Here is a 70,936-nt window from a genome sequence, read left to right on the forward strand (position 1 = left end):
TCTCTCTCCGCGCGTCTCCCTCTCTCTCTCCTCGGTTTCGACGGTTTGGAACCGCCCGTTTTGGCCACGCCTCGTCCGCCACCAAAGTCGCGAGGCGGTACCAAAATAAGACGCCGTCCTCTTCCTACCCAGCCGGTCTCGCCGCCATTGCCGTGATTTCGCGGAAAGCGAGGAGAAAGCGCGGTTTTGTGAAACCGCGGCCGTTCTCGTCGTCAAGCCACCATTTTTGGCAATCAAGGTATAGAAATTCATCCCTTACGCATGATCTAGCTGATGGTTGGGTAGGAATTGATCAATTTGTAGCGTAGGTAACCCGATTTCTGGTGGGTTTTGGCGGATTGAAGGAGATTCCGGCCACTTCCGGTCAGTTTTTGGGGTATGTCCAAGAACAAAAGTGACTCCAAATTAGGTGTATTACCTAGGGTAGGAGTCTTGGCTCACGATTTGGAGGATTTCCGGCGATGCGATATCGCTTTAGACACCCACGCGCCGGCGCGTGTGGCGGCAGCGTGGGCCTTTAGGTGAGGGCATTTTTGTCCCATTGTGATCCTCTCGATGTCACGGCGCGTAGGTGTGCTCGGATCTCATTTTGGATACCGTTAGAGTTCCGAACGGATATCGCATATCGCGTATTTTCCGGGTTCGCTAGGTTTGGACCGTTGGATGGTCCTGAAATTATTATATGTTGATCTAGGTATTACCAGGATCGTGTAGGATTCGACGGATCGTAAAATGGAGTCCCGGATACTCCGAAAATGCCAACCCTAGGGTTAGGGTTTTAGCGACCGTCCGATCGTGCGATCGTGAGCGATCCGACCGTCCGATCTGGACCAAACTTGCAGGACGTGTGTCCTAGAGCCTGTAGAACCTATAGGAACTTTCGGATCGGAATTTGGAGGTCGTGGGCCTCGGGCCTGTTTGACCAAGTTTGGGTAGTTTGACCCTGGGTGGACCGCTAGACTTTCTTTGTAGTTCTACCATCCCAGGAGGGCTAGAATGACCTTAGTGACAGGTCTCGAGCGTTGTTGAGTGAAACGGAGACCGTGAGCTTAAGATTTTAATTAGTGAAATTAAATGGGGGAGTTTACGGTATGCTTTATTTGTGGAGGTTTATATAAGTTTAGAATTTATATGTTATATAATTAATTGTGTGGATGTTTAAAAGTAAATAAAGCGATCGAATGTTAGCTTACGAGTGCTATACGCACTACCCCACGTACCCCATATTGTGATCATGTTGAGGCTGGTGAGAATGTAGCGAGGCCCGGTGGTGAGTCGCACGCGCGTCTTTGGATTAGCGGCGTGTTGACCATACGTGGCAGGTGCGTCCGGCGTATGAGGAGATATGGTTGTGTGAGGCTGGTGAGAATGTAGCGAGGCCCGGTGGTGAGTCGCCGCAGCGTCTTTGGATTAGCAGCGTGTTAGCAGACCCCACGTGGCGGGTGCGTCCGACATATGAGGAGATATGGTTGTGTGAGTGGTGAGAATGTAGCTAGGCCTGGTGGAGGTCGCCGCAGCGTCTTTGGATTAGCCGGCGTGTTAAGACCCATCGTGGCGGGTGCGTCCCGACGTATGAGGGGAGATATGGTTGTGTGAGGGCTGGTGAGAATGTAGCCAGGCCCGGCAGGTGGTCGCACGCGTCTTTGGATTAGCCGGCGTGTTGATGCACCATCACGTGGCCGGGTGCGTCCGGCGTATGAGGAGATATGGTTGTGTGAGGGCTGGTGAGAATGTAGCTAGGCCCGGTGGAGGTCGACGCGCGTCTTTGGATTAGCCGGCGTGTTGCGGACCCACACGTGGCGGTGCGTCCGGCGTATGAGGAGATATGGTTGTGTGAGGGTGGTGAGAATGTAGCGAGGCCCGGTGGTAGGTCGCACGCAGCGTCTTTGGATTAGCGGCGTGTTGGCGGACCATCGTGGCGGGTGCGTCCCGGCGTATGAGGGGAGATATGGTTGTGTGAGGCTGGTGAGAATGTAGCCAGACCGGTGGTGAGGTCGCCGCGCGTCTTTGGATTAGCGGCGTGTTGATGCGGACCCATACGAGGCGGGTCGTCCGTCGTATGAAGGGTGATACTTGTGATTGTGGTGATGGGTTGTGATGGATAAATATTTGAATGTATGTATTTGTGTGGTGGTAATGGTCTGTTTGATACTAGTAGCCAGGATAGATATGAAAGAGCTACGTGTGGCTTGATCCCTTAGTAGGGTGCGTAGGCACCTGAAGTTACTAGGTGCAGCCACATATTAGACCCCACTTAGGTGGTCTTATTGGGATTGGTTTGGACCTCTTTGTTGGTTCCAAAACTTGGTTGAATTGAGGCTTGTCCTGGGGACTAAGTGAGTGAAGGTGCGCGTGAGTAGATTTTGAAGTTGTTATATGCATGTTTGATGCATTAAGTTATTTTAAGAACTTTGTGGGCAGTTCTGCTAGAAGCATTTGAAGGCCGGAGGCCATTTATGTAAATTGCATGAGATTTTATTGTGCATGCTGCCGGTTGGGTTATAAAATGCGTTTTATGCAGGTGGAAATTTTGGGGAAATGTTCAATTTATAGGGAGACTCTGCGAAATTTGGCAGAAGTCTCGTGCCCTTAGTCCTCTACAGTAAATGAGGACATAGATTTAAGGAGTGAACCGGCTTGGGTGTGATGCCGGGGTCTCCGCAGGGTTAAATCTCGGGTTACTGGGAAATTCGGGACGGGTCCATCAAGGCAAGTTCGTTGGACGGTGGAAGTGATGTGGCTTCATTGGCCTACATCATACGAATTACTGAAGACATTGTTGGTCGATCAACCTGGAGCTTCATAGCGAGATTCTGGTTTAATTAGGAGATTTATTTCCTAGTCTATTAGGATTTTATTTCTTTCCTTTTGTACAAATATTGTGTAATTAGGATTTTATCTTGTTTCTTTGTATAACCCTACTAGGATTTATAGCTTTGTATTATAAATACCTCCTTTTGGAGAATGAAATACAATCTAAAAATATTCTACCCATTAGAGCCTACTTTTCTGGTGACGTTGTGTGTTGTGCCCACTCGTGTTCTACTGTGTGCCCTAATTTCTTCTTAGGGTTCTCTTGTGCCTGTGCCTATGTCGTGTGTGCCTTATTGGGTTTATGTGTTTGTGGTGTCGTGTGTTCTATTTGCTCTGTTTTGTGTTTCCGCTGCTATCATGGGTAATGATACCAAAGTTGTGGTGCATTCTAGTACTTTTGGAATGAAGGAGGATCGTCTTTCTGTGACATATTACTCCTAATAAATTGGATGGCTCCAATTATGCCTCTTCGTCTCATGGTGCATTCCTTACGATTAATGGTCGTCATATGGCAAGCTTCATCAATGGGAAGAAGAATGCTCCGTCCAAACTCTCAAATGCCTATGCCGAATGGGAAGAAGATAATTGCTTGGTGCCGTCATGGCTTCCAAATTCCATGACTAAACCAGTTCGTACCTTGTTTGAACATGGTGCTACTGCTTTTGATATATGGAAGGCCACTCGGAAAACCTATACTATGACTCATAATACTTATCGGTTGTTTCAACTCTAGCGGTAGTCCATACTTACATGTTAGAATGGTGAATCTGTGAAAGTGTTCTATGGAAAACTCCATGCCATCTGGCAAGAGATTGATTGTCTGCATCTGAATGACTTAGTTGTTCTGCTGATGTGGTTCGCCGTCAGAAAGAATTTGAAACCGATCGAGTTTATGATTTTCTTGAAGGGCTTGATCCGCCATTTGATGGAGTCCGTAGCCGAATCCTTGCTCTTAGTCATGTCCCGCTTCCTCTGGAAGCCTACGCCATTGTCATGGAGGAAGACACTAGCCAATCTGCTATGCTCGAAGGAGGTGTGGCAGCTCTAAATGTGCATTATGCCTCTAAGCCACTGATCACTTGTCAGGAAACAATCGGTTGCCGATCTTCTCAGAAGTCCTCTGCTCCTTATGGTTCTCATCCTTCTGGTTATACTCATGCCAAACCTAGTTCTCTTGAAGGACCTCGTAAGTGTCTTCATTGCAGTGGTGATCATAACTCTGAGAAGTGTTCTAAGGAGCATGGTTACAAAGCTCATATGTATGGCCCCAAGGTTGCTTGCACTATGACCCAAGATGAGACAAATTCTCATGCCCCATCTGCCAATTTCTGCGCTTCTGACACTATCACAGGTATTGGTTCTAATACTTGGATAATTGACACTAGTAGTTCTGATCATATGATTTGCAATACTAACATGTTTAATGAGTTGTCTTGTAACCCTCATGATTCCTATATCACTAGTATTGATGGTTTACCTTCCCTCGTTACCAGTGATGGTACCATCAAACTCACCCCTTCCTTACCTTTGTCTCATGCGCTTTTGGTTCCTAATATTCATTGCAACTTGTTACATGTTGGTCGTTTACTTGATACACTAAATGCGTTTGCTACTTTCTATTCTACCCATTGTTCTTTTCAAGATCTCATAACTCATGAGACGATTGGGCATGGTAAACGGACAGGGGGTTTGTATTACTTGACTTACCGATTGGATATAGGCTTTTCACTCTATAATTTACCGGTAAAATATATGCTTTTCACACTATAATTTACCAAGGAGATATAGGCCTTTCACTCTATAACTTACCAGTAAAATATAGGTTTTCCACTCTTTAACTTACTGGTACCTTTGGCCTTTGGGTGCTTTACGAGGCAAATTTGTATATGTCGTGTTCTTTAGTAAGGATGCTATCAATAACTCAATTCAAGCAAAATCTTTTTTTCTCTCCAACTCATTGCCAATAATTTCACTTTGTCGTTCAGAGGGGTGAAAAGCCGAGAGAGTCAAAGAGAAAAATACGACGAGGGAGAGAGTAATTATTTGTAAAAATATGGTCCTCAGGAGAGCAGTATTGTTGTCTCTAATATGCAAATATTTTATTAAAATAGGAACATCTATCGACCTTCTACCAAACTAATGGTGACTGTATTGTTGGAAAAACTTGCAGGTGTTTGACCAGAAGAACTAACAGCAGCAGGTATGGAATTCTTGTGAGTTGAAAAGGCAGGTTCCTTGGACGGTGGAAGTGATGTGGCTTCATTGGCCTGCAGCATACGAATTACAGAAGACATTGTTGGTCGATCAGCTGGAGCTTCTTGAACACACAAAAACCCTACATGGATACACTTCAAAGCTTCATCAGGGGGGCATGTTTCCCTTACTGATGCATCAATCACCTCCATTCCTCTACCTTCTTTCCACAATTCCCATGCCTAATTAAGATTTAAAATAATTAAACTTCAATTTTACGGTTAATCACAAATTTACAAGGCACACAAACAGAAAGGAACATATATAGTTTAAAATTATTTATACTTACCCATCCAGCAAGAGTTGGTGAATGTTCAAAGCGATAAAAAGCAGCATTCCTCTTTCCACTTACAATTTCCAACAACAACACTCCAAAACTAAACACATCTAGTTTCTCAGAGAAATGGCCATATCTTGCATACTCTGGTGACATGTATCCACTACATGAGTTGATGGTAGAGAGGTAAGCAATAGTAACGATTGCATAAGGTTTAGCAAATGAATGAAAACATGCCCTGCATATAAATACTTACTATGTGCCAACAACCCTATTGGTATTTGCTTCAGTCTGATTTATTTCGAAAATCTTAGCCATTCCGAAGTCTGAAATTTTGGGGTTCATTGCTCCATCCAACAGCACATTACTTGCTTTCAAGTCCCTGTGAATGATTTTCAATCTAGAGTACTTGTGGATATAAAGTAGTCCCTGCGCAATACCTTCTATAATTCGAAATCGTCTTCCCCAATCTAATTCTGTATTGTTAGATGGAGCTGATAGGACAAACCATGAAGAAAAAATGAGCTAATTAAGTGTTTTTCCTTTTTCTTTTTTTAGATGAAATGCTGGACGGATGGAAAAAGATCTTGCATCACATGACTTTTGACGTCCGAGAAATCAACAATGTCAAACAATCAAATCTTAGAAGGAATGAGGACATACCAAACAAAAGTTTGTCCAAACTTCGATTGGGCATGAACTCATAGATCAAGATGAGTTCGTCCTCCTCAATACAGCAACCCAAGAGCCTAACAAGATTGGTATGCTGTAGCTTGGCTATAAGCTTTAACTCGTTCATAAACTCCTGATGTCCTTGAGCTGACTTCTTTGACAGCCTTTTTATGGCTACTTCTTGATTTTCAAGCAACACCCCCTGTAGTGGAAGAAAAATTCCACACGAAGTGAACCACCATTTTACCAATTCTACTTAATTAGGAAAAAGGTTATTAGGAGAACAAGAAAAGAAATTATAATATTTATGAAAGAACAACATTAATTAGCATTACAAAGTGGTGAAGTGTCACCTTATAAACAGGGCCAAATCCTCCCTCTCCCAGTTTATTCGCTACACTGAAGTTGTTTGTTGCAGCTAAAACTCTCTTTAAACTGAAGAGTGGTAGTTCTGCATCATTCTTCGCAGCTTCAGCTCTGGCTTTACTTATAGTCTCACTCATACTGCCTTCCGTGCTCCCTGTTTCATTCTTATTACTAGAGCATCGGTTGTTTGGAAAACTAGAATATATGTGTTTCTTCTATTCATCCCAAGTATTTCTTCCACAAGAAATAGCCAAGAACTAATGTAATCAATACCCCTGTTGCTGACGCTATTCCAATTACAGGGGACTTTTTCAATACATTATGGGAATGACTCTTAAGACCTGCCAAGAAAAGAAAAGGAATGACCAATAAAATAATTGCTGTAAGCGTCATTTCTGGACAACTACTGTCTGCTACGGATTCTAATTGACAAATCCATGCACAAAAAACCAAAAGAAAACACAAAATTTACCTAGTTGGGAGCCATGAACACGAATATAAACATCATGCCCATAATTTTGTACACTCGGAGAATCAACAGGTTGATTATATAGAATATCCATCAAGTCACCAAACCATGTCAGACATTTCCTAATGCTTCCTGCTGTCACATTTGGATAAGCATAAGCTGTGCAAGAGCAGTTCTGGAAGCATTTAGATTCACATGCACTCATACTCATATTTTCTAACAGAACAGCATGATCTGGCAGTTTCAACTTAGAAAATTTTGAAAACCCATCTTCTTTACACATCAATGCTTTCTCTCGAACAATTCCCCTTGTCCCATTGTTCTTGGAATTTTGGCCGAAAACCTGTCAAACACTTGCATGGTGATGAGAGGGTTTCATTTTTATCATTGCAGGCACCATATGGACCAACGATTATAGAAATCACATGTATCAACAGGCTTCTTCCACCATGAAAACCATTTTTTACTGAGATCTAGCCACAGAAGCAGCTCAATCTGCCCATTTGGATTCAATATTACCCTCAGTTTGACTGAATTATCTGAGACACCATAAGTAACGTAAACCTCTTCAGTATCCGAGTTGTAAGTAAGGAAGTAAGCAGTTCCATTTAACGATGGAGCATGATCACCATCAACACCAAAGTCTGTGTTCGTCTCCTTGCCAACGTAGCATTTTCCTTCCAGATAACAAGCTGGCCAGGCACTTAAGGATCAATTCCTGAGGTAAACTTTCCGGGTTGTGGATCATCAAGTGCTGCCCAGGATGTAAGGGCCCTTCGTTTGCCCGTCCTTTTATTAAAGCTAAGCTTCATGTTAGCCAAAAATGTGTCAGAGGGATTATCGAAGCTCTGCCACAGAGTATCTTCTCCAAATCTAAGTTGAAGATCTCCATTATCTACTTGTACACCAGTTCTCCCATTCTTTGCTGAAGCAGGTACTGATGTATTAGAAGACCAGATAACTTTTCTAGTCCCATCCACAGTGTCCAACACCACTAGATTCCCATCACCGCCGAGTGTAAACACACCCGGAGAATCAAGTGGGGATTCTCTGTTTGCTACCCATATTATTGGTGTCTTTGGGATTTTGTTGTACCATATACCAAGGAAGTATTTGGTAGAATTATCAGGACTGAAGAAGCCTAATGCAAAGGTCCCAAGGGAAGAAATCAAGGTCTGGTTTCCAATGATGGATTTTCCTGGTCCTAAATTGTCTTGGCTGATACAAATTGGCAAGACAAGAGATAGAAGTAGCAAAGCAAGACGAAGATTGAGCCACTCCATTCAGCAACGGAGAGACAAAGAAAGAAGAAGAAAAAATTTGTTCTTGCCTCAAAACTAAAAAAGAATAACTATAATCTGTGCTTACTAAAACTAATGAAAGTTAACACCATAATTGCGTTTCTTCCATTCAAAATAGGCACCATGTTTCTCCAAAGCACCTGAATTGCATCAATTATTATGCTGAAATTAATGTATCATATTTACTAGAAATTTGTTGGGACAACAGGAGCTGAGATGATTACCATTATCTCCAGATCTACTATTTCCCAAGCCACTCAGGTCCCGAGTATGAGTGAGACCACCCGTTGTGCTTTATCACCGTGCTAATCCGAGATTCAGAAATAATAACACCACAAAGCCAACCACAATTGAACAACTTAAAATAAACAAGGAACAAAGATAGTACCCAAAAGATTAGTGAGGTTCGGCAAAATCATGCCTATGTCTCCGAATAGAGTACTTCACTATAAGAATAATAACAATACAAGATACATTGGAATTAAATCAACATAAGCCAAACTCCAAACCCCTATACGCTGACTCACAGTATTTCCTAAGACCTCATCTCTCACAAGAGTTCTGTACTCTCTTGCTTTCCTCTGGGTCTTTCTCTCAAGTCAAGCCCGTCTTTCACTTTTGCATGCACACCCACCTCAAATCGACCAGCTGCTGCTAAATATTATTGGCTGCTTATTCAACCTTCGTACACCTATGTCGGTAGCAACAAAATAAAGACCAAAATGTCTTCAACTTCAACCACTCATTTAGTGCTACGTCACTTTTCCTAAAAGCCAATTTGTCAAAATTACAGCAGAACGCACACATCAAAATTATATCAGTAAACCACAATACAAAAATTCAGTAGAAACATATGTTTAGGTAAAACTGATTCAATTCTATTCATCTCCATAATGAACTATTTATATGTTTACATAGGGTTTTAGGAAACAAAATAAACTAGGAAACAAAGTCCTAATTGTACAAGAATTAGTCAACTACACTAATTAGGAAATCACTTTCCTGAACCCACGCACACGCCAACCTCCCCCTCAAGTTGGGCATAAATGTCACCAAGGTCCAACTTGCTCAGCGTCTGAAATACTGGCTTGAAACTACTTTCGTCAAGATATCTGCCAACTGATCTTATGACTTTACAAATGGGAGCTGAAGCGTCTTGTCTTCTAATCTTTCTTTGATGAAATGCCTATCCACTTCAACATGTTTCGTTCGATCATGTTGAACTGGATTATGAGCAATATTAATGGCTGCAATATTATCGCAATATAATTTCATGGGTTTTTTAGGCTTAAAACCTAACTCCGTTAGAACATGCTTAATTCATAACAACTCACAAACACCATGTGCCATACCTCTATATTCTGCCTCCGCACTTGATCTTGCAACAACATTTTGTTTCTTACTACGCCAAGTAACAAGGTTACCTCCTACAAAAGTAAAGTAACCTGAAGTGGATCGTCTGTCTGTTTGGGACCCAGCCCAATCCACATCTGTATACCCAATTACATCCAGATGTCCTTGCTTTGAATTCATTAACCCTTTACTAGGAGTTGATTTCAAATATCTCAAGATGCGATTCACTGCATCTCTATGAACTTTACTTGGAGAGTGCATAAATTGGCTTACAACACTCACAGCATATGCAATGTCCGGTCTCGTATGTGACAAATAAAATAACCTCCCAACTAGGCGCTGGTATTGCTCCTTGTTAGTTGGTTTATGATCAGTACACTCACCAAGCTTGTGATTTTCCTCCATAGGCGTATTAACTGGTTTACACCCTAGCCTCACTGTTTCAGTTAATAAATCCATAACATATTTTCGTCAAGACAAGAAGATACCTTGCTGTGATCTAGATACTTCTATCCCAAGAAAATACTTAAGTGTACCAAGATCTTTCATCTCAAACTCCTTATATAAGTACTCTTGGAATGCTTTTCTTTCGTCAGGATCATCACCTGTTACGATCATATCATCAACATATACTATCAAAGCTGTAATTTTATTTTCCTTATGCTTCAAGAACAAAGTATGATACTTTGTTTATATCCGAATGCCCTCATAGACTTTGTCAACCGCCCAAACCATGCTCTAGGTGACTACTTCAAACCATACAAAGACTTCTTTAATTTGCACACGTAGTGTTTCGATTCGGAACTCAAGTTTTGACATTGAATTGGTGTAATGGCTAATCCAAGTTTGCAACAAGTGATATCAAGATTCGATGCAGTATTGATTTTGCTCTTTGGAGCAAGCGTCTCCTGATAATCCACTCCATATCTCTGAGTATATCTTTTTGCCACAAATCGAGCTTTGTACCATTCGATTGATCCATCTGCCTTCAACTTAATGGTATAAATCCATCTACAACCCACAATTTGTTTGCCACTTGGGAGAGGAACAAGTTCCCATGTGGGATTCTTTTGAAAGAGCTTGCATCTCATCATTCGCCGCTTGTTTCCAGTTCGGATCCATCAAAGCCTCTTCTATACTGCTTGGTGTAGACAAAGAATCTAGTTGCTTGATCAACATGGCATGTGGTGCAGACAATCTATGAGTGGAAACATGGTTGCTAATCGGGTACTTCACTTCAGCTTTGGGATCCGCTTCATATTGAATCTTCGAGATACCACGATTCTTACGAACATGTAATTGGTATGGTTGTAGATGTATCTCATTAGATGGATTGTCTGAAAACAAATCAGTTAAATATAAATCTTCATGTAATGTTCTGGGATGTTACAGGTTGTAGGTTCAAAAACACCCATGAGAGATAATTGGTTAAATGGTACAGAAACTTGAAGCAGGCATCAATACATCATTCTTCTCCCTTGATCGGGTGGTGGGTTGTGGGTGAGAGACCAACGTGACCGGTCATCAAGACTTTCGTGCATAGTTTTCTGGGTGGTATTTAACAGTCGGTTAGTGCATCTTGAGCTGTTGGATGACATAACGAATCCTTCCGGTTGAACTGATCATCAGCATTATCTAGACTACTTTGTGCAGAACTCCCCCAGAAAAATACATTTCTTCTTCTTGAAAAACCACATCCATAGTGATGTAGAGCTTCTGAGTAGGTGGCTGATAGCAGCAGTACCCTTTTTGATGTTGGGCATAGCTAATAAACACGCACTTGAGTGCTCGAGGCTCCAACTTGTTGCGCTGATGTGTATAAAGGTGAATGAAAGTTACACATCCAAAGACTCGTGGCTCCAAATAGGGAGTGGAATGAAGAGCAAAAAACTGACGAAGGGCTTGTAATGGTGTTTGGAAGTTCAAGACACTGTAGGGAACCCGATTAATAAGATACGCAGCTGTGAGAACCACTGCTTCTCCCCAAAAAGAACGAGGCATTTGAGCATCAAACAATGAAGCTCGAACCACTTCTAACAAATGACGATTTTTGCGTTCTGCTACCCCATTTTGCTGAGGGGTATATGAACATGTTCGCTGATGTTCAATTCCATGAGCTTCTAAAAACTGACAAAGATCATGATCCACAAATTCACCCCCATTATCAGAACGAAGGATCTTAATTTTTGCATGAAACTGAGTGTCTACCATCTTATAAAACTGTTGAAATGTGGTACACACCTCCCCCTTGGTTTTGAAGAGAGAAATCCAAGTCATACGTGTGCAATCATCAATAAGGTAACAAACCAACGAGCACAGAAGGAGTAGAAATGGAGCAGAACCCCAAACATCAGAATGAACAATTGCAAACGGCACCGTACTTTTATTCATATTCAAAAGGAAGGAAACTCTATGGCCTTTTGCCAATTCACAAACATCACACTTAAAATTAAAATCTGAAAGTTTACTAAACCATGAAGGAAACAACTTTTTAAGGTATCCAAAGGAGGCATGACCTACAAAGCCTAGTAGGTGTGGGGTTTTATCACTAAAGGCCTCGGTTTTATTAGTAGTAGAACCATTCATTATATTTTGTATTTTATTTAGTCAAGTTTCTAATGTGGGACTCATATTCTTCAACACGCCCCCTCACGTGGGACCACCACATAGTGGGCCACACGATAGGAGCCAAGTCCACATCGGAGTCAATCATTCAAGCCCAACACGTCAGCACCATGTATTAGGTAAAGGGTAGGGGTAAACATTCAAGCCCAACATGTGAACACCACATATTGGGTAAGGGTAGATGCCCAATTGAGGCCCAGTCAATCAACCTGCTCTGATACCAAGTAGAAATATATGTTTAGGTAAAACTGATTCAATTCTATTCATCTCCATAATGAACTATTTATATGTTTACATAGGGTTTTACAGGTTTAACAAGGAAACAAAATAAACTAGGAAACAAAGTCCTAATTGTACAAGAATTCGTCAACTACACTAATTAGGAAATCACTTTCCTGAACCCACGCACACGCCAACAAATTCATGGCAAAAAGAGTACTATTGTTTTCACCTACCTGTATTATTTTTCCACACACCTTATTTTTAAATTTTTAAAAACAAATTTACCCATTTGTAAAATAACTTCTAAGGACAAATTTACACTTTTCTCCTTATTTGTCTTGTTTCTCTGAGCATAGAAGCTCAAGAGGAAAAAAAATCCAGGTTGACTCTTCTTTGCCGTATCACTCACTCAAGTCAAAGCATAATTCCTCTCATCTTACTTTTCTATGTTTCTTTTCATTTACTGTCTTGTGAACCATTTGAAAAATTTTGTACGTGGGTTTTTCTTATTTATCCAAAATAAAAAAAATAAAACTAAAATTTGTAGGTGGGTTTTTATAAATACAAATTTATAAATAAACCCAATCCTAGACATGTGTTTATAAAAAAAAACCCAAGCACTATTTAAACATAGAAACACACCAAAAATCAACAATTGTATATTTTTTGGGTGTGTTTATAAATGGGTTTTGAGTGTGTGTAATGATGGGTTTTGGGTGTGTTTATAAACTGTTTTGGGTGTTGGGTTTTTTTATAATTTCAGCCCCCATTTTGGGTGTTTTAGTGAAACTCCCTTTTATTTTTGTATTTTTTAATTTTTTGGATGCTTGTGGTTCAATTTTATTAAGATTTTTGGTCTGTTTGCTTGAATTTTTTTTTTTCTTGGGGTTAAGGCTACAGGGAAATTTAATATTTGTGGTTTTAGTATTATAGGAATCTGAGCTTCGAACTTTTGCTGGTTTCTGAAGCTAATTGGAACAAAATTGGGGTTGTTTTGAGCTTGGTTTTGGGATGCGAATGCGATGCACCTGTCAACTCTCTTCATAAATTCCAAAATAGAATTGTATATTATACTCAAGTCTGTCTTTCTTGTCGCATATGTTAAAATTCAAAGTTGCAATTGTGAATGACAGTAAAAATCAACATTCTTCTTCCCACTTACAATCTCCAACAACAACACACCAAAGCTAAAAATATCCAATTTCTCATAAAAATGGTCATAGAGTGCATATTCGGGTGACATGTAGCTGCTGCACAAACGATAGAGAAGTGAGCAACAGTAAAGATTGCATAAGGTTTACGTGAATGAGAAACCTTTGCTCTGTATACTTACTGTGGGAGCAAATTTCCCCACGAGAATATTCGATTGGAAAGATTCCCCTCTCTTCTTCGTCGCCTCTTTCTTCCTGCAAAATAGAACAAATAAGAGGACCACACCCGGGAGGTGTTGGCCAAAAGCCCTCCGATGCCTAAATTAGTTCAATTGAATCGTATAACAAACAATAGCTAATAGGGTACGGAGATATGTTTATGGTGTAAAATGGGCGACCGAAGCCTTATGTAAAAGAGAGAGAGAGAAAGAGAGAGAGAGAGAGAGAGAGAGAGGAGGTGGCTAGGGTTTGTGAGAGGAATTTTCTGCAGAGTTTCAGTAGAGATTTCAGACGTACCTCAACCTTTGTGTGTGGCCATCCTTTTATAGTGGTTTCAGAGGAAAGAGATTATTCCTCCCCAATTTGGAATTGATTTGATTAATTATAGGGATTTGATTTATTAGGGTAAATCAAATCCCTTATTGTGGTAGGTAACAAACCAGTTCCTAATTTAATTAGGTAACTCCTCATTTAATTGGGAATTGTGGTATGAATCAAATTAATTCTCAACCTAATTAGGTAACATTCCATTTAATTGGGTAATCCCCAATTAAATTGAGTAACTCCCAATTAGGTTGAATAATTTTCAATTAGGTCAAATAATCCCCAAATGGAAGGAATTATTTGACGTAGGGTTCGATTTAATTCGGTTCCTAAATGCCCCACTTCATATGCGTGGTGACATGTAAGAGATGTGAATTATCTGTTACTGTCTAACTGTAACTTAGCTTTCTTCAAGAAGTTGGACTCCTTTTGCAGATTGGATTCCCAATTGGAGTGAGCTTTTGACTGTTCTTGGAGTTGGGTTCCTAGTAGGAATGGGCTTGCGATTCCTTCTTGACCTAGGATGCCCAACCTGTGTAAATGCAAGGCTTCTCTCCACTCTTCTTCACATCGCAAACTTAACTTCTCTACTTTCTAGCTTGAGGGAGATCTTGGAGAATTTGTACTGCTTGTCGAAGAGAGGAGTTGACGTGCATCCCAAGGTAAGTCGAGCACGTATATTTCTTTTTCTTCGTCTTTTCTTCTTTTTTGCGGTGAAGGCCACTTGGTGGATCAGGCTGGTTGTCGCGTGACTAGTGGCTGAAGGTTGGAGCGGTGGTGGTCGGTTGGTGGTGTTGAGCAAGTATCGAGAGGAAGTTGGTGGTCCTGCCCCCGCCTGGATGTTGAGAGATGGAAGCATAATGGTCCATACATGGATGATCTGCTGGCCGGGCGGAGGAGTGTTCGCTAGACTCCTTCAAAAGGAAGGCTAATGTCAAGTATTCAAGAAATGAAGCTGCAACTTCTTTTGGCGAAGATCGTCCCGTTGAGGAAGAAGCCAAGGATCCCTTCTGGCAGAAGACTCAAGTAAAGCTGTTCCATCGTCATCTGCCGAGGTCAAACATCTCGTTGGTGTAGATAGCAAGAAGGTTGGTGGTATGCAGCGGTGTTGAGGTGTTACTCGCTCCCTCTGGAGCGCTCGTGCGATCTCGTTTTGCCGAGCATCAAAGAGATGCAAATATTCATCTTCGAAGTTGGAGTTGTTTGCATCGGTCAAAGGATGAAGATCGGGCGGGAAGTTTGCTCATGATCCAATTGTTGAGTCACTTGCAGTCAAGTGTGGAGTTGATTCAGCATCATTGACTTCATTCAAGGTGAGGATGGCGGCAACTAAGGAGGCGAGTCATCTCCCGAGGCGAAGGGCTCTTACGCAGCGTGCACGTGTGATCCTAAGGTGGATAAGTCGACCTGCGGATGCAATTTTGTTTGATCTACTCAAGATGAACTTTCTGTCAAGTCCATCTGCTTGCTTCAAGCTAGTTGATCATATCCATCAGGCTGGTGATCTTGAGATAGTCTCAAGTCTTTCCTTGGAAAAATAAAGGGAAGCAACATTTCATCTGCTTCAAAAATGAGTAGTTCTTGCTGTTGAAACTATCTGAAACTCGTCTGTTGTTGCCCCATATTCTGCTGCTGACTTGGTTAGTCGAAGAGATGCCTACTTCCGTCTTGAGTGCGAGAATGCATGAATGCATATAAGCTGGGCTACTTGGACTGCTCAAATGGAAATAATCTCTTCTATGCCATTGGAGATGGAGAGATCGAGATGCTCTGTTCTGACTTCTTCATATGTAGAGTGAGCAGGTTAATGCTGTGAACATGGAAGGAGCTGAAGAGCAAGCGGTCGAAAAGGCGGTAGTTGAAGAAGATGAAGTAGAGGAGGATGCAACAAATGAGATGAGGTAGTGCGGATATCGCGGATTAGGTAGGTGGAGCTGCTTGAGAACACGGTGATCGATGTGTAAGCCAGAGGTTGTAGATCGGATCTCTTGCTAGCGTCTGAGTAAATGAAGACACTTTTATTTCTTTTCAGCTTGTATGTGCTTTCTTGTGTAGAATAATTAGTCTTATCTGACCGTCTTCTCTTTGTTGTACTTGGCGGTTAGTCAGCTTGACATTATGGAAATTTCAGTTATTTTTTCAACTTCAATTTGGCTATTGACTTGTAAACTGCTTGAGTAACCCAGCCTGTGTTTTGATTGCACATCTCCCTTTGGAGATTTATAAGTGCCTAAGGTCCCCCTTGAGGACTTCAGACGTGCTTTGCATATCCTGTAGGATGGTTCCCCTTAGGAAGTTGGCGAGTGCAGGGTCCCCTTTGAAGGACTCAGTGTTCTGCACATCACTGTAGGATGCCTTGGTCGTCACCTGCGTCTCCTAAAGGAGGCCTTATAGGGCAACAACATGACTATCCTGCCTCCCTTAGAAAACGGATAGCAACTTGGATACCTCCCTTAGGAAGCATGGAGACCTCCCTCAGGAAATTCATGGCGCACTCTACGTCTCCCTAAGAACACTTCTTTACGAGCTGAGTCTCCCGTAGGATGCTTTTGGTCTACACTTCTTCACGTGAATTTTGCAGAGAACCTCAAGTGTTTTAGGGTACTTTATGCAGGTAAGATGAGGGCTGGATTATGATCTGCGGATGAGCTTGTTGTCGTGCATGTAGTATATTACAGCCTTTTGCTGGACTTTTCTAGCTTCAGACTTGTCCGTTGGCAGGTTTCCATTCATCAAGTAGTCGATGATGGGGTCTTGCCAACTAGGGTCCTCGTCAATCTGCATTGTGTCAATCGCCTCTACTTCTTCAATGCTTGGTCGGTCAAGGTGTTTTGAGGATGGAGCGTCTGAATTGTGTATCCAGGGATGACCCTAGGCTCGCTAGTGCGTCTGCATCGCGTTCTCGCTGGGGTACTGTTTGGGCTAAATTAGGCCCAACACTAAAGAGCCCAGAGTAAAAAAGGCCACAAGGTCCAGAATCTAACAAAATAGGAATCGAAGGCCCAGAATCCATAAGGACCCAAGTCCGAAATCTATCAAAAACATAACAAAACTTGGGCCTCGGGAAAACAGAAAAGAGAAATCAGCCCAGGGCTCAAAACTGGGCTTGGCACAATTAAAAGGGACAGACCCACGTGACTAAATCTAAACCAAAAACTTTGAATTGTCAACAAATTCAACTGGGGTTGACAAAAGCAAACAGCTAGGAGGAGACATCTCTTAAGCTCTACCATCAGAAGATCAAAATCCCTTTTTAATATTTAGGGATATTGATTTCACTCCAGAAAAGGGACCATCTTTCAAGAGATAAGCAAACTTCAATCTCATAAAAAGATAAGCGAGAAGCGAGGGAGCTGTTCAAAATGAAATCAAACTAACCATCAAGGTTTCGATTCTCAGAAAGGGGCAGTTGGAATTTAAGAAGGATTAGGTTCTCTTTCAAGAAAAACAGGGAAGTGATTGCCTTTGAACTGACTATTGAGAGCTTATTTGCCAGAATTGATAAAACCCTGTTTGTGCCTAATAAAACACGGTCATGAACTGATTGAAGGGACTTCCCTTCGGCCCTGGCGCTTGTCATTTCGTCAAGCATTTCGCCCTCCTAAGAGCAAAAGAAAAGCTGCAAAGGTAGAATCCCCTCGGCCTCGCGACCACAGTTTTGAAGGCCAAGGTGAAGGCCGCAAAGATATGGTCTGAAAAGTTGTGATTGAATCACCACGTGACCTCAGGGCCCCACGCTCCATTTAATGAAGTAATGCCTCTGACAGCGGCAAAACCCACTAGTCACAAGCATTTCAATGCATGAGAGTAGTGAAGTCAGGATTTGGTGATGGGAATCGGGGTGGTTAGCGCGGAACATTCTCACCGTAATCTTGACTTGAGTCGGATCATCAACCACGATCCGAGGGCATTAAATCGTTCCATGGCGGCGAGAACCCACGATCGAGGCGGTGGTCGATTTGCCGAGATTTATGGGGGTCATACCACCATGCTTCTCAACCCCAGACCACCATGCTCCACGATCCCAAATGCAGTTGGCTACCCACTTGCCCGACCGGGCTCTCCACATGAGTCTTATGACCTCGAATGTCCCTCCGGGACTCCTATAAATACTAAGCTCAGGACTACATTCAAAGGGTTCAAACACCAAACCAAAAGCCTCTCACGGAGCAAATTATATTTTCTATAATGCACTTTCAATACCTTTATTTGCTTTCTTAGGAGTAGTGGTAGACTGTAACGAAAATCCATTCATCAATATATCATACGACCCTTGATTTTCAAGGCGCCGGAGCACCACCTCTGTTATCGCCTTACTCACCCCATATATCATACGACCGTCGCTCTCCGAGCAACGCGCCAGAGCACCACCTAAAAACCCACCACCAACACCACCACTAAAGGCCTTAGCTCGGGCGTGAACCTAACGGCGAGATTCGTTCCTCACTTTCGGTCTGTCGTTTGATTAGGAGTCAAGCGCCGCGAGCGCAACATTTAAACCATCTTCTACGAACCTCATCATCATCTCGGCTACCGGTGGGCCGTGCTATGCCAAACACAACCACCACATTCAAAGGAGGGCGTCCGTGTTGGCGCACATCCCGGCGAGCACAGGCGCGAGATTTCTGAAGGACCAACAAACCCCCTTCTTTACATTTGAAAAATGAAAGATCTTTTGAAATTACAGCATTATTTAGAAAAAAACCCTGCCTTATGCATTTCTTATAAATATAAGAGGGAGTGAACAGGGCAAAGGACAATCAATTCTACACTTAATTCATCAATCAAACAAAAAGACAAGAAATCAATCAAAGGCTCACTCGAACTCCAAGAGAAACCGGCTTTAGATCAAAATTCCCAAAGTTCAGACTTAGAAAATAAGTAATTTAAAACGAGATCTATCTCGTTACAAATTTGGTTCAGCAAAAGCCAAGACAAGCAGAGCTTGAGTTTTCTTAAACATGAAAACCTCAACAAATTTCACATTGCAGTCCTTAGCACACTGAGTCCTCAAGAACAGTCAATGCACTTCGCCCGTGAAGAAGCGCTGATTCTGCCCACTCAAAAGCCTCACAAAGCTTGAAGTAGATTAAAGCTCTACAAAATTGAACTTTGTATCGATTCTAATTTGAAGCTTAGCGTTGAAGTTGTTGTGATTCAGTCCGGACCTGGATATATATGCGCCTAGCGGATCGAGCCTTCTATCCATGTAGAAATGGGTTCAATTTCCTTTTAATCTTTCTAAGCGTTGATATGTATGTTTCTAGTTTTGTAGCAGCGCCTCTACCTACAACAGTCAAGTTCTATCAACTATTACAGCGCCAGAACAACCGTTTTATCTGAGATAAATTATGAAAGTCCTCACTAGTGGAGGCATGAAAAGAACTTACTTGGGAGATATTCCTCACAATGTCGTTTGTTTAGAAATCAGTAACTAGGGCGCAAGTTATCTATTCTAGAAAAGTGCGCTAGAATCTCGGTGCTAGCGATGCACACTCATACACCAAAGAAAGTGACTTGTTGACAGTCAATGGTTTCAAGGCGGTGGGAACTTTGCCCTTCCATCTCGGGAGTAAACACAAAATGGGTGAGCATTGTACTTGTCGGATGGTGAAGGTAGGAACGCTAACAAACTCTTGGACTTTGTCAAAGTACAAGATCATCCTCAATAATATGATAGCCATGATGCAATGGCGGGTTAACAGCGCCCGGAAGAACCGTGAGTCCGCCATGGCGGTAATTCCAAACCCAGATCTTGTAGTCCAACTTGGCCTTCCTTAGGGCCCTCCACCGGGACTAGCATGGCCATATCGAAAACCCTCTCATTGCGCGGATAGTCAGGGTACCAAGCATGGAGATCCAGCGGAGAGGGATGAGCCCTTCCGATCGAGCGAGGCCCTAGTCGGCGTAAGGCCTGCACTAGTTCAGTGAACCAGCGAGCCTCGGCCCATTCCACAACTGTGGCCCCATGATCGCCTTTAGCAGAGCCACGGCGGTGTTGCCCTACAGGTCCGAAGGATGGATCCTAATCCGTTCCCTCCACCTGCAGAGATAGAGGAACAACCTTTTGCTAACAATGAGAACGGGCTAAGGCAACCGGAGGAATCATCGGACCTAGAAGAACAGGAGGAACACGAGGAGGAAGCTGCCAGCTATATAGGCTGAGCCGGGATTGACTACACCCAGCCATAACAAGGGACGAAATCTTCCCACGTCAATGCTTTGAATGATGTGGGGGCATTACAAAGAATGATTAGAGATGATGGAACCCTGAAGCCAGGAAAGGAGAAAGGCCCACCTACAGAAAGCCATATCCAACTTATATTAATCAGATACCTCTATCTCCAGGTTTCAAGGTGCCAAACTTCACCTTGTTCAACGGAAAGGACCCTCATGCTTCATCAATTGAGCACAAAGGCAGGTTCTCTGTCTCAGTGCATAGCCATTGAGAACAACCCTCTGTTGAAGTTAAGACTTTTCGAGAATTCTCTTTCGGACAAGCTTTCACAGTACACCAATGCCCGACCAATTACATTGGACTTGGGAGCAAATGGAAAGTGTTTTCCATGACTATTATTACAGATTTGCCGTAAGTCACCATCGGTGATCTTGCTGCCCTCAAGCAGTGAAGATGAACACTGCCAAGATTTCATAACCAGGTTGAGCTCAAAATGAAGTCGGATCAAAGACACTTCATCTAGATAGCTCAGCCGCTGCCCTTAAAATCTCTACGAGAAAAAGATTTGATGGAATGTCTTTGTTTGGAGATGTGGCGAACTGGGCCAGGTGACAAAGCATCCAAATATGAGGAATCGCCAGGAAGAACAACAAAGGAGGAACTCCTTCAAAGGTACTCTACTATAAGACCTGCTTTTCTTCATCCACCTAGTTGAGGTAGAATCGTAAGAGGAAGCGGAGGAGTAAGAGGAAAGAGATATTGCAGTGGCAGAGATGGCAAAGTTAAAACATCCCATCAGCTGCAAGGCCCTTACAAAGCCACCAAATGATCAAAAGCCCTCACCATTCACAGCAGGATTTGTTCCAAACAAACCAACACATAATAAGATTTATTCCTTTTATCTAACCAAGGTGGATGTTTTGTTTGATGAGATGTTGCTACATAAAGCAATAGAAATACCCCACAGGATGCCCAAGCCTCAAGAACTCAAGGGCAGGCAGTATTGCAGGTGGCACAACTGTTGGAATCATTCTACCAATAGTGTGTTGTTTTTAGAGATGTTATACTGGTGAAGGAATAACAAAGAAGAAGGCTGTCATGAGAAACCTCCATCAATCAGATCCTTTTCCCCAACCACAAGTCAACATGGTCAACTTAAATTGGCGTAACAAAAGAGGAGCAGCCAACGATGTGGCTAGATCCAACAGAGGCGTAATAGTCTCAAGGGAAACTATTGAAAGACCAAAGCAACTATCTCAACGGGTAGTGCTCTGCAGCAAGTGCAAGTGTGAAGTCGAGCTAGAAGTGGTCCCGACAGACAGAACACCCACTGAGTGTTTTTGCAGATTGGAACCTTATCCGAGATAGAGCCAGGCGAAACACTATCCAGCCCGCCTGGCAGCGAGAGGATGACAGAGCAGCCCAAGAAGGAAATACCAATCAAGATGCCCGGAATGAGAAACCTTTGGCGCTATCATAGAAGGTAGGTGGTATTCTATCGGAAAAAGTGGCGGATCAACTATGGAGTTAACCGTAACTGAGAAAAGGAGAGGTTCAAAGGCGTATCTGCACAAGCCTTCTATCCATCCTGCCTCATCCTCGGATAATCAACTTAAACCTCCACAACCACAAGGAAAATCCGAAGCTATTCCAGCAGAAGGACAAGAAGGACAAGCTATTCTAGGTGAAGTGAGGTAAGTCTTCAGATTCTAGAAAGCTACTTCGCACTCCTCATCTCAAAGCTTTGAAGAATGGCATGCATTTATCGGTAGATCTCGAGAAGAATCGGTTGAGGGCCGCTATTCGCCTGGGCGACTTTGTATTTCCTTTACTGTGAAAGGCGACTTCATCTCAAGAATGGCTTTGATTTGACGTGGGTGTGCCTCGATACCTCGTTGTATGACTAGGTATCCCAAGAATCGGCCTGAGGATACACCAAATATGCATTTACTCGGGTTGGGCTTCATGCGATCATCAATGTAAGTGCATCAATGCCTCGGTGAGATTTTGATGTGATCTCGCATGTTTTGGGGCTTTCACTAGCATGTCGTCCACGCAGACCTCCATAGTTTTGCTAATCTGCTCCTTGAAGATTTTATTCACGAGTCTTTAGTAGGTTGCTCTGGCTTTAGCCCAAAGGACATGACCTTGCAAAGTAGGTCTCTCTCTCGATGATGACAAGTTTTCACCTTGCCATCCTCGTGCATCAAGATTTGGTTATAGTCGAAGCGGACATCCATGAAGTGGAGTAACCGACAAGGTGCCAAAAAGTGGAATCCACGAGTTGGTCGATTCTCGGCAATAAGAAGTTATCTTTAGGGTATGCATTGTTGAGGTCATGCAATCAACGCAGACTCTCAATTTTCCTTTTTCTTGTTTTGCCACTGAGCAACAGCGTTGGCCACTCACTCCGAGTAGGAGACCTCTTCGATGAAGTCGGCGAGGAGTTTGTTGATCTCAACGATGATAGCGACCACTCAAGAGCAAATTTGCCTCTTTTCTATGCCACTAGCTTCTTATGGCGAGGTTAACGTGGAGTCGAGACAGATGATGTTCGGTCGATGCTGTGCATGTTTGATGGCCACCATGCGAACATGTCTTTGTTGTTGTGGACGAAGGTGGTCAGCTCCACCTTCGCGTCTGGGCTTAGGCGTGAGCCAATCCGCGCTTTTCTGTCAGCCGGTCAGGATCCAAGGGTATTAACTCGACGCGTCCTATTCGGTTCTCCATCCTTTTCAGGAGAAATCTCTGGACAAATTTCCTCGGCTTGGTCCTGATGCTTTGATTGCTATAAGGGAGCAAGATTTAATTGTTCAACCTCCTTCATATCTACCTGGCTCACAGAGAGGAACTGCGTTTGTTTGCTTTCCTCGTCATTACTCGATAGCTTTTGATTTGGACCGACACCGCCCTCAGAGATTGGGTACCGGATTTTTTGATGTGTAGCAAAGGTGATGGCGTTGATCTTGCCGATCCATGGTTTGCCTAGAATGCCATTGTAGGGTGAGAGCTCATTAATGACCATGAATGTTTGTGAGCTGATTACATGTGAGGAGTAGAAGTCGAGGTCTATCGTGCCCACGATAACCCATTAAGCCACCGATCGATCCGGCTGATTTGTTGATCTTTGTCTCCAAGCCCATCTGGCGATTGACCGCGATTGGGATATGGCGCGCCGCTTCGTCAATCTGCGTGGGATTGGCCGACCATGGCACTCGGGCGATTTGAATGCTGATGACAAGGGCATCGTTATGTGGCATGTCAAGGCCAATCAGATCTTTCTTTTGGAAACCGATCACATGATCGTCTTCTGCTCATAGAAGGTCCGTCGAGATTTAGGAGATCACAGTGGCCTATTTGATCTTCCTCTTCTTTTCCTTGCTGGTCAGCCTAGACTCCTCAAAGTCAGCTAGGATTGTGTTAATCCTTATGACCTTTTGGGCGGCCCCTTGGTGGTGTCACGATCTTCAATCCTGATGGTCGCTTCGCAATGAATTTCGTGTCATCTCTCACAAGTTCTTCAAGGTGCGCTTTCCAAGCGAAGCAGTTGTTCAGTAGTGTGCTCGTGCGTCCCATGGAAGGCACAATATTTTCTAGTATCCTTTTTGTTTGGATCTCCTTTCAAGGGTGGCGATCTTCTTACCCAAGGTTTGTCTTTCACTTAGGCTAAGATTTGATGTATGGGGATGGTGAAGTTGGTGTAGTTCTCTACTGCCGTAATGTCTCCTTGTGGGTGTGACTCTGCTCTTATCCTTATTCTTGTTGGTAAACCTATCGCTTCTTTGGCATGCGGCCTTAGTCGGCTGATCTTCCTGCTTAGTAGACTTCTTTGGCGATTTGATCGCCATCCCGCAGCGCGTAATGTTTCACACGTAGACCTCTGCCGAGTCCGGCCGAGGATAGTCACCACGGCATTTGTACAAGTTGTGTTCAAATTGGAAGGCCTTTGGAAAGCAGATGACGCGATTCGGTTGTTACATCCTACAATGTTGGCATTTTCTTTTGAATCTCTTGATGTAATCTCGGCGGATTCGCGACTTTTGTGCGTGCTGGTACTGTGGTCGTGGTTCTTCTTGATTGTCCGGTAAGAGGTGTATTCTTTGGTGAAGACGTAAGCCGACTTCTTGAAGGCTGGCGATTGACCTGATGGTAGGTGTGGAACCGTCTGGCTGCTCCTCGCAAGATCATTGTAAATACCTTGCACATCAAGCGCGCATCGTCGATCTTATGGAAGATCATGACACTTTGAAGTGTTTTAGGTGGCTCTCGGATCGAGTCCCTTTGAAGTATGTAAACGGCGTTGAGAATCGCCGGGAGCAGCCGCCGATTTCAAGGTGAGAGGCGAGTTCGCTTGGTCCATCTCTCACGAGTGCGCCTTTGAAGTTCCCGCCGGTCTTCAAGTCTCGGTCAGTCATTCACAAGATTCTCAATGTCTTCCGCACACATTGCTGGTCGATGACGCATGGCACCTTCGCGATTTGGGCGAGCGTCGACCGACTTCCTCTTTAATTGGCGTGGTCGACCTTCTCGCATGTGCTGCCTAGGGGGCGTGTTTGTGGACTGCACTTGTGAAGGATTTTCTATAACTTTTTGACGACTCTTCGAGAGTGAGTAGTGGAGTGGTCCTCGTTGTGAGGGTTATCCAGTTGACCTTCCCTAGGGCCTAGCCTTTCGTGAATGCTCCTCTATGAGTGGACAGCTAAGCGCCTTTCTTCACGCACCCTCGTTGCGATGGTTGTCCAAGCTAACCTCCCCGGGAGCCTAGCCTTTGATGTACATTTCCTCAGGCCCAGCCTTTCGCACACGCTGTTCCTTAGGCTCAACTGATGGGTGACTTCATCTACTCTGAGTGTGGCTCGCGGATGCTTGCAACATGTCAGCAGGCCGATCACGTTGTTGTCCCTCTCCTTGTCTCCTTACTCTTGCTCGACCTGCTTGGTACCGTCTAGCTGTCTATCGGCTTGTTCGTCCATCCATCTCTCTTCGCCTGGTTATCCAAGGCCAAGGTTTTGAGCCAAGCTTATTTGGTTGAGGAGATGCCTCATTAGATTGCTTTGGTCGTCCATTCTCTGAGCTAGCTAATCAACTCTCATATTAAGGTTTGCTTGACTTCGTGGATCGTGAGGAGAGAGAAGTGTGTGGAGCCCAATTGCACACGGGCTAGAGTTTCATTGGAGGTGTACGCGGGAGTGTGCGTTGAGCATGGAGGCAATGGAGGCAATGCTTGAAGTTGCTCCAAGATCGGCTCTAAGTCGGCGGTGGTAATGAGTCCACCTTGATAGGAGATTCCACCATGCTCGGCGGCAGTGTCATGAAGGTGGCTGGGCCTTGGCTTGGTGCGGCCGCAAGAGGTGCAGGAATTCCAGCCACTATTTGGTGGTTCACGGAGGTGATTTGCGGCTGCAAGGAGCTGTCCCCATGGTTTGGTGGCTATCCGGTTGCTATAGCAATTGTTTGGAGAGGTTGTGAGGCACCCGGAGGTGGTAGGATGACATAGGCAGCCACCGGGGGCTGTTGGAACTCGCTAGGGAGCTGTTGGGCAGCTTTGTTAGCTAGGGAGGCTGCTGCAAAACACTAGCAGCAGCTGTACCTCGCAGTGGTAGCGAGGTTTCGGCCGCCCGGAGTGCGCCACGGTGGTTTTGCTCCTAAGGTGTTTGCTTCCAACCATGGTTGTTTGGAAGGCTTCGGTTGATCGAAAAAATTGGTTTGGAGCATTAAGTGCTGCCCAAGATGTAAGACCCCTCTGTTGGCCCGTCCTTGTATTCAAGCTAAGCTTCATGCCAGGCAAAAATGTATCAAAGGGATGATCGAAGCTCTGCCACAGAGTATCTCCTCCAAGTCTAAGTTCAAGATTTCCATTATCCATTAGTACAACAGTTGTTGCCTTCATAGCTGAAGCAGGTACTGATATATTAGAAGACCAGATAACTTCTCTTGCCCTATCCATGATGTCCAACACCACTAGATTCCCATCACCGCAGAGCGTAAAGACACCGGGAGAATCAAGTGGGGATTCTCTGTTAGCAACCCGTACTATTGGTGTCTTTGGGATTTTGTTGTACCATATACCAAGGAAGAATTTGATAGAATTTTCAGGACTGAAGAAGCCTAATGCAAAGGTCCCAAGGGAAGAAATCAAGGTCAGGTTTCCGGTGATAGATTTTCCTGGTTCTAAATTGTCTTGGCTGGTACAAATTGGCAAGACGAGATAAAAGTAGCTAAGCAAGAGAACCACTCCATTCAGAGCCAGAGAGACAGAGAAAGAAGTAGACTAGTGAAAGTTCACACCATTATTGTGTTTCTTCCATTCAAAATAGGCATCATGTTTCTCTAAAGCACTTCAATTGCATCAATTGTTAAGTCCAAATTAATGTATCAATATTAACATATCTTTGTTGGGACAACAGGAGCTGAGGCGTTTACCATTTATCATGTCCAGATGTACTATTTCCCAAGGCACTCAGGTCCGAAGTATGAATGAGATCACCTTCCATTAGAGGGCAAAAAAATTCTGACTTCTAGAATGATGCCTCCCTTCTACCACCTAATTTTGGCTAGCTTCTATGTTCTGATTGATTTGTACTGGCTGGTTGTTTAGTTTGAAACAGAGAAAATAAAAATTTTGGAACCCAATTGACTTGTGCGTTCACATAAGTTACATTAGATTACTGCAATTTGGAACAGGGTAAATCATATGAGCCTTGCTTCTTGAACATCAGTGCTTGTACCCAAAAGTTCCAAATATTACTGCACTGATACAAATTACACGAAAAATGCATCCTATATAAAATTTCATGCTGATTCACTAACTTGACAACAATGATGAAGATAAGAGGCATAAGAACAGCTTTGGCTACCGACCATCTTCTAATGTGATGGTTAACTCATTGTTAGAGAATGTTTCAGGTTTGCTTGAAGAAGAAGCCCTGCTACTTCTAGAAGGGTATCATCGCCTAACAATAAAGGCGGGTTGTTTAGGTGCTGGAATAGTTGCAGTTTCACTGCCTAGCATGAAACCTACTTGTGACATGGTTGGGCGATCACCGGGATCTTCTTGTACACATAAGAGCCCAACATGGACACATTTTAAGTACTCAATTCAAGCAAAATCTTTTTATTTTCCAACGATTACAATAATTTCACTTTGTCGCTCAGAGGGGTGAAAAGCCTAGAGAGTCAGAGAGAAAAATACGACGAGGGAGAGAGAGTAATTATTTGTAAAAAAATATAAAACAAAACATAAAAAATGTAATCTTGGGTTTTATAAATAGGTGAAATGGTATTTTAAAGAGGCTAGCAACACCAGCCCCTAGATTAAATCGAACGGATGTAACAAGTTTGGACCTCACAGGTCCTCAAAATATGGTCCTCAGGAGAGCAGCATTGTTGTCTCTGATAACCAGGCATTGTTGTCTCCTGCCCAAGAAATCACGTCAAGAAGACAGCGATCAACCGAGGCTCTCGAGACCATGATAACCAGGCAAGTAAGAACAGAGGAAGTGAAGAAGAAACTGAAAGGTTCTGGATTTCTTTATTGATTTTCTCTATTGATTTAATACAATATTAGCTGGCTCAGTATTTATAGAGTTCAGCTTTTGGCCGAATACATGAGCGGTCAATGACAAGCTCTAAACTAATAACAAACTCACTTAACTAACTGACAGCTGGCACACCAGCTTAGGACTACTTGGCTAAACTTAATGTAACTCTAACAGTCTCAATTATGCAAAGATTTTATTAAAATAGGAACATCTATCGACCTTCTGCCAAACTAATGGTGACTGTATTGTTGGAAAAACTTGCAGCTTAGAACTAACAGCAGCAGGTATGGAATTCTTGTGAGTTGAAAAGGCAGGTTCCTTGGACTGTGGAAGTGATGTGGCTTCATTGGCCTGCAGCATACGAATTACAGAAGACATTGTTGGTCAGCTGGAGCTTCTTGAACACACAAAAACCCTACATGGATACACTTCAAAGCTTCATCAGGAGGGCATGTTTCCCTTACTGATGCATGCAATCACCTCCATTCCTCTACCTTCTTTCCACAATTCCCATGCCTAATTAAGATTTCATTAGGTACCATTCACTTTAATTGCAAACTTGAAAGGATTGAAGACAGAAGGACGACATATACATACTAGCTAGAATAATTTCCCAACCAGCAAGCGTTAGCGTAGGATCAAAACGATGAAAAGAAGAATTCCTCTTTCCACTTACAATCTCCAAAATCAATACTCCAAAGCTGAACACGTCCGATTTCTCAGAAAAATTGCCCAAGAGTGCATACTCAGGTGACATGTAGCCGCTGCACATGAATTATAATGGTAGACAAAGTAAGCAACAACAATTAAAGACTAACATTTTGCATCATCAGGTTCAGTACATGAATAATGCAAAAACATGTGCTATATATGTCTACTTACTATGTCCCAACAACCCTGTCGGTATTTGCTTCAGTTTGGTTCATCCCAAAAATCCTTGCCATTCCAAAATCTGAAATTTTTGGGTTCATTTCTCCATCCAACAGTATATTACTTGCTTTTAGGTCCCTGTGAATGATTCTCAATCTGGAATACTTGTGGATATAAAGTACTCCTTGAGCAATGCCTTCTATGATTCGAAACCGTTTACCCCAATCCAATTTTATCTTTTCATATGGATCTGAATAAACAATACATTTAAAAAGATGTTGCAAAAATTAGCTAATCAAATTTGATGTCCAGGAAATCAACAACATCAAAGAATATCTCAAAGGTGATGAACATGTATATACCAAACACAAGTTTGTCCAAACTTCGATTGGGCATGTACTCATAAATCAGTATCATTTCCTCCTCTTCATTACAGCAACCCAAGAGCCTAACAAGATTGGTATGTTGGAGCTTGGCTATAAGCTTCAACTCATTCATGAACCCTTTTATGGCTACTTCTTCATTTTCAGGCAAAATCCCATGCAGATAAAGATATTAATGAAAATTTTTTAAAGACAAGTAGACAAATTTAATATCATATTTATGAAGAACAATGTAATTAAGGAAGTTTCACCTTATAAACGGGGCCAAATCCTCCCTCTCCAAGTTTATTAGCTTCAGAGAAGTTGTTTGTTGCAGCTAGTATACTCTTTAAACCCGAAAGTGGTAGTTCTATACCATCCTTTCCACCTCCAGCACTACCATTATCTTCATTTCTCGAAATTCTCTTCCATAAAAGATATCCAAAAATTGCTGCAAGCAATCCTGTTGTTGCTGAGACAATTGCAATTGCAATTACAGCCCACCGCTTCTTGAAGAAATTTTTAGCATGACCCTTACCACCTGCAAAGAATAGAATGAAAAGGCTCCAAGTTAGTAATTATGGTAACTTTCTAGCCAAAAGAACTGATTTTGCTTGTTTAATAATGAAAAAGGAAAAAATTAATCGACATGCCTTGAAAATCATTGGAGCCATCCTCACTAACACGAATAGGAAGTGTTTGATTATGTACAGAATCCACCAAGTTACCATACCATGTTATGCACCTCATAGGACTTCCGGCAAGCTCCTAGCTGCCGGTTTCATTGAAGAGGTCTCCTACTCGGAATGGCTGGCTAACGTTGTTCTGGTGGCGAAACAAGAAAAGGGAAAATGGAGAGTATGCGTTGATTATACCGACCTCAACAAAGCATGCCCTAAAGACAACTTCCCATTGCCGAGAATCAACCAGCTTGTGGATTCAACTTCCGGCAACCAGCTGCTCAGCTTCATGGATGCTTACTCCAGCTATAATCAAATTATGATGTATGATGATGACAAGGCGAAGACCTCTTTCATCATCGAAAGAGGGACCTACTGCATACAAGGTCATGCCCTTTGGGCTGAAGAACGCCGGAGCAACCTACCAAAGTCTCGTGAATAAAATTTTCAAGGAGCAGATCGGCAGAACCATGGAGGTGTACGTGGACAATATGCTCGTTAAAGCCCTGCCGGGCAGACCACCTTAAAAACCTCACCGAGGCGCTCAACCTACTCCGCCAATATCGCATGAAGTCAATCCAAGTAAATGCACGCTCGGTGTATCGTCTGGCCAGTTCCTAGGGTACTTAGTGACGCAACGAGGTATCGAGGCACACCCGCGCCAAATCAAAGCCATTCTCGAGATGAAGTCGCCTTCCACAGTAAAGGAAATACAAAGCCCTGACGGGCAGAGCAGCGGCCCTCAATAGATTCCTTTCAAAATCTACCGACAAGTGCAGACCATTCTTCAAAGCTTTGAAGAAGGGACAAAAAGACAAATGGGACGAAGAGTGCGAAGTAGCTTCTGAATCTAAAACCTACCTTACTTCACCTCCTCGCCTCAAAGCCAGCCTCGTGAAGACTTGTTCGTACTGGCAAGTCTAACTCGGCCGTCACCACCTCTCATCCGAGAAGAACTTAGCCCAACATCCAATATTCTACACGCCAAAAGCTCTCTCGATGCAGAGACTTACTACCCAAATTGAGAAGCTCATTTGGCCCTTGTGGTTTCATGAGAAAGCTGCGACCTTATTACCTAAGCTCACCGAGTCATCGCATGACCGACTTTCCTTTGAGATCAATCCTTCATACCTGATGCTTCTCAACGACTCATGAAGTGGGCTATAGAGCTAAGCTAACACGACCTCCCTACCGGCCAAGACTGCAATGAAAGCTCAAGCCTTAGCAGACTTTGTTGCAGAATTCACACCATCAGTAAGAAGAGAAGTCGGTCAGCAAAAAGAAGGAAAGTTCAAGAGCAAACAAGACCTCATGAACCTCGACCAACCCAGACACGCAGGCTTGCGCGTAGACGGAGCGCCGAACCGTAAAGGAGCCGAGCAGCGCCGCCATCATCACCCCAGATGGAACTGTTAGAGCAAGCTATCACGCTTGGCTTCCGGCCAAACAACGAGGCAGTAGCACGAGGCATCGCCACCGGCTTGCGCTTGGCAAAGGAGCTATCAATCAAAAAGCCGCCATCTACTCTGATTCCCACCGATCACAAGTCAAGCCTCATGAGAATACATGGCGGCACCCAAGGATGATCTTGTACCTTGACAAAGTTCAAGAGTTGTTGAAGGCGCTTCCACCTTCACCATCCAAAGAAGTTCCCATGCAGAACGCGCACGCAGATGCATCGCGCTTAGGATCGGCGTTGGATACCCGGGCTCAGACGCCTCCTTCCCTGGCCGAGCACCTTGACCACCTAGCATAGAGGCAGAGCATGACCTGATGCAGATCGATGAGGATCCTAGCTGGCAAGACCCAATTATTGACTACCTAGTGAATGAAAACCTACCCAAGGACAAGTCCGAGGCCAGAAAAATCAAGCAGAAGGCTGCAAGATATTACATGAAAGGCGACATGCTTATCCGCAGATCATACTACGGGCCTCATCTCACTTGCATCAAGTACCCACAAACGCTCGAGATTCTCTACAAGATACACGACGGTGAATGTGGAAATCACGTCAAAGCGATCGCTTGCTCGTATAGGCTCAAAGATAGGCTATTTCTAGCCTACCATGCGCCAAGACTCACGGAGTATGCTCGAAGATGTGATCGATGCCAACGCTACAAGCCGGTCCCTGGCCTGCCCGCTGAGGAATACCATCCGCAAAACCTATGGCCATTCATGCGGAGTGGGTCATTGACTTGGTGGGACCTATGTCGACGGCACCTGCCAATAAAGAGATGATGATCGTTGCCACTGATTACTTCACCAAATGGATCGAGGCCGAGGCTTTATCTTCTACCAAGGAGGCCGATGTTGAACGGTTCATCTGGAAGAACATTATTTGCAGATTCGGTTGCCCGCAATCGAGATAGTCACCGACAATGGTACATAGTTCGTGGGCAGGCAGATCACCGCATTCTTTAGCGAAGTATGGCATCAAACAACACCTGTCAACACCCCGATACCCGCAAGGCAATGGCCAAGCAGAGGCATCCAACAAGATAGTGCTGGATCTGCCTAAAGAAAAGACTAGAAGGCGCAGAAGGAAAATGGGTCGACGAGCTGCCAGGAGTCCTATGGGCTTATCGCACGACCAAAAGGAGATCGACCGGAGAGACACCATTTTCCCGCCTATGGGATGTAGCAATTATTCCCACACATCACGCCTTCCATGAGCATTGAGGTGGGCGCCTTGACCAAATCGCAAGCGTATGAAAGTCAACCTTGATCTACTCAAGAAGAACGAAAAGGCTATTGTTCGAGTTGCCGCCTACCCGCAGCAGCTTGACGCCCTACTACAATAAGAAGGCCAAGATCGACAGTTTCAGCCTTCAAGACCTTGTGCTTAGAAAACTTTCATCACAAAGCACCAAGGCAAGGGTCAAAGAAAATGAAGCCAAACTGGGAAGGCCCCTACATGATAAGTCGATCGGGATGAGGAAGTTGCACCCTTTGATACTCTAGAAGGAAAAGAAATTCCGAGACAATGGAATGCCCACCACCTTCGAAGATACTATCCATGAAACTCTTCGCTACTAACTTCACGCTAGCAAAGGACGAGCCTCCAGATTTCCATTAAAGACAAACTACTTTTGATGTTACCTTTGTTGTTAATTTCCTTTATTCAATAAAGCGATGTATTCACACCAACATCAATACAAGAGCAAGCTTTTCAATGAAGTACTTTTTTGAGCATTATGTCTTACTTAACATACACATGGCGGCAGAAGCCCCATCTCCATTGCAGACAGGCTGCTCCATGAAGCACAAACTCAATGGAGTCTTTTTCGAGTGTTGTGTCCTCGACATACGCCGCAGATCGACAAGCCTCATCTCCATTGTAGATAGGTTGCTTCACGAAGCACAAACTCAATGGAGTCTTTTTCGAGCATTGTGTCCCTCGACATACGCCGCAGCGCAAGCCTCATCTCCATTGCATAAGTCGCTTCACGAAGCACAAACTCAATGGAGTCTTTTTCAAGCATTGTGTCCCTAACATACGCCGCAGGCGACAAGCCTCATCTCCATTGCAGATGTGCAGCTTCACGGCACAAACTCAATGGAGTCTTTTTCGAGCATTGTGTCCCGACATACGCTCGTAGGCAACAAGCCTCATCTCAATTGCAGCAAGCTGCTTCGCGAAGCACAAACTCAATGGAATCTTTTTATTTCGAGCATTGTGTCCCTGGCATACGCTCGTAGGCGACAAGCCTTACCTCCATTGTGGGCAAGCTACTTCACGAGTACAAACTCAATTGAATCTCTTTCAAGTGCTATGTCTCCGGACGTACACTTACAAGATATAATGAGAATTGAAGTTTGAAAGATAACTGAAAATTCCATAGCAAAGCGGCCAACTCAACAAACAATAGGGCGGTCAACCAAAGACCACTTATTGAAAGAAAATTACAAAGTTCAAAAATAGCAAAAATGAACTACATCTACTAGGGGACTTCAGCAGGTGACCCTTAACCGATCACATCCTCATGCACTGGCAACGGCCTCACTCGCTTAACCTATCACCACCTACTCAACCGCCGGCCGCTTGTTCCTTACTCCTCTCTGACCCACTTGGGGCTTGTCTTCCTTCGCATGCCTTCATCTCGCTACCGCTCTTCAACAGCCTTCTACATCCACAACATTGATCCGCCATCGGAGCAGGGGGCGATCAAAATAGACCGCCATCATCGCATCTTCGAGAGGACAAGAAGGGAAGCACCGCTCGGGCACCTGTATCCCACTTGTACACATTAGTAGCAATCTCATGTTTGACGCCCCGTGGTTTCCACATGGTTGTCAAACTTGACCAGCAGTCTATCACGATCTTGGGCCAGAGCAAGATGCTTGCGTTCGAGGCTAAAGTAGGCTTCCTTGTGTTCGAGCAGGGTAGCCATAAGAGACTTGACTTCGCCATTTTTTGGCCAACATGTAACTCTTAGTGCGACATACTCTCCTTCATCTCGGAAATCCTCACATGGCGAATCCGCCATTTGAGAGCTTGTGAGTCAGTCAGCGTTCTTCTTCACCACTCGTCAACAGGCAGAAGAGGGGGCAACATCATGCGAGTTCTGCATAGCCCCAACATCAAAAACCATCCCTTTTTGAAGATGATACAGGGCAGCTTCTTCTTGTTTATCCAAGGGAAGGCTCGAGAAGGCACAAAGATCAGCAGCTCGATACACATGGTCAGCTAGCTTAGCACAAGCAGATGGACTTGATAAAAGCCCGCTTTCAGCAAATCGCATAAAGGTTCACCCTAACGAGCTATCACCAATCCCCAAACCAGTCACTGATCGAGGACTCTTTGCTCGAGCAGACGACTCTTTAGCTTTCTTGCTTGCAGCTTGCAACATCGAGTCAGCTCCGCGCTTGATTGTTCGTGGTCCCGCAGAAGAGTCATGGTGGTCGGGCGCAGGTATAGTCCTCTCGCTTGGTCCCTAGACCGCCGCAGACGCCCGAACCTTGCTTCTCAACGGCCTCCTTACAAAGCAAATCACGAGTTTTGGGCAATACGGTTGGCGACTTGAACACATATCCCGAACTTCGTGCATGCCGCTGGCCTTCCGCTGTTCGCTACCGACGAGGCATTTGATCCCGCAGACGAGGCCTCCGTGAGGAAGACTTGTTCGAGGCAAGAGAAGATCTCGCTGCCCTCGTCAGAGACGATCCATTGATTGTGAAATCGCAGCTCCGCCACGGGCGGGTCCATCGCACGCCTTCCTATCCTCGAGGGACTCTGGCCGATGACTCATCCCGCTTCAACCGCAAGTAACTTAGCTTCAAGGCAACTTCCATCTTTCAATATCTTCAGAAGGGGCAAAGCACCGACTTTCTTCCGATGTTCGCTCACACGGCGCCATTCACGAAACTTGGCAGGATGCTCAAAGCGTGCAAACCTTCATGTCCGTCAAGGACGAGCTTCTTTCTGATGGCATCATCTCGCAAGCGTAAGACAAAAGTTGGTCGATACACAACAGAAAAATCCTCAACAAATAGAGTAGACCAAAGGAATGCGACTTATCACAAGAGGTGAGAGGAACGAGCGGACCGTCGCCAACCTCCTCTTCCCATCCGCCATCGACCTCCAAAGCACATCCTTGCTCCACACATGATCGCTTGACTTAAACTATCAAACAACTTGGGTTTGCGCGCACGGTTGGGCATACTTCTGCCGCCTCACCTCAAGAAATAGAAGAATTCCTGATCACTGTCAAATCTAGCTTGAAGAAGTGACTCAAATTTTCAAAGCGATGACCGCTCGATAAACGTTTGGAGTACACTGGCTCGGGGCACACTCTATGGCGCAAGGCACATACTTGAAAATTTCGACATCGGAAACGTGAAGCCTAGCGAGAAATAGAAGGGGCGGAACGTGATGATCCTGGCACCTGGATTGTTCGAATCCACCCGTGGTACGATGTCGAAGAGGGCTCGCTAACTTGACATGCACGTCTTTAGGAATGGCAAATTGAAAAGGGCACGCCATGTTTTGAATCGGGCCTCGGTGGTGACACGGTGCGATTGGCCACAAACTTCTCTTTGGGAACTTGAGAGCCACCCCATAGGTACAAGGGTACTTGCGAGCTTGATCGGCTCCTTCTTTCAAAAGACATGGTCGTTGAGTAGCTGCAAAGAATAACAAAGGAAATTGCAGTTAAAATTCCTAGCTCGTGAACAGGAAAAAAAAAGAAAAGAAAAAACAGCAAGAGTAGAAAAAAAAACAGGAAGCCCAAAGATGAATCGCCAATACAAGAGCCCAACTCGCGCTCTCCACCCAGCTCGAGCACTGGCCGAGGCTCGCTCCGCATGCGGCCCACCGATGCGCCGATCGCTTCAAATCGAGCACGAGCAGCCTTGTCTAGCAAGCCCATGTCGCATGATGGCCCAATTCCCCTTGCTCCAGCTCTTGGTCCGGCCTCCATGCCCTCGCTTCGAGCCTAACATGTGCAAAGCCCGATCCTCGCCAGCCTTCCGCACCTCCAATCATACCCCACCCAATCACAAGGCACGGACCACCTCCTTGCTGCCAAAAGTCGGAACAAAAGGAAAAATATATATGCTGCCCAAGACAAATTACCTTGGGTGTGTGACGAGGACAAAGTCTCAAGCCAGCTGAAGCAATTTTCCAAAGTTTTCTCTCTCACTGACGAAATTGGAGGATCAGATTGTGATGTGAAAATAATTTGAAGGAGCCCTATATTTATAAGGATCAAAATTCCTTGACCTACAAGGAATTTCAAACACTTTCCAGTCAGGTGTTCAGAAAATTAGCAAGTAAAAAGCCTCCTCCACGCAGGAGCCCAAATTAAAGAAGGAAGCCCTGGACAGCCCAACAGACACTCAGATCTCCTACATTCCACCATGTGTCATGCAGAAGCTGAGGGGCATTTGTGGGAACCGAATTAAATCAAACCCTAGGTCAAATAATTCCTTCCATTTGGGGATTATTTGACCTAATTGGGCATTACTCAACCTAATTGGGAGTTACTCAATTTAATTGGGAGTTACCAATTAAATTGAGAATTACCTAATTAAGTTGGGAATTTATTTGATTCCTACCCCAATTCCCAATTAAGTGAGGAGTTACCTAATTAAATTAGGATTTGATATGATACCTACCACAATTAGAGATTTGATTTACCCTAATTAATCAAATCAATTCCAAATAGGGGAGGAATAATTCCCTTCCATCTATGGAATTATTTCTTTGAAACCCTAGCCTCCGAGACCATTATAAATACTTGGTTACGCACAAAGGTCAAGGTACGTCTAAATTCCTACTGAAACTCTGCAGAAATTATTTCTCACGAACCCTAGCCACCACTTTCTTTCTCTCTCTGACACAAGGCTCCGGCCACCACACACGGCTCCGGCCACCCGGTTTTCCTTGAAATACCATACCTAACTTAGGCATCGGAGGGCCTTTGGCCAACAACCCCTGGGTGTGGTCCTTTTACCCCGATTTGTTTTGCAGGGAGAAAGAGAAGTGGAGAAGACGAAGGAATCTTAGACGAATATTTTAGTGGGACGAAATTTGCTCCCACACACCTCATAGGACTTCCTTGTGCCACATTTGCACAAGCATACGCTTTAAAAGAGCAGTTGTGAAGACACTCAGATTCACACTCACTCCTACTCTTTTTATTTTCTAACACAACAGCATGATCTGGTAGTTTTAAAAACTCAACCTTGGAAAACCCTTCTCTGTTTCTACCACATGTCAATGCCTTTTCCCTAACACATTCACCAGTCCAATACCCCAGCTCACTCCATGTTTTACTGTCATCCTGCCACAGCAGCAGGACAAACAACCCATTTGGGTTCAACACAGACCTCAATTTCACTGAGCTATCCGAGACGCGATAAGTAAAATAAACCTCATCAGTCTGATCATCAGACTCAACATTGAAAGAGAGGACCAAGAAGGTTGCACTGGGATTTTTAAAGGCTATTGATTTAGACTCATGGCCTGTCAAATTGTAGACAGCACTTCTCCAGTAGGGACCAAAGTTTTCCTTCCGGACGACAACCTGGGCATGCACTTGAAGATCAATGTCGAGGGAGAACTTCCCGGGTTTCGGATCGTCAACTGCTGCCCAGGATGTAAGCCGCCTCTGCTGGTCAGTCCTCTTGTTAAGGCTAATCATCATGCCGGGCAACAATGTGTCTGAGGGATGATCAAAGCTCTGCCACAAAGGGTCTTTTGTTTGATCTTTTCCAAATCCTAGGACAAGGTTTCCAGTGTCCATTAGCAACCCAATTGTGGCATTCGTTGCAGAAGCAGGGAGGGATGCATTTGAAGACCAGATGAGTGCTTTTCTTGTCTTTCCATCCAACACCACCAGATTTCCATCACTGCCCAGCAGAAAGACACCTGGAGAATCAAGTGGGGTTTCTCTATTGGCAACCCACACAATTGGTGGGTTTGGGATTGTATTGTACCAAATGCCAAGGAAGTATTTGGTACAATTTTCAGGAGTGAAGAAGCCCAGTGCAAAGTTTCCAGTGGGAGAAATCAAGGTCTGGTTTGCACTGATTGATTTGCCTGGAACTAATAAGTTGTGTTTGCTGGTACAAAAGGAAAATGGCAGCTTAGGAGAGAACACTAGTAATGTCAGAACACAAGCAATGAGCCTCCCCATTCTGATAGACAAAGGAAGAAACAAGGAGACGACTGGCAGAGGCTCAAACAGCGCAGAATGACAAAGTTTGTACCTCAAGGCTCAAACTCAACAGTGCCTAAGACAAAAAGTGTTCATTTATTTATGCCCCATCAACTCACTAACATGCCACGTTTTCTTCGTCAAGCACATTCCACGCTGGTGCCTAAAATTGACGATTTTTTATTTTTATTTTTAATGATTGTATCAATTTTAGAGGCAGAAATTTTCTATTTAAACTCTCACTTCTCTTCATTCATTCCATATCCTAAGTTCATGCCAATATCTAATTCAAATTTTCACAATTTTTAAGAAAACCTTACTATCTTCCCAAACTATACACACTCAGCAAAAAAACAAAAAAAAACAAAAAAAAAAACTCATCAACCTCACACCCACCCCCACCCCACGCGCCACAAAAACTTAACATGCATATTAGTGTTTTTTTTTTAAAAAAAAAAATATTTGCATTTCAAAATGGTTTTGATTTTGTTTACATATATGATCAAATATCTTATCAAAAATTGCATTCATGTGTGGGAATTGGTTGTTGTATCTCTCTGCATTTTGCAGCACCTAGCAGAAATAATCATTTTATTATTCCTTGAAATCATTCATGTGTGTTGAACATTTTCAATTGATTTTCCAGGCATGAAATTGTTAGTGTTGTGAACAAAGCTAGGAAGAATGTGGAGAAATTCAAAGTAGGTGACCGAATAAAAGTCTTCGATCATAGCATCCTCAATAATTTTGGGAGGAGTCCCAAACCAAGAAATAATCACATTATATACCTTAATTGACGACCCACAATCCACTATTTGTATACCTTATTTAGGGTTTGTGAAGAGAAGATGAGAGTGTAGTTGGTTTCTTGGATTAAAAGAGAAGAGTAATCTAGCAATAGTCTAAAAGAGTTTGTATTTTTCTAAAACTTAATATGAAGGGTGGTGGGGTGTGTGTATAGATGTACTAAGTATTAAGTTGGATGACCTTTTTTGTTCTTTTATACAATAATAAAATTTAAGAGCTTAATGATTTCAGTATTGGGGTGAACAATAGAAAAACTCAAAATAAGTGTAGTCTACTAGACTAAAACCAAACCGTAATTGATTAAACCGGCTAAATCAAATCAAATCAAGCGGTTTGATTCATGTTTTACATTAAAATGTATAATTTTGAATTGAACCAAACCAAACCGCAATTAATTTTTTATGGTTCAGGTATACTGCTAGTTTATTATTTATTTATCAAATAATGATATTCATTAGAAAACTTCAGCAAGACATCAAAGACGTGTATGAAATACGAATTCATCTCAACATGACTGCAAAACCAATAACCCGAAAGAGGAAAACTACATGAGACAAAATCCACATAAACAACTCGACAACTCAAATCACCAAAATCTGCATAGCTCGTATCCAAACCCACACAGCCCAAAAACAAGCAAAATCCTAAATTAAACCACAAACTTAAATCATGACTACGATACCACCATGGATCAGAGTCCCGCCACCATAGAACAAAGGGTAGATCTCAGTAAGCAAATCTCCAACGATCCAATTGCACATAAAAGCGATAAGAGTCACATAATAGTTAACAAAAGTCATGATTTGACAACTATATTGCTAGTTTGAGGCCTAAACTAAACCCAGCCGAACTGTACTTAACTTAGTGTCAAGATTCACCTAGGGTACCGTTGGATTATGTATTGTAATAACCACACTACGTCTAAAGTGTATCAACACAGAAAATTGTTACCCGTAAAATATACTTACATAGATTTCATCCTTGTAGAAAAGATTATTATTATTATTGTTTACATCTCTCTCATTAAAACTAAGTTTTGCAATGAATTTTGATTTTAGTCCTAATAAACACCACCCACACTATTTATGGGCGGGTTGGTCAGGTTACAACCCGATTGCATATTTTCATGTGAGCAGAGAACTGGTCCGGTCGAGATTATGTAGTTTTCGCCCACCTTGCATTTTCTCCTTTCGGAGGAGGCTGTAGTCTGTAGATAGACAATTAAACAAGAAGTGTAAAAACGGAAAAACCATATGTGGAAACTACACGTATGATCAAGAGATTCAAATATATATAAATTTTCTATTATTCAATAATCTTTATCATTTTCAGTAATTTCACAGAAAGCTAGATGCGGTTCAAAAACTTTATTCACACATGGTGAGAGGTGTTGACGCAGAAAAATGATTCGGCACTTTCCGCGTAACTTAGTGATATGGGGCCTTCGGTATTCCCTGGCCTTGGTAGGCGGCGATCCGCAAGATAGCAAAGCTCGGCCGACCTAGGGCACCGGTGTGGTATCGGCCGAAGGCTCTCCGATACTTAAGTAAGTACGGATTTAGTAAAGTTGAACTACATATCAATAGGCACCGCCATAAGTTCTGATTACCTCCATTTTGGGATAGTTGTTCTCTTTTATAGACCTTGGGAGGTGTGCAAGTTGTTGAGAATTTCGATGTGGGACGTGGACACCAATTGTGGATGCCACGTGTCCCTGGGGGAAAATTGCCCTAATTGGGATCGGTAGATTGGGTACGGAAGCTAGGTACCGAAGGCTATAAAGCTCCAGTTTGGTCCACGTGTCTGACGCTTATTGACTACTTATTTTGGTATAAACAAGGGGAGAATAGTAAAAGTGGGCTGCCTCATTTATTGGGACAAGATGAGCTGAGGCGACCGTCAACTTTCATCAATATATATCATATATGTATGTTGCGTGCGTGGCTTCTGCTTTTATATTCTCGAACAGTCCAGAGGCATTTACAGCAGCTTCTGTTTCTTCTTGGTCAGTCAAAGACAAAAATATGGGAACCCAAAAGTCAGATGTAGACATAGATTCATTTGGACTGTACATGCACATGGATGTACGTACTGCGATTTAAAAACTAAATTCCGATACTATAATTCCTGGAGATTGATGGCATTCAAATGAAACAAGGATCATGTTCTAGAGGATTAATGTTTTTGGATACCGTTGGTAGAGTAAGTATTGTAGGAGAGGCTAGCACGTGAAAAATTATTTATGCACACAACACAACGGTGAACAAAAACGATTTAAATATTTGTATATGTGTAACCTATTTAAAAAATTAGCGTCAATGGGGTCTACCATAGTGGAAAAGGCTATTGAGTTATAGACCAGATACAAACTCCTATAACACCTTAGTTGTAAGTGTGTGAAACCCCCTCTTCTCTTTGTAGGTTAGACTATCACTTGTATTAAAAAAACATATATTTTAATCACTTAAAAACCCACTACTAATGACTGCTGGGATATAATTATTAAGAAATATAAACCAACTAAAATAACTGAAAATTTCATTTAATTGGTCATATATAAGTAATATAAAAAGATCTATCATTTAATTTCAATATGACTGCAAAAAAAAAAAAAAAGCAACAATCTGAAAGGGGAAACTACATTGGACAAAATCCAACCAACTCAAATTACCAAAATCTATCATAGCCCATATCCAAACTCACACACCCCAAAACAAGCAAAATCCTAAATTAAAACACAAACCTAAATCATGACTACCATACCACTACGGATTGAAGTCCCACCACCGTAGAACAAAGGGTAGATCTCTAGAAGAATTAACTTCCAACTATCCAACTGCGCATAAAAGCGAATAATAATCGCATAATAGTTAACAAAAGTACTTATTTGACAACTATATTGCTAGTTTGAGGCCTAAATTGAACCCAACTAAACGGTACTTAATTTCGGGTCAAGTTGCTGTAAATGTCTCTTTACATTGTTATTATCCATAAAATTATTTTTTTCATCCCCCTCATTGAAACTAATAAGTTTTGCAATGAATTTTGATTTTAGTCCTAATACACCACCACCCACACTATTTATGGGTGGGTTGGTCAAGTTACGACCCGATTGCATATTTTCATGTGAGGAGAGAACTGGTCCAGTCGAGATTACGCAATTTTCTGCCCACCTTGCACTTTCTCCTTTTCTCCTTTGGAGGAGGCAATTTTCTGTAGATAGACAATTAAACAAGATGTGTAAATACGGAAAAACCATATGGAAATAGATATCTTTTGATCGTCAACTTCATCAATATATATATATATGTGTGTGTGTGTGTGAAACTCCCTCTCCTCTTTGTAGGTTAGACTATTACTTGTATTAAAAAAAAAATTATTAGTCACTTAAAAATTCACTACTAGAAATATAAACCAACTAAAATAAGTGAAAATTTCATTTAATTGGTCATAGATAAGTAATGGTAATTAAACTTAAATTGCGTGAAACTTTCCAAAAACAAGAGCAACAAAATGTTTGTGCATGTTGATTTATGCAAGAATTATTTATCAACTATATATATGTTCATGGTGTAACATTAAGCAGATGGAGTCTAAAATTAGTTAACAAGGTAGAGACTACAGAGTAGACAAATCATTATGGTAGATGGAGTCTAAAATTAGTTAAGTAGCCTGATCATTGATTGAGGGCTTTGTTTTGAATGGTTAAAAAGTCAAATCTTGAATACGCTTGTTATATAACTTCTTTCTAGCATATAAAATCATGCATATTATTACAGATGTGCTTTGGTCGATTATGTTTGATTTTTGGCTAGAATTGAGAACCAGACCAATTTTTTCCGTTAAAAAATTTATGGACCGAAGACTACTACTAGAGCGAGATAAGAGGATTACGGTTTATTTGGTGTTGGGGATTCAATGTGGATAGTTGATAATAAGACTAAGGGAAACCAATAGAAAACTACCCCACGTAAACAAGAAAAATTCAAAATATCGTTTGTCTAGCCTAGTGGAAAAGGGCTTTGACTTAAGTTACAGATTAGTAGTCTCAAGTTAGAATCCCATGACACATTGATAGTTTGTGTGTGTGACAAATCCCGCCTCCCCTTGATATTTTGGTAGTGTGGTCTTAAGTTAGACTGTCACTTGTATTAAAAATAAAATAAAAAACTGAAATTTATTCTTTCTCCGGTCCAATTTTGCTTTGTATTTAAAAAATGATAATAAAAACCGGACCGATTTATTTGGTTCGGGCAGTTTTTCAGTTTTGTCAATCTAAATGGCCAGCCCTACATAATAATAAAAAAAAATTCACACGGTAATTTGTTCGGAAATTAGAGACCAGTATTTATCAATCAAAATAAAGAGAACCGACGTTGGGCTCACTTGTCATGCAGGTCATTAGGCTCATTGAGCAAGGAAGCTATTTTCGGGCCCCAGATTGTTCTTTTGTAGGCTGTGTTTATTCTTAGGCCTACCCAAAAATGACCCAAAAGAAGAAAAAATGGAAAAAGAGAACAATCGTTGGAAGCAAATAATACATGTGGTTGTTGCAGCTTTAACAGTATCTGGGCTTAAAAATTGTGAAGCCCAATTAACTCAATAGAATTCTTGAGCTGTCCCAGCGTTTTTCTTTGTTCGTTTATTTATCCGACTTTAACTGTGTTGAAGCTATCGACCTTCTGGCATACTAATGGTGACCACATTGTTGGAGAAACTTGCAGATGTTTGAGAAGAAGACCCAACGGCACTGGAATTCCTATGCCTTGAAAAAGCAGGTTCTTTTGTGGGTGGAAGCGATGAAGCTTCATTGCTCTGCAGCATATGAATCACAGAAGACATTGTTGGTCGATCAGCTGGAGCTTCTTGAACACACAGAAGCCCTACATGGATACACCTTAAAGCTTCATGAGGCTGGTATGTCTCCCTTACTGATGCATCTATCAACTCCATTCCTCTACCTTCTTTCCATAGCTCCCAAGCCTAAGATTTAAACATTTTTTATGAACCCATTAATCTTCTTGCATGATCATTAGCTTAGTTTAATTGCAAATTTGCTTCAGGCTTAAAAACAAAAACTAGAATTCTCTGTACTTACCCAACCAGCAAGAGTTTGTGAATGTTCAACACTATAAAAAGCAGCATTCCTCTTTCCACTTACAATCTCTAAAAGCAACACCCCAAAGCTAAATACATCCAATTTCTCTGAAAAATGGCCAAAGAGGGCATACTCGGGTGACATATAGCTGCTGCATGAATTAATAATGGTAGAGAAGTTAGAAACAATGACAGTGATTAATTACATAAGGTTTGGAACATGAATGAGAACCAAATACTATATAGATATACTTACTATGTCCCAACAACCCTTTTAGTATTTGCTTCGATTTCGTTTATCTCGAAAATCCTTGCCATCCCAAAATCTGAGATCTTGGGGTTCATTGTTCCATCCAACAGAACATTACTTGCTTTTATGTCCCTGTGAATGATTTTCAATCTAGAGTACTTGTGGATATAAAGTAGTCCCTGAGCAATACCTTCTATAATTCGAAAGCGTTTGCCCCAATCCAATTTTGTATTTTCAGATGGTTCTGATTGCCACAAACCATGAGGAAGAATGAGTTTAGTGTTTTTCCTTAAATTTTGGAACAATATTGTTTAACTGCAATGGAAAAAGACGAAGAAATTTGATGTCCCAGAAATCAACAATATCAAAGAATCTTAAAAGTGATCAACATATGTACCAAACAAAATTTTGTCCAAACTTCGATTGGGCATGAACTCATAGATCAAGATCATTTCCTCATCTTCAATACAGCAACCCAAGAGCCTAACCAGATTGGTATGTTGGAGCTTGGCTATAAGCTTCAACTCATTCATAAACTCCTGATGTCCTTGCCCTGACTTCTTTGACAGCCTTTTTATGGCTACATCTTGATTTTCAAGCAGAGTCCCCTGTAGTGGAAGAAAAATCCAATACAAGGAGAACCACTCCTTACAAAAGAAATGATCATTCTCATGAAAGATACCTAACATTTACAGCATACAGTGGAAATGTTACCTTATAAACAGGGCCAAATCCTCCCTCTCCCAGTTTATTAGCTTCAGAGAAATTGTCTGTAGCAGCTAATATACTCCACAAGTCGAAAAGTGGTAGCTCTGTATCATTGTTTCCACCTCCAGCACTAATATTACTCAATGTCTGGCTCATTCTTCCTCCTATCCTCCCTGTTTCAGTATCATTGTTAGAACATCATTTGTTTGGATTTCCAGAATCTTAGAGAGAGTAATAGTTACTAGTAGTAGTAGTAGTAGTGGTACCGTCTTCTCTCAGAGTTTTCTTCCATAAGAAATAGCCAAAAATTATTGTAACCAATCCTGCTGTTGCTGAGACTATAGCAATTACAAGGGTCCTCTTATCACCATGACCCTTACCATCTGCAAAGAAGTAAAAGATCATTTTCTGGCTAACTACTATTTACTTTAAAGGATTTTGTCAACACTTTGATTTAACATACCTTGATCGGAGCAATGAACACGAATATAAATAGTTTGCCCCAGACCATGATTCTCTACAAGATCCATCAGGTCACCGAACCATGCCAAACAATTTGTAGTACTTCCTTCTGTCACATTTGAATAAGCATAAGCTGTGCAAGAGCAGTTCTTAAGACATTCAGATTCACACTCTCTCGTACTCTTATTTCCTAACAGAATAGAATGATCTGGTAGTTTCATCCTTTCAAATTTTGAGAACCCTTCTCCTTTATCACATGTCAATGCCTTTTCCCGAACACAGCCTCCGGGCCAATCCCTCATAGCCCATTGTTTGTGAAATTTGATCCTAAAACCTTTCAAACACTTGCACTGTGATGAGAGGGGATTGCTATTTTTATCACAAGCACCATCTGGACCGCATCGAGCATAAAAATCACATTTATTCTCAGGCTCCCCCCACACTTGACGCCATGTACTAGTGTCATCCTTCCACTGCCACAGAAGCAGTACAAGCATCCCATTTGGATTCAAAACAGACCTCAATTTCACTGAGTTATCTGAGACACCATAACTAAAATAAATCTCGTCAATATCAATGTTGTGAGCAATGAAAAAGAAGGTTCCACTTGGATTTCTGAAGTATGTTTTTGCGTCCTTGCCAGAGTAGACAGCACTTCTCCAATATGTAGCATTTTCCTTCAAGGTAATTATCTGTCTGGGAACTTCAGGATCAATGCCTGCAGTGAACTTTCCTGGTTGTGGATCACCAAGTGCTGACCATGATGTAAGCAGCCTTTGTTTGCCTGTTCTTTTGTTCACGCTAAGCTTCATGCCAGGCAACATCGTGTCAAATGGATGATCAAAGCTCTGCCACAAATGTTTCCTTTATACTTCAGCTCAAGGTTTCCACTATCCATTAGTAAACCAGTTGTGGCATTCATTGTGGAAGCAGGTACTGAAGCATTAGATGACCAGATAACTTTTCTAGTCATCCCATCTAACACCACCAGATTTCCATCACCACCGAGCATGAAAACACCCGGAGAATCAAGTGGGGATTCTCTGTTGGCAACCCATACTACTGGTGTATCTGGGATTGTGTTGTACCATATAACAAGGAAGTATTTGGTGGAATTTTCAGGTCGAAAAAGCCTAATGCGAATGTTCCTGTGGTACAAGTCAAGGTCTGGTTCTCAGTGATAGATTTTCCTGGTACTAAATTGTCTTGGCTGGTACAAAGAGATAAGAGTAATGTAACAAGACAGAGAAACAACCACTCCATTCAGAGACACAGAGACAGAGGAAGAGGAAGAACTTTCATGCCTCAAACTAATCAACTAAGGTGGCTACTACTAGCTGATAATAATTTGCTTCAAACCATAATTTCATCTTCTCCATTTTAAATGAGAATGATCATGTGGTCTAAGAACCTAAAATTCATCAATTATAAAGTTAAAATGATTTGAGGCGGCCACCATTTACTACTAGTATGATCACCTTGCACTATAGGAGCACAACAAGCACCAAACAAACCTAACACTCAGCGGGCCACCGACTATCTCAATTCAAATGTGAAAAGATAGAGGCAAATTAATCCTGATTATATATGTTGCGTGAATCTTTGGTAACAGAAACAACATGTTCCATTTCAATGTAAAAGCTAGGAGTTGCTGGCTCATGCAGGCATACTTATTAGACACTTCAAAGTAAAGAGGCAGACATCTTCTGTCTTGTGTTGAAATGGTTTTGTAGAGAACGTTGCTGGAAAAGGGATATTTAGGAGACTAGGAAAATCACTAAGATAGTGGAAGAACTTTCTAGACAAAGGCCACATCCAACAAAAGAAATAATCTTAGAAGGGCTGGGAACATACCAAACAAAATTTTGTCCAACCATCGATTGGGCATGAACTCATAGATCAAGATCAGTTCCTCCTCTTCAATACAGCAACGCAAGAGCCTAACAAGATTGGTGTGTTCGAGTTTGGCTATGAGCTTTCCAAACATCCGAATGAATGATTTCCAAAGGAAACTTAGTAATAAAATTAAGGGAGATTCACTATTATACCTAATATAGGAGCCCAAATTATTAAAAAAAACAATATATGAAATGGACTTTAGAAACACACCCAAAGCTCATTTACAACATAACAAAAAGGCTTTTAACTTCTTTTAAATTACAAAGCTGTCATTGACTTCTTAAAACAAACTCAACTCCAAAACCTCATAAAAAAAGCCCAAAATACTCAATAGGGCATCAAAGTAATTTAATAATCAAAATTAAATTCAATAGGGCCAGCTATCATTTTTTGAGTTTTTTTTTTTGGTTTGTTTATAGAAATTAAATGGTGTAGGGTTTATTTATATTTTTAGTGCTTAGTCATATCTCTAAAAGTAAATGAGGAAAATGGAAGTTTAACACTTCTGCCCAAAGGGCATGATGAACGAAAAAAGTTAGTTTTTTTTTTTTCTTCTAATAAAGGCAAATGCTGAGAAGACACCAAACGATGCAAAATGGATGAGGCAGGATGGCCAAGCTGAGAATGCCATATGTCCTTATTGACTTGAACTCCTACGAAAGCAACTCGCGTATCCGGAGGAGTTGAACTTGATGGAGATGGAAAAGGGTAAAGATCATTAATACTCGGACTGCAGAAAAGCATCCTCTCAGTCTTCAAATCATGTACACAAAAATAGGTAGGATAAAAGATGAAGAAATAGTCATTGTCACAAGAAAAACGGTTAACAAAAACAAGTTTAGTACAGGTTTGAGAGCAACAAAGAAGGTTAGACAAAGAATAATAAGAGGAACTATGAACAATATTAGAACTACCAATATGAGATATAGTTAAACCTGTTCCGCCAATGACACCACCAATGGAGTCATTACCATGATATTCTCTAGGGTTGTTCATAACACCCACATTTGGGGTAATATGAGAGTTGGCACCAATATCCATAAGCCAAGAGGAGGATCCATGTTGTTGAGAGGAAGAAGTAGCCATGGTAGATAAGTGCTGTGTAAGAACACGACCAGGCAAGATTCATGCGGATTATAGCAATCCAAGGCGGCGTGACCACCACGGCCACAGATTTGATAAAGAATCTGTGAACTAGAAGGAAAGGTAGCAGGATTAAGAGCCATGGAAGATGAGGAAGCATCACCAAGGAAAGAAGAAGAAACACCGCTGGAAGAAGATGGAGCAGTACCAACAACACTAGTTGTGGAAAAAGAAAAACTACCACGACCACCATGAAAAGAGGAACCGCCAAAAAAACCATGGCTACCACGCTGTCCAAACGAGCCATGGCCACGAAAACCACCACGTCCATGTGAAGCAACCATAGTAGTACCTCCAAGGTCAGAACTAGGAAGTTAGACAGATGGAGCCGACGTTCAGACACTAAGAATAAGAGTCTTAAGGGGAGTATCATAAGTAATGTGAGAATCACAAACTTGGGCAGAGCTGACAGTAGTCTCATATAAAGGACCCATGTTGTTCATGATAATAGCAACAAGATTAGAGTCACTCACAGAGGAGCCAAAAAGAGCAAGGTTGTCAGCCAGAGAGTTCACCTTATCAAGAAAGTCAGCAATCGAGAGAACACCTTGAGTAGTTTGCAGCAAGTCACCACGAAGCTGGAGGAGTCAATTTTGATTTTGGAAAGCATAACGTTTTTCAAGAGATAACCAAGTGAGATGCGCAGAAGTAGAACGAGCAACGGTGGCAAGCACATCAGGAGAGAGAGACCCATTAAGCCAGGACAACACCATTTGATCATGTTGAATCCAGTCCTCATAAGCCAGATTCACCTTGTCAGTTGGTTTACCAGCAACATCCGAGTGAAAGGCAAGAGGACAGATATCTGGTACCGTCAACAAACATCATAAGAGAGCGGCTGCAAAGACGCGGCACAATTTGCACAAGCCATAAAGGATAGGTATTAAGTTCCAACTTGACGGTCAACACGTTGGAAACATTGGGCATATAAGCAACAAAGGAAAAGCTGGAACCAGAAGCAGAGGTCGCCATAGAGAAGGTTGGGTGAGAAGAAAAAGAGGATAAAAAAAAAATTAAATTTTTGATGTTAATTAGTATGACATTGTACTTCTTGGCTTAAGTTGAATTATTTCATATGTGAAAAGGTGCATTGTTTCATAGAAATTGAAACATTGCACTTCTTGGCTTAAGTTGCATTGTTTCATAGTAATTGAAACATTGCACTTCTTGGCCTATGGTTGTAACAGGAAAAGACACATTTGTTGATATTTTTTAGTCACATCTTTTCTGAACAGAGGTCTTATTGTCTATAAATAGAGAAAGTCCTACAACATTTCATTCATCCAATTGTCATCCAACAATAGTAGTTTTTAGAGCATTCGTAGCATTATATTTTCAGAAATACAGTGAGTTAGTAAGAGAGAATTCATACACAAGTTTGAGTTTGCTTTTCTTGGGGATTGTAGTGCTACTTCAACAAGAAGTCAATCCTAGGAGATGTTTGCCAAGCAAATCTTAAAAGCACTTGTGACGAGGCAATTTAATCTTAAGGAGATAGAACCAAGTTTTAGACTCGATCATCTGTAAATTATTCTTAATATTTTCCTTGTCGTTATTTTCATGTATTTATTTCAAATTTGTAGTGAAGTTTTATTTTTGAAATTCTGCAAATATAGCAATTATCTTTATATTTTACCAACACCATATACCAAGGAAAAATTTCTTAGAATTTTGAGGACTGAAGAAGCCTAATGCAAAGAGTCCACCGGAAGAAGTCAAAGTCTGGTTTGCACTGATAGATTTGCCTGGTACTAAGTTGTCTTGGCTGGTACAAAGAGAGAAGAGAACAATGACAATACAAAGAAAGAACCACCCATTCAGATACAGAGAGACAGAGGAAGAAGAAGGAAGTTCATGCCTTGAACTAATAGAAGTGTCTAGCAATAATTTGTCACTAAAACTAGTTAAAGTGCACACCATAATCGCATCTCCTCCATTTAAAATGAGCATCATGTGTTCTAAAGAACCTTAATTTCATCAATTGTTAAATCCAAATGTCGGTAGTGACAGAAATCCAGTAGGGACAAAATGAGGCGGCCACCAGGGGCTCTGTACAAATAGGGCCTCCTAGAACAAACTCTGGAACAAAAATATATAAAAAGAATTAGTCCGTATATATTGATAACAAATTTAAAACTATTCATTAATATCTATTTTTTAAAATATTATAAAGGATTATCAAATAAATAATTCAACAAGGAATATAAATAATTCATCAAATTATTAATTATAGTTAACCAAAAGAAAAACCTATGCACGGTGGATATAGATATAGTATAGAACGAGAGCTCCTATGATATGTAATTTTAATGTATTAATATATTACGCGATATAATTTCTTTTTAGAGGTGGATACATCATATATTAAATTAGAACAAATATATTATACATAATAATAAAATAATATATATAGTGAAACAAAAGAAGAAAAAAAAAATTGAGGGCCCTCTTAAAATTGGGGCAACAACCGCCCTTGCACACCCCAAAGTTCGCCTCCGGCGGCCACCATATACTTTCTCCTGATCCCCTATTGGCCCAACCATGTACTTTCCACTATGGCAAACATACCCTACCACTCAGCAGGATGTCTGAAAGACAACAAAGTCATAGGGGACATCATCATAGACATGGACATGTACTTTGAACTGAAAAAAGCTTTTTGTTTCAACGTGGCATATTAGGAGGCTAGGGCAATCAAGTACTACTGCTTCGTACAGAAATTTTCGATTAAAGAAATGCTAGCAACCTTCTCTCTAAGTTTTCTTGCGTATTGACATTCTCTTTTTACACTTTAAATAATGTCATTAATATATTATACAAGCTAACTTCAGCTTTCCAAATTTACCCTTATTAAATGTATTCAATTTATCCAAAAAAAATTCACAAGTTTCTTACCATCTTATTAATTTTTTTTCTAACGTCAATTATTTTTTTTAAAGAAAATATATGCTTTTAAGAGGAAATGTCCCTTCTTCTTCTTTTTTTTTTTTTTTAATAATTTATAACACAAAGGGTTTAGATAGGGAAAAAAAAAAGTCCTTTGTGTTAAAAAAAAATGAACATTTCCTTTTTTTTTGAAAAAAGCAAACATTTTCTTTAAAAAAAAATAATTGACATTTAAAAAAATATATAAAGATTGTAAGAAAGTTGTGAATTTTTGTGTGGATAACTTGAATATATTTAATAAGGATAAACTTGGAAAGCAAAAGTTAACTTGTATATATATTAATGACATTATTTTAAGTGTAAGGAGAATAACACATGTCAAGCAAAAAAGGGAAAATGTCCAAAGAAGAAGGTTAGAGAGAAGGTTGATAGCATTCCTCTTTGGATTAATTAATGGTAGAGAAGTGAGTGTAGGGGACTTTTCTTCCGGTTTGTGAATGGGTTAATAGTAAAGGCCAAATTGATGAAATTTTCCCTTTGTCTGAGTTCGAAAATTAAGCCTTAAAAATGCTTCGAAAGGGCAGCAAAGCCTTATTATGAAGTATTTTGGTTACCTTCACCAGCCAAAACAATGGCAACTTACAGGTAATTTTTGCATACTTACAGATAAACTTTTGAGCTTGGCATGTGGTATGGAAGCAAAATCAACATGAGTTTAACACTGAGGGGAAATTTAGGCTTTCTTAGGGGGGAAAAAGGGAAGTGTTAAGGTGAGAAAGGAGAGATTTGTAGGAGATTTGGCTAGGAAGAGAGAAATGAATAACAATGCTCTTCCGGCAGCTTGACAGATACTCTATCTGCCAGAAGAGAAGAATGGAGAAGAGGGTGAACAGAGCACAAGATTGCTGGGTTTTTACAAGTTAGAGAGAAAGCTTGCTCTCTGAATCTGGGTTGGTTTCGTTGGGTAGGAGATGCCTCATTTTATAGCTACTGGAAATCATCCCTTCCCAAGAAACCCTAATGGTTTTTACCCATTTTGGCTAAGTTTTTCCCTTCCTTTCTCTTCTCCTCCCTTGGCTTTTCCTATCTTGGTGAAATTTCATCTGTCTATTCGCACAAAATCAGGAACTTTGGGAGCTCAAGGCCCCTTTCCCGCGGCTGTTCCAGTATGTGATTTCCATTCCCAACCATCTTCTTCTTTTCTTTCCTCCTCTTTTCTGTGGCCAGGTCTGATGGGGGAAGGAATTGGGGTATGTATGCTGGTTTGAAGAGTGCTTCTTTTCTGGCGACTTGCACGTTAATATCCTTTGGTTTTCGGGTGTTTTGTGCTTGGAAATTGTTCCTTCCCATATGCTGCAGCCTTCCAGTAGCTCTGCATATGTGGACACTTTGCTCCATACGTGGCTTCTGTTTCTTTTAGCAAAAGGGCTGATGCTTTTGCTGCTTCTTACCTCCAATTGTGTGGGCCTTTAAAGTAGCAAGTCAACCTTCCAAACAAATGGGCTATTTTCATCTAACATTGGGCCATATGGGTTAATTTTAATGGATCATTTTGGTTGGGCTATTTTGGTTGGACTATTTTCCCATTTTGTACTCTTATTTCCTAACTGAATAGAATGGTCTGGTAGTTTCATCCTGTCAAAATTTGAGAACCCTTCTTCTTTATCACAAGTCAATTCCTTTTCCCGAACACAGCCTTCGGGCCAATCCCACATAGCCCATTTTTTGTGAAATTATATTTATATTATATATATCCCGAGTACTGTTTCTAGACTATTCATTCGCAATAGTGAAGTACCGATTTTGCCCTTTTGTGAATTTTTCCTTATGTTCCCTTTTTGCCCCTTTCTCTTTGGATATACTAACTCTCCCCACTATTTCGTTTCCACAGAACATCGTCCGCTTGAACCACTTCGTTTGGCTGGTTGGGGGCAGCCATGGAATGCAACGGCGGTCTTGGATTCGTTTGGGCCGTCGATTTCCATTTGAGCTGGCGCCTTGTGAATCTCGCCGTTTGTTTGGTCTTCATCTCATCTCATCTGCTCATTCGTTGGTTCAGCCATCTTCAGTCTTCTGTCCAATGAAACCAAAGCCGCTTTACCTTCCAAACTGCGTGCGCCTTCACCAAGAGAAGTGCGAGAGAGAGAGAGGCCTCAGAGATCATAGTCGTCTTCTCTAATTCTCAGACTTGGGTGCTTTCAAGGTAAGCCTGCATAACTTATTCTCATATTCTCCCCCCTTGTGAATTCATCTCATCTCATCTGCTCTTCGTTGGTTCAGCCATATTTCCAGCTGCGCTTCATCCTTCTTCTCATCGCACGGGTTTAGCTCAAAGGGATTTCTAGGTTTCGTACAAAAAAGGTTGGTTTTAACGTTCTTTTGGTTCAATAGACTGTTGTTTGTCATTTTCTATTTTTCAACTTAATTATGTCATAATAGTTATTGCCCTCACTCAAATTTTTCCATTTATATACACTAACACCTGCTATTTTCCAAATTTATGTCAACAGAGTCAAAACCTCCCAGAGGAGGAGAAAAAACGTAAGCCCCCTTTACAGTGAGCTAGCAAGACCTAGATCCCCTTCCACCACCCAGTACCATATACATAAACACCTGTCCACACTCTTTTGAACAATGAGCAACTTTTAGTTGCTCATATTTTGATGTTTTTATAACTACTTGATCTATTAAAATATGCCCAATATTTTCACATAACAAGTAGCACATAAAACATGTTATTAGTTTATTTTTTGTAACTTAAGCTTGCTAAATTAAGCATAATACCACTATTTAGATTTCCATGTTTATATAAATAGTACCATTTTCCCTGCATATTTTCACGACTTTATACACATTTCACACGATTTCAAAACCCGCAGCATCACGCGGGCACCATTGCTAGTTTGTTCCTAAAACCTTTCAGACACTTGCACTGTGATGAGAGGGGATTGCTATTTATATCACAGGCACCATCAGGACCGCATCGAGAATAAAATTCACATTTATGAACTGGCTCTGTCCAATATGGAAACCAAAAATACCTTGAAGGGTGTCCCTGGAATGGGACTATATAAACAAGAATAGTATTGCTGAGTTCTTGCAATTGTCACAACGTTTTGCTTCTTAGTTTATATACCTAACATTAAATGTGTTGAGGAAAGGAAACAAATATTGGAAGCTCTATCGACCTTCTGGCAAACTGATGGTGACTCCATTGTTGGAAAAAACGGCAGGTAATTGAGAAGAACCAACAACAGGTATGGAATTCCTGTTAGTTGAAAAGGCCGGTTCCTTGGAGGGTGGAAGTGATGTGGCTTCATTGCTCTGCAACATACGAATTACAGAAGCCATTGTTGGTCGATCAGCTGGAGCTTCTTGAACACACAAAAACCCTACATGGATACACTTCAAAGCTTCATCAGGGGGGCATGTTTCCCTTACTGATGCATCAATCACCTCCATTCCTCTACCTTCTTTCCACAATTCCCATGCCTAATTAAGATTTAACATACTTAAACTTGTATTTTACAGTTAATCGCAAATTTACAAGGCATAAAAACAGAAAGGAGCGTATATAGTTCAGAATTATTAATACTTACCCATCCAGCAAGAGTTGGTGAATGTTCAAAGTGATAAAAAGCAGCATTCCGCTTTCCACTGACAATCTCCAACAACAACACTCCAAAACTAAACACATCTAGTTTATCAGAGAAATGGCCATATCTTGCATATTCTGGAGACATGTATCCGCTGCATGAATTGATGGTAAAGAAGTAAGCAATACCGGTGATTGCATAAGGTTTAGCAAAACTGAATGAAAAACTTGTCTTTTATATATATATATACTTACTATGTGCCAACAACCCTGTTGGTATTTGCTTCAGTTTGATTTATCTCAAAAATCTTAGCCATTCCAAAGTCTGATATTTTTGGGTTCATTGCTCCATCCAACAGAACATTACTTGCTTTCAGGTCCCTGTGTATGATTTTCAATCTAGAGTACTTGTGGATATAAAGTACTCCCTGAGCAATACCCTCTATAATTCGAAAGCGTTTTCCCCAATGTAATTCTGCATTTTCAGATGGATCTGATAGGACAAACCATGAAGAAAATTTAGCTAGGTGTTTTTCTTTTTATTATAGATGAATGCTGGACAAATGGAAAAAGATCTTGTATTACACAACTTTTGCGCATTGAAAAGGATCTTGCTAAAAGGTAATCAAATTTGAGGTCCCAGAAATCAACAATATCAAAGAATCAATCTTCTAAGGAATGAGTATATACCAAACAAAAGTTTGTCCAAACTTCGGTTGGGCATGAATTCATAGATCAAGATCAGTTCCTCCTCCTCAATACAGCAACCTAAGAGCCTAACAAGATTGGTATGCTGGAGCTTGGCCATAAGATTTAACTCATTTATGAACTCCTCACGTCCTTGCCCTGACTTCTTTGACAGTCTTTTTATGGCTACTTCTTGATTTTCTGGCAAAATCCCCTGCAGTGGACGGAAAATCAAACACAAAGTGAACCACCATCCTACCAATCGAACTTATTTAGGAAAAAGGTTGTTAAGAGAACCAAAAAGTATAATATTTATGAAAGAAAAACTAATGTACTTTAATTACAGGGAAGAGTCACCTTATAAACAGGGCCAAATCCTCCCTCTCCCAGTTTGTTAGCTTCAGAGAAGTTGTTTGTTGCATTTAATATACTCTTTAAACCGAAGATTGGTAGTTCTGTGTCATTCTTTCCACCTCCAGCACCATAATTTAATTTTGTCACACCATCCTTCCTCCTCTGCGTCCTATTTCAGAGCATGGATCATTTGTTTATAGAATCCGTGTGAATGCATGAGTGCATGTGTGTGTGAGAAAGAGAGACAGAGTGGTGGCAATACCTTCGCTTCCCCAATCTTTTCTTCCATAGGAAATAGCAAAAAATTATCATAAGCAACTCTGCTGCTGCTAAGACCATTGCAATTATAAAGGGGCGCTTATCCGCATCACCCTTGCCATCTGCAAAAAATAAAATTAAATAAAATTAAATATTCAGGTTGACCAATTAAAAGGATGGCTATCCAAGAAATGATCTTTATAACAACACCGATAATTATCCACTTATTACTTTTAAGATACATAAGCTCAGAAGCTGCAAGTCTGATGTATAAAGTTCTTCCACCAGCGTCATCTGCCACGAGTTCTTGCACACCCAGGAGATCTCCAATCCAAATTGAACATGCGTTACTGCTTTCATAAGCATAAGCAGTGCAAGAGCAGTTATTTAAGCAGATCGATTCACATTTCTTAGCACTCCCAACCTTAACATGCAGTTCATTTTCAGGCATTGACATGCTATGCATTTCTAGAAACTGGTCTTTCGTCCCAATAACACTAGTTGAATTCCCACACTGCAAATTGGTTTTTCTCTGACACCCACCAGAGTAATCCTGCAAAGCCCAATCCCGTGGCGACTTCTGCTCAAAACCCATCAAACAATTACACAAGACCCCGGATTTTTCATTGCAGCTCCCAAATGGCCCGCAAATAGCATAAACTGCACATTGCTGTCTTGGTTCAGACCAAAATATTTTCCATGGCCTGGAAGGCGTATACCAAATTAATTGCTGGATCTGCCCCGATATTGGCATCATGGTTGGAGATACTTTTTTTGGATCATAAAGCGAATAGGTGAGATAACTTCCGTTTTCATTTGAAACAAAGCTGTAGTTGTAGACGTAATTATGCCTCATATAAGGAAGCAAGCTGAAAATATTTGAACTTGCATTCCAAGATCCACTGGTCCAATACTGTTTAGACCTATTCCACAGTAAGATATATGAATTGCTTCGGTCTAGCTTAAAAGAGTAAAGACCTGGTGCAGGATCCCGTGAGTTCTTCCATGAAGTGAGAATTTGGGTTTGATTGGTAATATTGTTGAATCCAAGCTTGGCTCCTGGTAGCCATGTATGCGTTGGATGATCAAAGCTTTGCCATAAAAACTCAGATGAAATAGAATGAGCTCTTAAGACAAGATTTCCACTATCTAAAAGAACTGCTTGCACAGAAGCAGGGGTGGTGGTGGAGCTCAAATGGGTGGACCAAACTGGAGTTTTGGCCTCATTAAAGAGAACTAAATTGCCATCTGAGATATTCAACACTGATGAAAATCTATCAGAGATTGGTATTTCCCTATTTGCCACCCAAACTATGGTATTCGCAGATACCACTCGGCCGGAATACCAGGTACCTATGTAGTGGCGGCCATCGAATTCGAAGAACCCCAGTTCAAAATCCCCGGAGACGATTGTCTGGTCACCGGAGAGAGATTGGTTTGCATTGATGGTGTCAGCTGCAAAGGAGATACGGGACTCGAGAAATAGGCACAATAAAACAACTATAAACACCAACATTGGGTTGGTTTTCGTATCCATGGCTGCACTAATAATTTGCACACAAGAAAGATAATGTCTTGCTACTTAATCCAATTCAACCATTGAAGGGTCAAGTCATGCGTCTACTTAATCCAAGTCAATCATTAATGAGTGCTATATATTTTCCTTTCAAATACTCAATTCAAATACTTCACGTATTAAAATGTTAGAAAGAGACTAGCTTAGGGGGGTGTATTCAATTAGGATTCTAGAGTGTTTAAAAAGATTTTGTTTAAGTGTCAGCTTTCATAGAACTTGATGGAACTTTAGAATTTGTATAGAACTTGATAGACTTTCAGAAGACTTTTGTATAATTTTTTAATAAACTTTCATAAGATTTGTATGGCTTTTATTCCAGGCTTTGAATGTGGATATGTTTACACATTGGCCTCTTATGTAGACAGTATATTTCATTTTATCCCCATCCTTGTCAAAGCCAATACTGCAGGCAATGCATTGATGCTATTTCTAATCCAAGTTTGTCCAAATAAAAAACAAACCTGCCCACAGAAAAACGAGTCTAAACATTGGTTTTACACATCTATTCAAATCCAAGCATTGGTTGTCCAAATTGTAAACCGTCATTACCTGCACATAAGGAGGCTACAAAGGCTTTAGGATAGCGTCTTTGACGTGCTTTCACTATACCAGGCTTGCTTTCTTAATTTTAACTTATTCTATTTATTTATTTATTTGTCTCTTTATTTTTTACTTTACTGTCTAAGCTTTGTTTTTTATTATTATTTATATCTAAAGGTTTAAATAAGAACTTTATAAAAAAGGAAAAACCACAATTTTTAATAATAGGAGCAGCATGGGCAGGGTGGTGTTGGGGGAGAGGAGGAAATGACTATAAGTGGCGGTATAGTAGGAGAAAAAAAAATTATAGGAGTAGAATCTGAAGGCAAGGAAGACACCCCCGTAGTCTGAGTATGAAGTGTTGCATATGGGAAAGTGGTTTCATCAAATACAACATGTCGGGAGAGAAAGACCTGACCGGTAGATGGATCAAGGCACCTATATCCCTTTTGATTTAGCGAGTACCCTAGGAAAATGCATTTAAGTGAACGAAATTGCAACTTGTTGTTATTATAAGGGCGAAGATAGGGAAAACATGCGAATCCAAAATTTTTAAGAAAATCATATTGTGGAGTATGAGGGGAGATGATTAATCAGATAAACAGCGATGTGAACGGCCTCGGCCAAATAAGTGATGGGCATGGAGGCATGGGCTAACAAGGTAAGGTGCATATCAACAATATGACAATGCTTGTGTTCGGCTAAACCATTTTGTTTAGGATGATGAGGACAAGTTAACTGATGATTAATCCCATTAGTTTCTTAAAACGTCCTAAACACAATATAAGTATATTCATCCCCTCCATAAGTTTGAAACATCTTTATGCGAGATGTGAAGGGATTTAAATTTAACAAAACTAGAAAATACTTTAGATTTAAAACTCATGGGATAAACCCGAAATTATCAACAAATAATACATAATACTTGAAACCATAAATTGAAGAATTAGATGCACTCCAAACATCTGAATGAATGACTTCCAAAGGAAACTTAGCAATAAAATTAAATGAAGAAAATGGAAGTTTAACACTTTTGCCCAAAGGGCATGATGAACAAAAAATTTAGTTTTATTTTTCTAATAAAGGCAAATGTTGACAAGACACCAAACGATGCAAAATGGATGAGGCAGGATTGCCAAGCCGAGAATGCCATAGATCTTTATTGACTCGAACTCCTATGGAAGCAACTCGCGTACCCGGAGGAGTTGAACTTGATGAAGATGGAAGAGGGTAAAGACCATTAATACTGGGAAAACAGAAAAGGATCCTCTCGGTCTTCAAATCTTGTACACAAAAATAGGTAGGATAAAAGGTGAAGAAACAGTCATTGTCACGAGAAAAACGGTTAACATAAACAAGTTTAGTACAGGCTTGAGAGCAACAAAGAAGGTTAGACAAAGAATAAGAAGAGGAACTGTGAACAATATTAGAACTACCAATATGAGATATAGTTAAACCTGTTCCGCCAATGACACTACCAATGGAGTCATTACCACGACATTCTCTTGGGTTGTTCATAGCACCCACATTTGGGGTAATATGAGAGTTGACACTAGTATCTGTAAGCCAAGAAGAGGATCCATGTTGTTGAGAGGAAGAAGCAGCCATGGCAGATAAGCGCTAAGTAGGAACACGACCTTCAAAGGCAAGATTCATGCGGTTATAGCAATCCAAGGCGGCGTGACCACCATGGCCACATATTATATAAAGAATCCGTGAACTAGAAGGAAAGGCAATAGGACCAGGAGCCACGAAATATGAGGAGGCATCACCAAGGAAAGAAGAAGGAACACTAATGGAAGAAGACAGAGCAGCACCAACAACACTAGTTGTGGAAAAAGAAAAACTACCATATAACCACCATGAAAAGAGAAACCGCCAAAAAAACCACGGGCACCATGCTGTCCAAATGAGCCATGGCCACGAAAATTACCACGTCCGCGTGAAGCAACCATAGCAATACCTCCAAGGTCAGAACTAAGAAGTTGGACAGACTGGGCTGACGTTTAGCACTAAGAAGAAGAGCCTTAAGGGTATCATAAGTAATGGGAGAATCACGAGCTTAGGCAGAGCTAACAGTAGTCTCATATAAAGGACCCACGTTGTTCATGAAAATAGGCAACAAGATCAGAGTCACTCACAAAGGTGCCAGAAAGAGCAAGGTTGTTAGCAGAGAGTTCACCTTATCAAGAAAGTCAGCAATCGAGAGATCACCTCGAGTAGTTTGTAGCAAGTCACCACAAAGATGGAGGACTCGATTTTGATTTTAGGAAGCATAACGTTTTTCAAGAGATAACCAAGTGAGGTGCGCAGAAGTAGAACGAGCAACGATGGCAAGCATATCAGAAGAGAGAGACCTATGAAGCGAGGACAACACCATTTTATCCTGTTGAATCCAATCCTCATAAGCCAGATTCACCTTGTCGGTTGGTTTAGCGCGACATCGAGAGAAGGCTTGAGGCGGATACTAGTACCGTCAACATACTTCATAAGAGAGCGGCTGCAAAGAAGCGTCACAATTTGTGCAAGCCATAAAGGATAGGTATTACGTTCCAACTTGACGATCAACACGTTGGAAACATTGGGCATAGGAGCAACAAAGGAAAAGCTGGAACGAGCGAGTCGCCATAGAAGGTTGGGTGAGAAGAAAAAGAGGATAAAAAAATTAATTTTTGATGTTAATCAGTATGACATTGTACTTCTTAGCTTAAGTTGCATTATTTCATATGTGAAAAGGTGCATTGTTTATAGAAATTGAAACATTGCACTTCTTGGCTTAAGTTGCATTGTTTCGTAGTAATTGAAACATTGCACTTCTTGGTTTAAGTTGCATTGTTTCATAGTAATTGAAACATTGTACTTCTTGGCCTATGGTTGTAACAGGAAAAGACACATTTGTTGATATTTTTCAGTCACATCTTTTCTGAACAGAGGCCTTGTTGTCTATAAATAGAGAAGGTCCTACAACATTTCATTCATCCAATTGTCATCCAACAATAGTAGTTTTTAGAGCATTCGTAGCATTATATTTTCCGAAATATAGTGAGTTAGTAAGAGAGAATTTATACAGAAGTTTGAGTTCACTTTTCTTGGGGATTGTGGTTCTACTTCAACAAGAAGTCGATCGTTTTATCTTGGGAGGCGTTTGCAAAGCAAATCCTAAAAGCACCTATGAGAAGACAATTTAATCTTAAGGAGATAGAATCAAGTTCTAGACTCGATCATCTGTAAAGTATTCTTAACATTTTCCTTGTCGTTATTTTCTTGTATTTATTTCAAATTTAAATGAAGTTTTATTTTCGAAATTCTGTAAATATAGCAATTATCTTTATATTTTACCAACACCATATACCCAGGAAAAACTTCTTAGAATTTTGAGGACTGAAGAAGCCTAATGCAAAGGTTCCACTGGAAGAAGTCAAAGTCTGGTTTGCACTGATAGATTTGCCTGGTACTAAGTTGTCTTGGCTGGTACAAAGAGGGAAGGGAACAATGACAATACAAAGAAAGAACCTCCCATTCAGATACAGAGAGACAGAGGAAGAAGAAGTTCATATGCCTTAAACTAATACAAGTGTCTAGCAATAATTATTCCGTATATAAAAGTGTCACTAAAACTAGTTAAAGTGCACACCATAATTGCATCTCCTCCATTTAAAATGAGCATCATGTGTTCTAAAGAACCTTAATTTCATCAATCGTTAAATCCAAATGTCGGTAGTGACAGAAATCGTGTAGGGACAACATGAGGCGGCCACCAGGGGCTCTGTACAAATAGGGCCTCCTAGAACAAACTCTTGAACAGAAATATATAAAAAGAATTAGTCCGTATATATTGATAACAAATTTAAAACTACTCATTAATATCTATTTTTAAAAATATTATAAAGGATTATCAAATAAATAATTCAACAAGGAATATAAAATAAAAAAAACCCATGGTTCATCAAATTATTAATTATAATTAACCAAAAGAAAACGTATGCACGGTGGATATAATTATAATTATTAACAAGAGCTCTTTTGATATGTAATTTTAATGTATTAATATATTATGTGAGAACAACTTAAAAGAAGGGAGTTTCACTAAAACACCCAAAATGAGGGTTGAAATTATAAAAAAACCCAAGCACTATTTAAACATATAAACACACCCAAAACCCATCATTACACGCACTCAAAACTCATTTATAAACACACCCAAAAAGTTGACTTTGGGGTTGATTTTGGGTGTGTTTCTATGTTTAAATAGTGTTTGGATTTTTTTTTAATACATGTCTAGGATTGAGTTTATTTATAAATTTGTATTAAAAGAAACCGTGGATATAATTTCTTTTTAGAGGTGGATATATCATATATTAAATTAGAACAAATATATTATACATAATAATAAAATAATATATATAGTGAAACAAAAGAAGAAAAAAAAAATTGAGGGCCCTCTTAAAATTGGGGCCACAACCGCCCTTGCACACCCCAAAGTCGCCTCTGGCGGCCACCATATATTTTCTCCTGATCCACTATGGCAAACATAGCCTACCACTCAGCGGGATGTCTGAAAGACAACAAAGTCATAAGGGACATCATAGACATGGACATGTACTTTGAACTGAAAAAAGCTTTTTGTTTCAACGTGGCATATTAGGAGGCTAGGGCAATCAAGTACTACGGCTTCCTACAGAAATTTTGGATTATAACATTTGAGTAGAGACTACTGCTGGTCAAGTGGAATGAGCATGTGATAAAAAGTTATTTCCTTTCTCATTTGTTTCCTTGCTTATCGTTGAAGTGTCAAACAATTGGCGGGCAGGCTTGGTTGTGGGAAATAAAATGCTTTCCCACTGAAACACAATCCACATACCAAAGATTGTGAAGACCAATTAAGCTGAGTCGAGCTTCTGGCAAGCTAATGGTCACTGCACTAATGGAACAGCCAACATCACTGCAATTGATTGTCATACTTGTCACACTGTTTTTATTTTTCCGTTTATAATAACTTTGAACGCGTTGAGAAAAGAAAACATTATTGAACCTCTATCGAGCTTGTGGCGTAGTAATGGTGACTACATTGTTGGAAAAAAAGAAGAAGCAGCAGCAGCACTAGAATTCCCAATTGTTGAAAAAGCAGGTTCTTTGGTAGGAGGAAGAGATGTAGCTTCATTGGCCAGCATAAGAATTACAGAAGACATTGTTGGGCGATCAGCGGGAGCTTCTTGAACACACAAAAGCCCTACTTGGATACACCTCAGGGCTTCATGAAACTGATTCATCAATTCTTCTGTCTTCTTTCCATAACTCCCATGCCTATGGTTTAAGATTATATATAAAAGCACATCAATCTTGCATGAACATTCACTGATGTTTGAAGTTAGCAGTTAATTGCAAATTTGAAAGGCTTAAGAACAAAAAGGAATATAAACTAGATTTTCTAATACTTACCCATCGAGCAAGAGTCAGTAAATTGTGAAAACGATAAAAACCAGCATTCTTCTTTCCACTTACTATCTCTAAAAGTAACACTCCAAAGTTAAATACATCCAATTTCCCCGAAAAATGGTCATACAGTGCATACTTAGGTGACATGTAGCCACTGCATGGATTAATTAATGGTAGAGAAGTGAGCAAGACCAGTGATTGCATATCGTTTTTAATACATGAATGAAAGCATGTGCTATACATATACTTACTATGTGCCAACAACCCTGTTGGTATTTGCTTCAATTTGATTTATCCCAAAAATCCTTGCCATCCCAAAGTCTGAAATTTTGGGGTTCATTGTTACATCCTGTAACACCCCGACTCCAAATTTACCATGTTTTAATTAATTTGAGTGGAATTACGAATTTACCCTTAGGATAGGGGTAATTTGGTCATTTCTTATCTGGAAGGAATTTGGGAATTCCGGCTGTACCGTTGCGTAGAACACGGTGAGATGAGTCCATAGACACGAAGTGGGCTCGAATTGGAGTTGTAACGAGAGAGTTACAATCGAATGAAACTCAGTGGCATAATCGTAATTATTTGAAAGAGAGATTTTTGATAAAAAGTCAAAAATGCCCTCAGATCTCTCTCTCCGCTCGCGCGTCTCTCTCTCTCTCTCTGGTTCGCGACAACGACCACGGCCGGCCACGTTTTGGCTGGCCGTGCTCTCGTCCGACCACCAAAGTTGAGGCGGTACCAAAATGACTGGCGCCGTCCTCTTCCTACCTCGGCCGAGTCCGCCGCCATCCGCCATGATTTTTTGGAACACGGGAGAAAAGCTCCGGTTTTGACAAAACCGCGGCCGTTCTCCGTCGTCGGCGCCATTTTAGCGATCGGTATGAAATTCATCCATTCGCATGATCTAGCTGATGGTTGGGTAGGATTGCATCGATTTTGGCGTAGGATGTCCGATCTTGAATTGGATTTTGGTGGATTTGGAATGAGATTCCGGCCACTTCGTCAGTTTTTGGGTATGTCAGAACAAAAGTGACTCCAAATATAGTGTTATACCTAGGATAGGAATCTTGGTGTGATTTTGGGTTTTTCGTGATGGGTTATCGCTTTGGACCTACCTATTTGTCGGCGTGTGGCGGCGTGTGAAAGCCTGTAGAAAAGGGCTTTGGGTCGATGTGATCTACTGGTTTTCATGGCGTGTGGATTCTTTGGATTCCAATTCGGATTGACGTTTGAACCGAATGGATTACGCATATTGTGAGTTATCCGGGTTCGATAGGTTCGGACCGTTGGATTAACTCCAATTTAATATATGTTGATATAGGCATTCCTAGGATCGTGTAGGATTTGGATTATAAAGCGGAGTCGGATACTTGAAATACCAACCCTAGGGTTAAGTTTATAGTAATGGTCCGATCGTGCGATCGTGAGCGATCCGACTGTCCGATCTGGACAAAACTTGCAGGACGTGCATCCTCGAGCTTGACCTATAGGAACTTTTGGATCAGAATTTGGAGGTCGTGGGCCCTGCTGGTCTGTTTGACCAAGGTTGGGTAGTTTGACCCTGGGTTGACCGCATGAGACTTTCGTTGTAGTTCTACCTTCCCAGGAGGGTTAGAATGACCTTAGTGACAGGTCTTGAGCGTTGTTGAGTTAAATGGTTTATATGGGTTTAGGATATTAGTTCATTATTTTTATGGGGGATTATCGGATGCTCTATCGAGTTGAGGTTTATGAAATAGAGGATTATGTAATTATATTTTATGTGTATATTTAAAGGTATAAAAGAGTATAGAATGTTAGTTTAGAGTGCTATACGCACTACCCTATGTACCTCCTCGGATATTGATTACACTATGTAAGTACTACCCTGTACTGATGAGGTCACACGTGTCGTAGGAGTAGCCGGTGTGTTGATAGACCTCCTACGTGGCCGGGTGCATCCCAACGTATGAGAGGAGATATGCGATATTGTGATGAAGTCACACGTGTCGTAGGAGTAGCCGGCGTGTTGCCAGACCCCATCGTGGCGGGTGCGTCGGCGTATGAGGAGAGATGTGATATTGTGATGAGGTCACCGTGTCGTAGGAGTAGCGGTGTGTTGACAGATCCCATCGTGGCGGTGCGTCCCTCGTATGAGGAGATGTGATATTGTGATGAGGTCACCGCGTGTCGTAGGAGTAGCGCGTGTTGTGAGACCCCATCGTGGCGGGTGCGTCCGGCGTATGAGGAGATGTGATATTGTGATGAGTCACGCGTGTCGTAGGAGTAGCGGTGTGTTGTGGATCCCATACGTGGCGGGTGCGTCCTCGTATGAGGAGATGTAATATTGTGATGAGGTCACCGTGTGCCGTAGGAGTAGCCGGCGTGTTGCGGACCCCATACGTGGCGGGTGCGTCGGGCGTATGAGGAGATGTGATTGTGTTGAGGTCACACGTGTCGTAGGAGTAGCGGTGTGTTGTGAGACCCCATACATGGCGGGTGCGTCCCGATGTATGAGGAGATATGTGATTGTGTTGAGGTCACCGCGTGTCGTAGGAGTAGCGGCGTGTTGCAGACCTCATCACGTGGCTGAGTGCGTCGGCGTATGAGGAGATATGTGATTGTGTTGAGGTCATACGTGTTGTAGGAGTAACGGCGTGTTGCGGACCCCATATGTGGTGGTGCGTCTGACGTATGAGGATATATGTGTTTGTGTTGAGGTCCACGTGTCGTAGGTTTATCCGGCGTGCGTCTGGCCCCATCGTGACTTTGGATGTTCAGCGTATGGGAGGTTTTGTTGAGTTGTGTTTTAGAGAAAAAGGGTTTTAGAGAAAGAACTACGTTTGGCTTAATCCCTCAGTAAGGGTATGTAGGTGTCACGCCGGACCGGTAGGTAAATCCGTGCGGTGCGTGAGAAAATAAAATAAAAAGAAATAAAATAAAAAGATGTCGAAACATGAGTTTTAAATAAACTTCTCTTATAAAAATACATCCAAAATCTTACAACTTTACAATAAATAAAGCTCTAACACTCTCATCTAATTCAGCCTCAACTGGTTTATTTCTTTTCTTGCCCACTAATTCATCTGAAAATTTAAACAGGGTGAGGATGAGCAACCACAGCTCAGTAGGGACATGAGACCTTACCACAGTAGATTGATATAACTAAATTAAGTGACAAGCAATCACACAGCCAAATATCACATTAATAATAATAATAATAATAATAATACATGAATGCTCTTCAATTCTAATCCCGTTAATTCATATAATTGGACAAGCAGACCTGCACGTCCCATACCATGCTTATACCACTTGGTCCCGAATGCCCATTTATATGAACTAACACCCATTTCAATCATCCCATAATTCCCCTTTTGTTAGTCATCTTGTCTAACTCCCTTTCGCCATCCGAATCACCCAATAAAACCATGTGCCTTTGTGGGATCCACTGAGACCTGGTACCTGCCAAGAGTTAGACTCAACTACACAAAAGACTATATCCATTACCCTCTTTTCCATTATTATCTTCTCCACCCAACAACTCCAACCAATTACCATGACATGATATAATTATGCCAACATTATTCAAATAGTTCACAATACGTAAATATAGTATATCAAGAACATGATACAATATCCCGCATAATATAGAGCTCACGAAATTTAATTAGATCAATCCCTGTAAAGGCTCCCAAGAAATCCCTACCTCGATTCCAAAGCATTGCTCCAATTTAAGAAAATACAAGCTAAGCCTGATATCTCTTCCAAGAATTTCACCATCTCTCTCTCTCTCTCTCTCTCTCTCTCTCTCTCTCTTTATTCTTCTCTTCATACAAACTTACAAATGCTGAAATGAGAATGAAAAACAAAGGAATGGAATGGTCTATATATAGTGTGGTGAAGACGGTAGCTACAGTACATGATAATATCAAATTTATGTAAGAACTTAATCTCCAAGTAATATATCAATAAGGCCTTGCATTCCAAGTCAACAATAGATAAGAAAGAATTGCTAGGAAGACACGTTGTGGTGATTAAATCCTATTCTAATTTCTTCATGGTGAGTTGACAAGGCTACTAGCATGCCTTGTTGACACCTAACTACCCATTCAAGAATCCATTTACTAATGAAGCCACCTATTAGCAAAATATATATATAATATACATATATATATATATATATAAGTTATACACATATATATAATAGAATAGGATATTTATGTAATACACACATATACAATATAATATAATATATAAATTAAATGGCAAAATATTAATTCTTCAAATTATATATACTATTATAAATACGGGGTTTCACAATCTACCCTCCTTAAAAGAAATTTCGCCCTCGAAATTTACTAACACTTAATCAAGAAAATCTATTCCAAAAAGTTATGCCCCTAACTCATTCTATCAATTCAAACTTATTTTGTACTAATACTAGATCACAGTTCCCAAGGGTGTCTAATCCCTATGCTCTGATACCATTTTGTCACGCCCCGGACCCGGGGGTAGGTGGAAATCCGTGCCCGGTGCGTGAGAAAATAAAATAAAAAGATGTCGAAACATGAGTTTTAAATAAACTTCTCTTATAAAAATACATCCAAAATCTTACAACTTTACAATAAATAAAGCTCTAACACTCTCATCTAATTCAGCCTCAACTGGTTTATTTCTTTTCTTGCCCACTAATTCATCTGAAAATTTAAACAGGGTGAGGATGAGCAACCACAGCTCAGTAGGGACATGAGACCTTACCACAGTAGATTGATATAACTAAATTAAGTGACAAGCAATCACACAGCCAAATATCACATTAATAATAATAATAATAATAATAATACATGAATGCTCTTCAATTCTAATCCCGTTAATTCATATAATTGGACAAGCAGACCTGCACGTCCCATACCATGCTTATACCACTTGGTCCCGAATGCCCATTTATATGAACTAACACCCATTTCAATCATCCCATAATTCCCCTTTTGTTAGTCATCTTGTCTAACTCCCTTTCGCCAGTCCCGAATCACCCAATAAAAACCATGTGCACTTTGTAGGATCACGAGACACAGTACCTGCCAAGAGTTAGACTCAACTACACAAAAGACTATATCCATTACCCTCTTTTCCATTATTATCTTCTCCACCCAACAACTCCAACCAATTACCATGACATGATATAATTATGCCAACATTATTCAAATAGTTCACAATACGTAAATATAGTATATCAAGAACATGATACAATATCCCGCATAATATAGAGCTCACGAAATTTAATTAGATCAATCCCTGTAAAGGCTCCCAAGAAATCCCTACCTCGATTCCAAAGCATTGCTCCAATTTAAGAAAATACAAGCTAAGCCTGATATCTCTTCCAAGAATTTCACCATCTCTCTCTCTCTCTCTCTCTCTCTCTCTCTCTCTCTCTTTATTCTTCTCTTCATACAAACTTACAAATGCTGAAATGAGAATGAAAAACAAAGGAATGGAATGGTCTATATATAGTGTGGTGAAGACGGTAGCTACAGTACATGATAATATCAAATTTATGTAAGAACTTAATCTCCAAGTAATATATCAATAAGGCCTTGCATTCCAAGTCAACAATAGATAAGAAAGAATTGCTAGGAAGACACGTTGTGGTGATTAAATCCTATTCTAATTTCTTCATGGTGAGTTGACAAGGCTACTAGCATGCCTTGTTGACACCTAACTACCCATTCAAGAATCCATTTACTAATGAAGCCACCTATTAGCAATATATATATATAATATACATATATATATATATATATAAGTTATACACATATATATAATAGAATAGGATATTTATGTAATACACACATATACAATATAATATAATATATAAATTAAATGGCAAAATATTAATTCTTCAAATTATATATACTATTATAAATACGGGGTTTCACAGTAGGCGGCCTGAAGTTACTAGGTGCAACCGCGGGCTAAACTTTAGCTTCGTATATTGAGATTTGTTCGGACCTCGTTGTTGGTCCAGGAACTTGGTTGAATTGAGGCTTGTTCGGTGGACTAAGTGAGCGGATTAGATTTAGTTAGGTTTCAAATCCTTGTTGGATTGTTGCACTGTTTAGGCTGAGGCCCCAAACTATTTGTGATAGTGATAGGAGGCTAAAACCTCGCATGTTGGATGCTTGGGGAAGTTATTTTTTGTTGATTGCGTGGTTGGTAGTTTGCTTTTGAAGTATTTGAAGCCCGGAGGACAATTAGCTGAATTGCATGTTGTTATCTTGTGCATGCTGCCCGTTGGGATATTAAAATGTGAATTTTGTGCAGGTTGAAATTTGGGGAATGTTCAATTTACAGGAGAGTCTGCGAAATTTCGGCATAAAATTTCGTGCCCTTACTCTTTTAAGAGAAAGAGGTTACAGTTTGCAGAAGTGGGCTCGACATCGGGGTGATGTCGGGAATTCCACAGGGTTCATCTCGGGTTACGGGAAATTCGGGGCCAGGTCCTGTCACTTCCAACAGTACATATATTACTTGCTTTTAGGTCCCTGTGAATAATTTTCAATCTAGAGTACTTGTGGATATAAAGTAGCCCCTGAGCGATTCCTTCTATAATTCGAAAGCGGTTACCCCAATCCAATTTTGCATTTTCAGATGGATCTGATTGAGGAATAATGAGTTTAGTATAGTGATTTTCTTTAAATGGGGGAACAATGTTGTCGTACCAGAAAGGCAATTCAATGTGATGTCTCAGAAATCAACAATATCACAGATTTAATCTCAGAAATGGTGATCACATACGAAACAGATGTTTGTCCAAACTTCGATGCGGCATGTACTCATAGATCAATATCATCTCCTTCTCTTCAATACAGCAACCCAAGAGCCTAACAAGATTGGTATGTTGGAGCTTGGCTATAAG

The 70,936-nt window shown here is 41.1% G+C and overlaps 4 protein-coding genes and 4 pseudogenes across 7 annotated transcripts in view; all 8 read right to left on the bottom strand.

The window, feature by feature from the left end:
• Window positions 1–4,820: 4,820 nt before the first annotated feature.
• On the bottom strand, window positions 4,821–6,659 carry LOC148918318 (G-type lectin S-receptor-like serine/threonine-protein kinase B120). Its single transcript, XM_089049857.1, has 5 exons — window positions 6,370–6,659; window positions 6,008–6,218; window positions 5,601–5,838; window positions 5,357–5,507; window positions 4,821–5,249 (listed from the first exon to the last, which is right to left on the bottom strand). The coding sequence occupies exons 1-5, from the start codon at window positions 6,517–6,519 to the stop codon at window positions 4,932–4,934; spliced, it is 1,068 nt and encodes a 355-aa protein (XP_088905983.1). The 5' UTR covers window positions 6,520–6,659; the 3' UTR covers window positions 4,821–4,931.
• LOC148918319 (G-type lectin S-receptor-like serine/threonine-protein kinase At4g27290) lies at window positions 6,584–8,819 on the bottom strand (annotated as a pseudogene). Its single transcript, XR_016125947.1, has 2 exons — window positions 6,855–8,819; window positions 6,584–6,723 (listed from the first exon to the last, which is right to left on the bottom strand). The product of XR_016125947.1 is annotated as a G-type lectin S-receptor-like serine/threonine-protein kinase At4g27290 (transcript).
• A 458-nt stretch (window positions 8,820–9,277) lies between these two features.
• Window positions 9,278–9,910, bottom strand: LOC148918320 (secreted RxLR effector protein 161 pseudogene; annotated as a pseudogene).
• An 18,035-nt stretch (window positions 9,911–27,945) lies between these two features.
• On the bottom strand, window positions 27,946–29,133 carry LOC148918321 (cysteine-rich receptor-like protein kinase 10; annotated as a pseudogene). The gene is made up of 4 exons (XR_016125948.1): window positions 28,998–29,133; window positions 28,648–28,885; window positions 28,367–28,529; window positions 27,946–28,281 (listed from the first exon to the last, which is right to left on the bottom strand). The product of XR_016125948.1 is annotated as a cysteine-rich receptor-like protein kinase 10 (transcript).
• A 6,495-nt stretch (window positions 29,134–35,628) lies between these two features.
• Window positions 35,629–38,316, bottom strand: LOC148918322 (G-type lectin S-receptor-like serine/threonine-protein kinase B120). Its single transcript, XM_089050541.1, has 2 exons — window positions 37,223–38,316; window positions 35,629–35,800 (listed from the first exon to the last, which is right to left on the bottom strand). Exons 1-2 carry the CDS (start codon window positions 38,314–38,316, stop codon window positions 35,629–35,631), a joined length of 1,266 nt encoding a protein of 421 aa, XP_088906667.1.
• Window positions 38,317–43,651: 5,335 nt separating this feature from the next.
• LOC148918323 (receptor-like serine/threonine-protein kinase SD1-8) lies at window positions 43,652–46,258 on the bottom strand. The gene is made up of 7 exons (XM_089049858.1): window positions 45,663–46,258; window positions 45,466–45,582; window positions 45,206–45,372; window positions 44,889–45,099; window positions 44,498–44,735; window positions 44,243–44,393; window positions 43,652–44,127 (listed from the first exon to the last, which is right to left on the bottom strand). The coding sequence occupies exons 1-7, from the start codon at window positions 46,156–46,158 to the stop codon at window positions 43,816–43,818; spliced, it is 1,692 nt and encodes a 563-aa protein (XP_088905984.1). The 5' UTR covers window positions 46,159–46,258; the 3' UTR covers window positions 43,652–43,815.
• Window positions 46,259–54,612: 8,354 nt separating this feature from the next.
• On the bottom strand, window positions 54,613–58,030 carry LOC103329477 (G-type lectin S-receptor-like serine/threonine-protein kinase At4g27290). The gene is made up of 7 exons (XM_016793517.2): window positions 56,715–58,030; window positions 56,488–56,605; window positions 56,229–56,394; window positions 55,875–56,085; window positions 55,440–55,677; window positions 55,189–55,339; window positions 54,613–55,081 (listed from the first exon to the last, which is right to left on the bottom strand). The coding sequence occupies exons 1-7, from the start codon at window positions 58,018–58,020 to the stop codon at window positions 54,770–54,772; spliced, it is 2,502 nt and encodes an 833-aa protein (XP_016649003.2). The 5' UTR covers window positions 58,021–58,030; the 3' UTR covers window positions 54,613–54,769.
• A 5,603-nt stretch (window positions 58,031–63,633) lies between these two features.
• LOC148918324 (G-type lectin S-receptor-like serine/threonine-protein kinase At4g27290) overlaps window positions 63,634–70,936 on the bottom strand; it is a 20,584-nt pseudogene continuing 13,281 nt past the window's right edge. Inside the window, exons 7-11 of the transcript XR_016126139.1 lie at window positions 70,816–70,936; window positions 70,535–70,674; window positions 64,287–64,384; window positions 64,039–64,189; window positions 63,634–63,903 (exon numbers count right to left, since the gene is read on the bottom strand). The exon at window positions 70,816–70,936 is cut by the window's right edge and continues 91 nt beyond it. The product of XR_016126139.1 is annotated as a G-type lectin S-receptor-like serine/threonine-protein kinase At4g27290 (transcript). The remainder of the gene's footprint in view (window positions 63,904–64,038; window positions 64,190–64,286; window positions 64,385–70,534; window positions 70,675–70,815) is intronic.

The sequence above is a fragment of the Prunus mume genome, linkage group LG4 (genome assembly GCF_029339155.1).
Source record: "Prunus mume cultivar Tortuosa linkage group LG4, ASM2933915v1, whole genome shotgun sequence".
In the NCBI taxonomy this organism is placed as follows: Eukaryota; Viridiplantae; Streptophyta; class Magnoliopsida; order Rosales; family Rosaceae; genus Prunus; species Prunus mume.

Coding starts and splice junctions, on each gene's coding strand:
- LOC148918322 (XM_089050541.1), bottom strand. CDS start 38,316: ATGGGGAGGCTCATTGCTTGTGTTCTGACATTACTAGTGTTCTCTCCT. Junction 35,801..37,222: donor GCACAAGGAAGTCCTATGAG/GTGTGTGGGAGC, acceptor TATTCTTTGCAG/CTACTCAACGACCATGTCTT.
- LOC148918323 (XM_089049858.1), bottom strand. CDS start 46,158: ATGCTTGTACTGCTTCTGTGGCAGTGGAAGGATGACACTAGTACATGG. Junction 45,373..45,465: donor GAAAACTCTGAGAGAAGACG/GTACCACTACTA, acceptor ATACTGAAACAG/GGAGGATAGGAGGAAGAATG. Junction 44,394..44,497: donor AAAAGGGTTGTTGGGACATA/GTAAGTATATCT, acceptor TAATTCATGCAG/CAGCTATATGTCACCCGAGT.
- LOC148918318 (XM_089049857.1), bottom strand. CDS start 6,519: ATGAGTGAGACTATAAGTAAAGCCAGAGCTGAAGCTGCGAAGAATGAT. Junction 6,219..6,369: donor GATTTGGCCCTGTTTATAAG/GTGACACTTCAC, acceptor CTTCCACTACAG/GGGGTGTTGCTTGAAAATCA. Junction 5,508..5,600: donor AATAGGGTTGTTGGCACATA/GTAAGTATTTAT, acceptor CAACTCATGTAG/TGGATACATGTCACCAGAGT.
- LOC103329477 (XM_016793517.2), bottom strand. CDS start 58,020: ATGGATACGAAAACCAACCCAATGTTGGTGTTTATAGTTGTTTTATTG. Junction 56,606..56,714: donor TGAGCTTATGTATCTTAAAA/GTAATAAGTGGA, acceptor TATTTTTTGCAG/ATGGCAAGGGTGATGCGGAT. Junction 56,395..56,487: donor AAAAGATTGGGGAAGCGAAG/GTATTGCCACCA, acceptor GCTCTGAAATAG/GACGCAGAGGAGGAAGGATG.